The 72,089-nt window shown below is 44.4% G+C and overlaps 1 protein-coding gene, 1 long non-coding RNA gene and 1 pseudogene across 3 annotated transcripts; 1 reads left to right on the top strand and 2 right to left on the bottom strand.

Annotated features, from left to right (window-relative positions):
• Positions 1 to 38,522: 38,522 nt before the first annotated feature.
• LOC309622177 (uncharacterized protein) lies at positions 38,523 to 42,306 on the bottom strand (the record flags this gene model as incomplete). The annotated part of the gene is given in 4 exon segments (XM_082409302.1): positions 38,523 to 38,749; positions 38,912 to 40,486; positions 41,710 to 41,761; positions 41,767 to 42,306. Coding segments are annotated over 4 exon segments (2,265 nt in total), but the record flags the coding sequence as incomplete, so codon positions are not given.
• Positions 42,307 to 46,532: 4,226 nt separating this feature from the next.
• Positions 46,533 to 54,136, top strand: LOC309622176. Its single transcript, XR_014240571.1, has 2 exons — positions 46,533 to 46,669; positions 52,460 to 54,136. It is a non-coding gene; the product is annotated as an uncharacterized lncRNA (long non-coding RNA).
• A 10,972-nt stretch (positions 54,137 to 65,108) lies between these two features.
• On the bottom strand, positions 65,109 to 68,532 carry LOC309622178 (mitochondrial import inner membrane translocase subunit Tim8 A pseudogene; annotated as a pseudogene). Its single transcript has one exon. The product of its transcript is annotated as a mitochondrial import inner membrane translocase subunit Tim8 A pseudogene (transcript).
• Between the last annotated feature and the right edge of the window lie 3,557 nt (positions 68,533 to 72,089).

Here is a 72,089-nt window from a genome sequence, read left to right as displayed (position 1 = left end):
AGAAAGGAAGGACTGAAAGTTGGATGGGAGAATGAAGGAAAGGGGTAAAAACTGAGCAAAGAGGAAGGAACTTGGCCCAGGGCTAGGAAGGCCAAAAGAGACGTATGGATTTAGGAAAGGAAGCAGGAGCGAGGATGAAACGGCAGAAGTAAAAAGCAGGGTCAGAGGTCTGGGTTGAAAGAACACAATTGGAGTAGAGTTGAAGGTGACAGAAGATGAGTCTAGGTTTACTAGGAGAAATAGAAAAAGTCTCTCGGGGACGCTGGCCTTAAGTCTCACAACCACCAGATAGGTATTTCAGAAAACAAGAGGTTCAGGACACATCTCTGAAAGGTCTGAGTTGCCTTATTCAGGTGTGACTGTAGTGGGGGAATAGGGAAATCTACCAGAGAAGTGGCTAGGGCTCAGAGTTATCCTAGGGGCAGCTGACGACAGGGGCAGAGCCAAGGGAACTGCTGGATCAGGAGGCCCACGAACAAATCAGGGGCATAGCCGCCTGCCACTTCCCTGCCAGGAAGGAAGCCAGGTATATTACTATAACCAAGGCACACTGGGGTCTTTACTGTATGGAGAACTTGGCTCCTGCCCGCAATCCTACGGCTCTGCGTCACACACAGGAAGTAGGGCCTCTGGGCAACCAGAAATGGGAATGGGACTGAAGGAGATTCAGCCCACAAATATCCGACCACCAGCTTCCACCTCTGCAATCTGCCACCCTGTGTCTGCTCAACGCATCACAGAAACAAGTTTTCAAGGTGAGTATACAGACGGCAGAGAAAAGTTGAACAATGAGGTCAGCATTCAAAAATGGGGTCAAATCGACAGCTGGGAAGGGGTGTAGAGACAGGTAGAATTTAGATCCTGAGCCTTTAATAACCACTACCTTCTCTCAGTGCTCTCTGTTTTTAGACTCTATATGAGAACACCTAGGGCTTCCCTGGTGGCGCCTGCCAATGCAGGGGACACGGGTTCGAGCCCTGGTCTGCGAAGATCCCACATGCCGTGCAGCAACTAAGCGCATGTGCCACAACGACGGAGCCTGCATTCTAGAGCCCGTAGGCCTCAACTACCGAAGCCCACGTGCCTACAGCCCATGCTCCGCAACAAGAGAAGCCACCGCGATGAGATGCCCGCACACCGCAACCGAGAGTAGCCCCCGCTAGCCGCCAACTAGAGAAAGCCCGTGCACAGCAATGAGAGACCCAGTGCGGCCAAAAAAATAAATACGTAGAATAAATAAGTACAAACAGTAAATAAATACATAAACATAAATTACAAAAAAAAAGAACACCTAATGCAGGTGGGAAGGTGGGAGGGCCACCGTAGAGGTCATCTATGCTACATGTACAAGAACCCCGAGAGCACACCAATCGGTACCACACTTTTCACTGCTGTAGCCGATCGTTCCCCCTGTACTGCCACACTGTAGCACTCCCTTCCCTCATCTACTGCTATAGTCTCTTTGGAAGGTGTTTCAGAACTCTTGTTATGAGAGTGCCAGTTGAACTGTCCTCACTTCCTTCATTTATACCAGGATTGAAGACCTTGTGGTCCGAGATCCTGTCCAGAGAGCAAGCAGGCTAAGGCTCTGTCTTTGTTGATGTATTTCATCAGAAAGGGCTCTACCCCCTCTCCTAGTTCATGGTGTGAAGTGTTCTTGGCCTCTCGGGAAAGTGGGGAGAATGGAAAGGACCCTATATGAGAATGCTAGGCTCTGTAAAACATTTCAGGTTTTTAAAAATAAGACTCATTTTGTATTGGACTGACAACAGTCCTATGAAATACAAAGAAAGCCGAGAATCAGTGACAGGAAAGGATCACCAGTAAGAACTACAGCAGTCACCGCTTACCTCGTAGCATAGGGCACTGTCCGTGATCCTTAAGAAGAGTTAGTAGAAATGCCTTGCCCATCTTGCCCCTGAACCCCTTGAAAGGTACACGACTGCTGTGTTGGTGTTTAGGGGGAGCATCTCACTTACCAGGGACTGACTTCTCCCTTGATTCCTCTGTAGTGATGGAGACTTCCCCGCTGATGAAAAATTCCCTGGGATTGCAACCTCCAAGCCAGACAGCTTTCCTATGGAATGACAGAGAACTTGTCAAGGTGAAACACCAGTCTGCGGGAGAAAGGGAGGAAGAGAATGATGGAAATCGTTTCTGGGAAACTATTTTTACATTATGTGTTGTTTGTTCCCGGTAAATAAACTGAAATCTTCTTAACAGTACAACAAAATCTAAACCACTAAAGCCAACAATACAGGAGTATAACGTTCGACAAAAATTTCTTTGGCTGCGCAGCATGTGGGATCTTAGCTCCCCAACCAGGGATTGAACCCACGCCTGCTGCATTGGAAGCGCAGAGTCTTCACCACGGGACCACCGGGGAAGTCCCAGGACTATCACTTTTAAAGGAGAAGGTACAAACCCCTCGGTTCTATGAACTGGAGATTTTTAGTAAGAAGTCAATATATTTGTTGTTAGGCACATTTTATGTTAGGCTGTCTCCCTGCACAGGATGCAGGCGCCTTGAGAATGGAAGTCATATCCCTCTATAGTACGTCCCTCTTCTTTCTGCTTTGCAGTTTGCTGCTCCACTTGCTCAACCCCACCTAGTAATAACCTATACTTCCCTTGTTCCTGTTTTCCCATCTGGAAAACAGACAAAAGGCAACCAAACAACGCAAAGGTCTCAACAAATAAGGGATATCCAAAACCAGAGATGGCCAGAACTTCTGTACCCCTGATGAAATAGTCCTCATACAAAACCTGATAATCAAATTCCTTAATGCTAGGAATCACAGTGAAAAATAGTATCTGAACTGACTTCTGTCAGATGAGTGAGAACTAAGGTTAATTCAGTGTATCTGAAGCATAGAAAGTGAGGGCAAAAGTGGCACAAGATGGGACTAGAGAAGCAGAGAGGATTCTAGACCACGCAGAGTCTTAAAGGCCAACAGTGTGTTTTCTATTCTCAAAACAATGCTTGTGAGCGATGTTTATGAGCAACGTTCCAACTTGCTTTGAAGGTTTCTTGTGTGAAGAGTGGATTGGAAGGAAACAAGATATATGGACACTAGTTAGGACCTAATCGCAACAGACAGGCAAGTTCAGTATTAGGAAGTTGAGGAAGAGCTGGCTGACAGATTCCAAAGAAATTCAGGAGATGAACTGAAGCGGGCTTAATGGGGTAGGAGATGGAGGAAAGGAAGGTCTTAGGGAATTCAAGGGTTTACTGCACACATGAGCAAAGTCTCAAAATTAATCATTTGAACGTACAGAGGCGGATCTCCCAAATGACACCGGTTAGGAAGCAACGGTACGCCCTTTAGAATTCCTAGAGACAACACAAATCAACTGTTTCGATGGAAAATTCGGCGGGACTCTTGATTTCCATGGGAATACAGAGAAAAGAGACACTGATCTGGCTTGCAGGTATATTTAGGAAGTTGTTAGCCGGACATCACCTACTAGTATCATGTAAGTAGGCCGTCCGAAGTAGGAAGCTTAGGGGAAAAACCTGGAGGAAAACTTAAAAGCTTAAGCCACACCTCTACACTACACCACCTTTCACAATTTCTTCTCAGATAAGCATCATCCCCATCAGTGAAGAAACTCGTACCTCATAATAGGAAAAACAGGCCTAAAGATTCAATGTGTGTCTTGGGAGGTCCCATCTATGCGATATCTTCCTGGGACCAGAAAAGGCCCCAGGAAGATCAATCTCTGCACCCCTGAAAGCTTACCACCAAGGAAAATGACTAGGTCCATAGATTTCCTCCCTCAAACCAGCTTACCTCACACATAGATCATTAGCAACTCCGCCCTTACTCACATTATCACAGTCACAAGAGTGGTTAGGGAGAAAAGCACTAACCAGGGGAACTAAAACAGAGGCAATCCAGGCCAAGCTGGGCTGGTGGCAGATATCTTGCTCCTTACGCTCGGGTGCATAATGCGACTCACCACAGTGCCTTTTTCACAGACCCTTTTGAACGTTTCTCCACAGAATCCAACAGCTCAAGTCAGTTCATGACGCTTCAAGGTCAACAATCGTCAAGAGAAAAACATGCAATATGTCTTACAATGTTGGATTCCTTACAAACAGGACAAGGAGATAACCATGTAGACAAAACCAGAGCATTTGAAAACATCTGTATTCTACAAACACACCAGTGAATGCTATAAATAAGGTACTATGACATAAAACAAAATGAAAACTAGATGTGAGACTGTTCTCTTCAGTGTACAGACTTCATGGCAGTTGCTGCACACTATCTAGCTACTTAGATCTTTAACTCTCTGTTCTGTTAATACCAAATGAGGCCCAAGTGTGTCAACCTGTTTCCCACAGAAACCAAAAAGTCTACATGCATCTCTTTTCTCCTGTGCCCTTTCACCTTACCTGCTCCCAATTCTCCACCAACGTCCTCCTCTTTCTCTAATTATTCTCCTCTTCATTTTGCTTGGCCTTGCCCCCAAGCATGCAAGACAGAGAGTCCTAGAGGTCCAAGATTCTAGAGTGGCTGTTTGCAAGGCGGAGGAGATTACAGTAGCTGCCACACTGTATATACTTCTGTGCAAAGAAAAAGGGACAGTGTTCAGAATGTCTCTCACATATAACAAGAGCTGGAGATGGCAGGATACCTGTGTGGCCCAAGGAACTAGAGCTAGCAAATTATGGGCCAAACAATTGCAACCAAAGGCTGGAAGAGGAAAGGTCTGCAACCAGCTCTGTCTCCTAGCTCTCTGGTATTTGCTGCCAACGGGCAGAGTCTATTTCGTGAAGCATCAAGCACTGAAAAGAAGACTCCTGCTGCTGGAAGTTGACAGGAAGTAACGTCCAATGCAAGATCAAGGCTTGTCCTCGAAGCAATGCCCATAATGGAAGAAAAAAAAAAAAAGAGAAAGCGGAAGAGAAACGTTAAGTCGCACGTCCAACCTGGCCCCCAGCCTAGCCCAGCCCAAGGAAGGTAGGAGTCAAGGAGAAGAAACTAAAAGAGAAGAGCCTTGGACCACAACATTCTCCACAAGGTACACTCAACAAACTTCACCCTACTCTTGAACCAAGTTACAAAGAGAGCTTCTTAATCCCTACTTTGGCTCCTTAAAAGCTGCTATCAGTTCACTCATTAGACACATCTGATTTCAGAACAACTGTAATAGTTCAAACTAGATGGCTCTTTCCTTCCTAAGGATTATTAATTAAATAAGATCTATATAGCTCTAAGTATATGATACATAAAATAGAATACTCTGTAGAATATAAGTAACTCTTAGTTCAGTGTATTAATGAACGTCTGTAAGAAATGTGGCAATGATTTCCCTAATGGAAGAGCCTGGGGGAGGTAAATCTGTCTTCTAGGATTTCCTCCCCAGAGCTCAGAAACTCAGGTGTTGTTTTAGCTCTCCTACACTCTCTTCACCCAAGCCCGCCTTCCTGTTGGGGATCGGACCTCCCTATTGGCTCTCTCATACCTTTCAACTGCCTGCTTTGTGACATCACTCTCCTACCAAACCTACTACCACTTGGTAGAGCCTTGGGGTTTCCGTGGAGCTGTTTGGACCAGTAACCAGTGACCTCTGTACTGGACACGTGCGCCGTTCAGCTGCAGCCACTCAGACATCCTCTAGTGTTGTCTCCTCATCCCTTGTACCTGCAGTGGATGCTTCCTCTTCTCTGACCATGTCAGGTAAGAAAAGAAACTTTGGAAAGTTTTGCGTTCGATTTCTTTTGCCCCTAAATTGAGTAGGAGATTCAAAATAGCATGGAATAATGAGGGAAAGTATTGAACTACAAGTCTGGAGACCTAATTTCACTTTTGACTTTGACGTTTACTATCTGTGTGACTTTGGACAAATCACTGGCTGTCTCACAAAGCCTGTTGCTTTCCTTAACTGTTACGTTAGGATACCACATTGGGTTGATCACTCTGATCCCCTTCTTTTCCAGTATTGAGCCTTAAAGGGTACCCATGTAGAAAACGAAATCAGACACTTCTCAAGAGTGTTTCAACAGAAACATAGAAAAGCCAGGGGACATAGAAAACTAGCAATATATACCAAGATGTTTCATCTCTAATGGTCTCCCTCCACTAGGATTTCGACTAGTTGAAAAGAGAGAATAGGGAGAGAGGATGGAGAGTACTGGGCTCTACAGGGAGGCACAGAGTCGAGCGTAAGGAAGTTTAGGATGGTTTTCATTAGCACAGGCCAACAGGCACCAAGAGATGGGAGAAAATGTAAGAATGAAGAGGGAAAGCATAGAGGAGCTCTCAAGAAAAACGGAGTTTGCAATGGAATGCTGATGGGAACCAAAGATTTTCAATTAAAGCAGAAACAGCACAGAGGGAAACCTGCTCAGAGCAGGGCAAAACCAAGTTGATGGTAGCAAACCCTTACATTAACAGACTAAGAAGGAAAGTAAGGCCAGAACAGGGGATCACCGGGAAAGGCAGCTTATCAGAAAAGTCATACTCCGTTTTCTTTCTTTTATTGCCTCTCTGAATACAGTTGGCCACTTGACAGTTTTGAATATAAACATTTTAGAAATACGTTTTAGAAATGATGCCTCCTATAAACAAGCAACCACAGTGGTTATCTAGGGGGCTGCTTTTCAGTGTTTTATTCTTTCTAATTTTTAAACTAGGTAGACATTTCACCAATTCAACATTTTAAGTGATATCTTCTAAATTGAATCAGAAGGACTATTTTCCTTGGTGTGATATGTAGGTTCTAAGGCAAGGCTGCTTTTCATTTTTACAGTTATTTCCTTCCTAACACAGAGAGCACATTGATCAACAGCCATCGTTCGCTTGTAGATCTTAGCTACCGAAGAAGAAGAAGAAAAAGTCAAGCCCCACATCTCTAATTCCCCCCACTTAGGGAATTCCCTGGCGGTCCAGTGCTTAGGACTCGGTGCTTTCACGGCCAGGGCCACGCGGCGCGGCCAAAGAAACAAAACAAACAAACATCCACGTTTATCGAAAACCATATTGTGGAGTCCTGTGGATTTTCTTACATTTGAAAATCTTTTTTAATTGGATTCTAGGCATGATGGTTTTTTGAGGTTTTGGGATGCCATCTTCCTGGATGCTGAAGATGATTCTAATCTAAGTTCTAGGATAAATCCAAAAACCTTCCTGATACATTTTAAGCTTCCTTTCTGCTTATTATATAAGCTATATTCATTGAAATATATATTTCTCCTAGGCTTAATACCTCTTACTTGCTGGGTAAAAATATGAAGGAGCACAATAATGAAACTCTTTTACACTTATTATTTTGCTGTCTGCTTCGTACCGGTTTTCATTGAAATACTTGTCTATATGTGTTGTGGCTACCTATACATGCACATTTATTGCATTCTGTTGCTTGTTATGCATTTTTTACTGACATACCTTCTCTGTCTGTATGCATTGGCTAGGAATTCATTCACCTCTATCACCTCCATCGTGTTTTCTGGTTAATAGTATTCACTAAAATAGAGTGGGCAAAATTCACTTTCATAATATTGCATGGATGGTACAGAATGCCATTTGTCAGTAAATTCATTAGGCTTCGATACTTGCCACATACCCCAGTTTTCATTAATATCTATGGATTTCTTTTTCGTTAACGTAATATGCTTGTCATGATTTTTCTTTGTCTTTCTAGAACTTATTGTATCTTCCTCCATATAAATCATACGCAATAGATCAGCTTATTCATCTATTAATTATTACTGCTATTATTATTGGTGGTGGTGTTATAACCACTTTATAGGTGAGTAATCTGAAGTAATCAGATAACTTTTCCCTTTCCAAAAGCACTTAAGAAATCCACTTTCGGGTAATCATTTTGAGGTAGGATGAGAAACCAGGCTTGAAGAGGGCAAAAATGACTCTTTCAATTCACCAGTTGGACTGAGCTGTACGTCACCTCTAGGTAATAGCGTGGGAACTGCACAAGCAAAGGGAGACACTGAAGACGACAATGGTAATAGCCGTACTGTTTTCTAATGGACAAAAAAAATGCCTATATTATAAGTTCTATTTCTCCTGCTTTCTGGCAGTATCATGCTCAGAGTGGAGTCCTGGCAAGGAAGTCAGGATACTTAGGTTCTGAAACCTGGTAATGATACTAACATAATGAGAGAACTTGAACAAGTCAACCCGACCTCTCTGAGCCTCAGTTTCCTTACTCACGAAATGAGACTGAGAACATCGAAGTTCTCTAAGGGCCTCCTAGTTCTAAAATGCTTCCAGTCTAGGAAATAGCATAGAAGTCAATACGAGTGCAGGCCGAAGGGAAAGACAGGGCAGGGAGAAGGTTGCTTCCAGCCTAGAGAACAATCTCTGAACCACACCACTTGGCTCTTCTGCCCGTCTGTGCCCAAGATGGGAGCACAGGCAGTTAATAGAGAAGAGTGGAAAACTGCTCAGTCCTTACAGCCATCATCAACTGTCTGATTTTGGGCTTCTCAGGAAGTAGTGATAGTAGAGGTGTCCTGATAGCAAGAACCTTCAGATGATGCCGTTCCTCAAACGTAGTGAGAATTTCTCAACCTCCCTGAGTTTTTCATGACCCTCTTGTTCTTACAGAAAATTTCCAACATCCATCTCTACTTGGAACTCTAAATTCTCTGCAGCATTCTCCTCCTGTGGTGAGCAATGCAACTTCCCTAACACGAAGTGTCTGCAACTTCTCCAGAGTCTCTGCCCCTGCCGTCAGTTCGGCATCGGCTACTGGTACCCCTTTCCAGACACTCATGGGTAGTGCCTACCTTTACCAACATTCTAGCACGACTATGTTATCTGGAGTTACTGACCACAGCCAGATCTCCACTTCAGCTGCTTCCTATCCAGGTGTTCTTGAGTGGGACATCACAGCAAGCACTGAAAAGAATTCTTCTTCACTCGGAGACTTTACTCTGGCACTCACTGACCGCCACACAGCTGCCTCCTCCATGTTTCTGGCAGCCCAGGATGATAAAACTTCAGACGCCAAGAACATGGTCCCTCTACATCCATCGCTTTCTGCCAGCCTTGCTCAGGGAACACCATCTCAGATTCCAAATCAGGGGCAGAGCCGCCTGCCACTTCCCTGCCAGGAAGGGAGCCAGGTATATTACTATAACCAAGGCACACTGGGGTCTTTACTGTATGGAGAACTTGGCTCCTGCCCGCAATCCTACGGCTCGGCGTCATACACAGGAAGTCGGGCCTCTGGGCAACCAGAAATGGGAATGGGACTGAAGGAGATTCAGCCCACAAATATCCGACCACCAGCTTCCACCTCTGCAGTCTGCCACCCTGTGTCTGCTCAACGCATCACAGAAACAAGTTTTCAAGGTGAGTATAACAAACGCCAGAGAAAGTTGAAGAATGAGGTCGGCATTCAAAAATGGGGTCAAATCGACAGCTGGGAAGGGGTGTAGAGGCAGGTAGAATTTAGATCCTGAGCCTTTAATAACCACTACCTTCGCTCAGTGCCCTCTGTTTTTAGACTCTCTATGAGAACACCTAGGGCTTCCCTGGTGGCGCCGTGGTTAAGAATCCGCCTGCCAATGCAATGCGGGGGACACGGGTTCGAGCCCTGGTCTGCGAAGATCCCACATGCCGTGCAGCAACTAAGCGCATGTGCCACAACGACGGAGCCTGCATTCTAGAGCCCGTGAGCCTCAACTACCGAAGCCCACGTGCCTACAGCCCATGCTCCGCAACAAGAGAAGCCACCGCGATGAGAAGCCCGCACACCGCAACCAAGAGTAGCCCCCGCTAGCCGCCAACTAGAGAAAGCCCGTGCACAGCAATGAGAGACCCAGTGCAGCCAAAAAAATAAATACGTAGAATAAATAAGTTCAAACAGTAAATAAATACATAAACATAAATTACAAAAAAAAAGAACACCTAATGCAGGTGGGACGGTGGGAGGGCCACTGTAGAGGTCATCTATGCTACATGTACAAGAACCCCGAGAGCACACCAATCGGTACCACACTTTTCACTGCTGTAGCCGATCGTTCCCCCTGTACTGCCACACTGTAGCACTCCCTTCCCTCATCTACTGCTATAGTCTCTTCGGAAGGTGTTTCAGAACTCTTGTTATGAGAGTGCCAGTTGAACTGTCCTCACTTCCTTCATTTATACCAGGATTGAAGACCTTGTGGTCCGAGATCCTGTCCAGAGAGCAAGCAGGCTAAGACTCTGTCTTTGTTGATGTATTTCATCAGCAAGGGCTCTACCCCCTCTCCTAGTTCATGGTGTGACGTGTTCTTGGCCTCTCGGGAAAGTGGGGAGAATGGAAAGGACCCTATATGAGAATGCTAGGCTTTGTAAAACATTTCAGGTTTTTAAAAATAAGACTCATTTTGTATTGGACTTATAACAGTCCTATGAAATACAAAGCGAGCCGAGAATCAGCGACAGGAAAGGCTCACCAGTAAGAATTACAACAGTCACCGCTTACCTCGTAGCATAGGGCACCGTCCGTGATCCTTAAGAAGAGTTAGTAGAAATGCCTTGCCCATCTTGCCCCTGAACCCCTTGAAAGGTACACGACTGCTGTGTTGGTGTTTAGGGGGAGCATCTCACTTACCAGGGACTGACTTCTCCCTTGATCCCTTTGTAGGGATGGAGACCTCCCCCCTGGTGATGAAAAATTCCCTGGGATTGCAACCTCCAAGCCAGACGTTTTGTGTGACACAAAGTCAAGAACTCCCCAAGTCCTGCAGTAGCAGAAACAGCCACATACTTGAGAGTAACCCACCATCTGAACTTGGGGACATTTCAGTGACAGCTCCAGTCCAGAGTGCCAGGCGTCTCCTGGCCCTGCCTCCAGCTCCAAGCCAGGGACAAATAGAGAGTAAGCACGTGGATGATATCAAAACCAAGCTTTCAAAGCCTCTGGATGCCTACCAGATCCCAACAGAGAACCAAGATCCTCCACTACTCCCTTTAGGAATCCCTGATATTCACCAGCCGCTGGCCTGCACCGATCCCCTCAGCCAAGAGGAGCAGCCTGGTTCTGAAAATGCTGATCTGGGAGAGAACAGCCGGAGTCGTCAGGACCTAGGGACACTTGAAAATGGGATTGAACCTAGCAGTGGTCTTGCAGACATTACTACACTGGCGGAGGATATTCACCTTCCCCAGCTCTTTAATCCTTTGAAAGATCTTGATCAATCCCAAGGTCCCAACGTGATCAAAGCTAAAGACACCAGAGCCATTAAGGTGAATCCGGTGCAGGAAAAGCCAAGTGTCATAAAGGTTCCCTCTGATCAACCCAGGAAGAACAAACAGAAAGCCTCTGAGCCTATCAGTGGCGCTCCCAAGGCCAAAATCCAGCCAAAGAATCCAGAGTGCCTGTTAGGGGGAGAAGTGGTTATATGCCACGCTGCAGTCAGTGACAGGGCTCCTGTGAACACGGCCAAGCACTCTCAAGGCAAACCTCAGAAAGCTGCATCCAGAAAGATCAGCAAAACTAAGAGCCACGGGCAGGAAAAGACCAAAAGGACCAGAGGGAGAAACAAGGCTGAGGAGAACAAGCAGTCAGGGAACAAAGTCAAGGCAGAAGAGAAGCCAGCAATCCCCCACACGAAGCGAAAGGAACACCAAACTGAGCTTCTCCAACAGAGCTTTCAAAAGCCTCGAACCTCCCTTGGCGTGCGCATGCTGGAGTCTGTGAAGGTTCTTCATGCGCTGGGGAAGAAGAATGAGACGAAAACTGGGCTCTCTTCCTGTCGGCTCTTGGGAAAGTCAAGCAACCCCAAAGACCCCCAGCCACCCCCAGCTATCCAGCCATGGCGGCATACCCCACGTGAGGGGAAGGGTCCTGAGAAAACGCAAGTCCAAGCCCAGAAACCAGACAGCAGTGCTGAAACAGAGTGTCCGTCTCCAGCCCAGTATGAGCGGCCTCCTCCTGGGAAGGTCAAGTTGATACCTCTGCCTTTTTCTGCCTGGGACAAGCCTCAAGCTCGACCCGCTCCTCGGAGGCCACAGTCTCTGGCCTCACATCGGCCTGCTGGGGCTTACCGTGCCCAGCCTGGTTCTACTGACTCAGCTCAACCTGCTGCAGCCAATTCATCCCACCAGCCAGCTCCTGCCTCTTTGCCAGGCCCCGCCAAACCAGCTCAGCCAACTGTGACCAACCCAACCCAACCGGCTTGGACCAACCATACCCAGCCTCGTGTCCCTCAGTCTGCTGCTCCTAGGCCTGCACCCTCCAAAACTTCATCTGGCGCTCCTCTCCAGCGGGAGCCTGTTCCCCCTGCTGTGAATAAGCGCCAGTCCCCACCCAAGCTCCAAACCCAATTTCTACTCCAAGACTTCAGCAAGCAACGAGTTCCATGGAGGGAACCCAACGTGCCTGAGCCAGTCATGTCAAAGCCCATCGAACAAGAGCAGAGGCCAGAGCGAGAGGCCATGAAGAGGCGGGCTCAACAACAACGGGAGAATGCTGCCAGATACACCTCTTCGGGCAAGCTGCAATTTTTCACCGAGAGGGAAAACGAAATGGAAATTGCCGACTACTACGGATACGTCAAGTGAGAGCTGCTAGGATTCTTGGTGCCACCTTGGCTACCAGCTGTTCTTCCATACACAGGTAAGACAGGTATAGAACTGAATAAGTAAATGGAATACAATTAATAGACGAGTAACAAACCTTTCGAATTTTCAGATGCTGCTAACTGGGGCGTGAGAAAGGAAGGACTGAAAGTTGGATGGGAGAATGAAGGAAAGGGGTAAAAACTGAGCAAAGAGGAAGGAACTTGGCCCAGGGCTAGGAAGGCCAAAAGAGACGTATGGATTTAGGAAAGGAAGCAGGAGCGAGGATGAAACGGCAGAAGTAAAAAGCAGGGTCAGAGGTCTGGGTTGAAAGAACACAATTGGAGTAGAGTTGAAGGTGACAGAAGATGAGTCTAGGTTTACTAGGAGAAATAGAAAAAGTCTCTCGGGGACGCTGGCCTTAAGTCTCACAACCACCAGATAGGTATTTCAGAAAACAAGAGGTTCAGGACACATCTCTGAAAGGTCTGAGTTGCCTTATTCAGGTGTGACTGTAGTGGGGGAATAGGGAAATCTACCAGAGAAGTGGCTAGGGCTCAGAGTTATCCTAGGGGCAGCTGACGACAGGGGCAGAGCCAAGGGAACTGCTGGATCAGGAGGCCCACGAACAAATCAGGGGCATAGCCGCCTGCCACTTCCCTGCCAGGAAGGAAGCCAGGTATATTACTATAACCAAGGCACACTGGGGTCTTTACTGTATGGAGAACTTGGCTCCTGCCCGCAATCCTACGGCTCGGCGTCATACACAGGAAGTCGGGCCTCTGGGCAACCAGAAATGGGAATGGGACTGAAGGAGATTCAGCCCACAAATATCCGACCACCAGCTTCCACCTCTGCAGTCTGCCACCCTGTGTCTGCTCAACGCATCACAGAAACAAGTTTTCAAGGTGAGTATAACAAACGCCAGAGAAAGTTGAAGAATGAGGTCGGCATTCAAAAATGGGGTCAAATCGACAGCTGGGAAGGGGTGTAGAGGCAGGTAGAATTTAGATCCTGAGCCTTTAATAACCACTACCTTCGCTCAGTGCCCTCTGTTTTTAGACTCTCTATGAGAACACCTAGGGCTTCCCTGGTGGCGCCGTGGTTAAGAATCCGCCTGCCAATGCAATGCGGGGGACACGGGTTCGAGCCCTGGTCTGCGAAGATCCCACATGCCGTGCAGCAACTAAGCGCATGTGCCACAACGACGGAGCCTGCATTCTAGAGCCCGTGAGCCTCAACTACCGAAGCCCACGTGCCTACAGCCCATGCTCCGCAACAAGAGAAGCCACCGCGATGAGAAGCCCGCACACCGCAACCAAGAGTAGCCCCCGCTAGCCGCCAACTAGAGAAAGCCCGTGCACAGCAATGAGAGACCCAGTGCAGCCAAAAAAATAAATACGTAGAATAAATAAGTTCAAACAGTAAATAAATACATAAACATAAATTACAAAAAAAAAGAACACCTAATGCAGGTGGGACGGTGGGAGGGCCACTGTAGAGGTCATCTATGCTACATGTACAAGAACCCCGAGAGCACACCAATCGGTACCACACTTTTCACTGCTGTAGCCGATCGTTCCCCCTGTACTGCCACACTGTAGCACTCCCTTCCCTCATCTACTGCTATAGTCTCTTCGGAAGGTGTTTCAGAACTCTTGTTATGAGAGTGCCAGTTGAACTGTCCTCACTTCCTTCATTTATACCAGGATTGAAGACCTTGTGGTCCGAGATCCTGTCCAGAGAGCAAGCAGGCTAAGACTCTGTCTTTGTTGATGTATTTCATCAGCAAGGGCTCTACCCCCTCTCCTAGTTCATGGTGTGACGTGTTCTTGGCCTCTCGGGAAAGTGGGGAGAATGGAAAGGACCCTATATGAGAATGCTAGGCTTTGTAAAACATTTCAGGTTTTTAAAAATAAGACTCATTTTGTATTGGACTTATAACAGTCCTATGAAATACAAAGCGAGCCGAGAATCAGCGACAGGAAAGGCTCACCAGTAAGAATTACAACAGTCACCGCTTACCTCGTAGCATAGGGCACCGTCCGTGATCCTTAAGAAGAGTTAGTAGAAATGCCTTGCCCATCTTGCCCCTGAACCCCTTGAAAGGTACACGACTGCTGTGTTGGTGTTTAGGGGGAGCATCTCACTTACCAGGGACTGACTTCTCCCTTGATCCCTTTGTAGGGATGGAGACCTCCCCCCTGGTGATGAAAAATTCCCTGGGATTGCAACCTCCAAGCCAGACGTTTTGTGTGACACAAAGTCAAGAACTCCCCAAGTCCTGCAGTAGCAGAAACAGCCACATACTTGAGAGTAACCCACCATCTGAACTTGGGGACATTTCAGTGACAGCTCCAGTCCAGAGTGCCAGGCGTCTCCTGGCCCTGCCTCCAGCTCCAAGCCAGGGACAAATAGAGAGTAAGCACGTGGATGATATCAAAACCAAGCTTTCAAAGCCTCTGGATGCCTACCAGATCCCAACAGAGAACCAAGATCCTCCACTACTCCCTTTAGGAATCCCTGATATTCACCAGCCGCTGGCCTGCACCGATCCCCTCAGCCAAGAGGAGCAGCCTGGTTCTGAAAATGCTGATCTGGGAGAGAACAGCCGGAGTCGTCAGGACCTAGGGACACTTGAAAATGGGATTGAACCTAGCAGTGGTCTTGCAGACATTACTACACTGGCGGAGGATATTCACCTTCCCCAGCTCTTTAATCCTTTGAAAGATCTTGATCAATCCCAAGGTCCCAACGTGATCAAAGCTAAAGACACCAGAGCCATTAAGGTGAATCCGGTGCAGGAAAAGCCAAGTGTCATAAAGGTTCCCTCTGATCAACCCAGGAAGAACAAACAGAAAGCCTCTGAGCCTATCAGTGGCGCTCCCAAGGCCAAAATCCAGCCAAAGAATCCAGAGTGCCTGTTAGGGGGAGAAGTGGTTATATGCCACGCTGCAGTCAGTGACAGGGCTCCTGTGAACACGGCCAAGCACTCTCAAGGCAAACCTCAGAAAGCTGCATCCAGAAAGATCAGCAAAACTAAGAGCCACGGGCAGGAAAAGACCAAAAGGACCAGAGGGAGAAACAAGGCTGAGGAGAACAAGCAGTCAGGGAACAAAGTCAAGGCAGAAGAGAAGCCAGCAATCCCCCACACGAAGCGAAAGGAACACCAAACTGAGCTTCTCCAACAGAGCTTTCAAAAGCCTCGAACCTCCCTTGGCGTGCGCATGCTGGAGTCTGTGAAGGTTCTTCATGCGCTGGGGAAGAAGAATGAGACGAAAACTGGGCTCTCTTCCTGTCGGCTCTTGGGAAAGTCAAGCAACCCCAAAGACCCCCAGCCACCCCCAGCTATCCAGCCATGGCGGCATACCCCACGTGAGGGGAAGGGTCCTGAGAAAACGCAAGTCCAAGCCCAGAAACCAGACAGCAGTGCTGAAACAGAGTGTCCGTCTCCAGCCCAGTATGAGCGGCCTCCTCCTGGGAAGGTCAAGTTGATACCTCTGCCTTTTTCTGCCTGGGACAAGCCTCAAGCTCGACCCGCTCCTCGGAGGCCACAGTCTCTGGCCTCACATCGGCCTGCTGGGGCTTACCGTGCCCAGCCTGGTTCTACTGACTCAGCTCAACCTGCTGCAGCCAATTCATCCCACCAGCCAGCTCCTGCCTCTTTGCCAGGCCCCGCCAAACCAGCTCAGCCAACTGTGACCAACCCAACCCAACCGGCTTGGACCAACCATACCCAGCCTCGTGTCCCTCAGTCTGCTGCTCCTAGGCCTGCACCCTCCAAAACTTCATCTGGCGCTCCTCTCCAGCGGGAGCCTGTTCCCCCTGCTGTGAATAAGCGCCAGTCCCCACCCAAGCTCCAAACCCAATTTCTACTCCAAGACTTCAGCAAGCAACGAGTTCCATGGAGGGAACCCAACGTGCCTGAGCCAGTCATGTCAAAGCCCATCGAACAAGAGCAGAGGCCAGAGCGAGAGGCCATGAAGAGGCGGGCTCAACAACAACGGGAGAATGCTGCCAGATACACCTCTTCGGGCAAGCTGCAATTTTTCACCGAGAGGGAAAACGAAATGGAAATTGCCGACTACTACGGATACGTCAAGTGAGAGCTGCTAGGATTCTTGGTGCCACCTTGGCTACCAGCTGTTCTTCCATACACAGGTAAGACAGGTATAGAACTGAATAAGTAAATGGAATACAATTAATAGACGAGTAACAAACCTTTCGAATTTTCAGATGCTGCTAACTGGGGCGTGAGAAAGGAAGGACTGAAAGTTGGATGGGAGAATGAAGGAAAGGGGTAAAAACTGAGCAAAGAGGAAGGAACTTGGCCCAGGGCTAGGAAGGCCAAAAGAGACGTATGGATTTAGGAAAGGAAGCAGGAGCGAGGATGAAACGGCAGAAGTAAAAAGCAGGGTCAGAGGTCTGGGTTGAAAGAACACAATTGGAGTAGAGTTGAAGGTGACAGAAGATGAGTCTAGGTTTACTAGGAGAAATAGAAAAAGTCTCTCGGGGACGCTGGCCTTAAGTCTCACAACCACCAGATAGGTATTTCAGAAAACAAGAGGTTCAGGACACATCTCTGAAAGGTCTGAGTTGCCTTATTCAGGTGTGACTGTAGTGGGGGAATAGGGAAATCTACCAGAGAAGTGGCTAGGGCTCAGAGTTATCCTAGGGGCAGCTGACGACAGGGGCAGAGCCAAGGGAACTGCTGGATCAGGAGGCCCACGAACAAATCAGGGGCATAGCCGCCTGCCACTTCCCTGCCAGGAAGGAAGCCAGGTATATTACTATAACCAAGGCACACTGGGGTCTTTACTGTATGGAGAACTTGGCTCCTGCCCGCAATCCTACGGCTCGGCGTCATACACAGGAAGTCGGGCCTCTGGGCAACCAGAAATGGGAATGGGACTGAAGGAGATTCAGCCCACAAATATCCGACCACCAGCTTCCACCTCTGCAATCTGCCACCCTGTGTCTGCTCAACGCATCACAGAAACAAGTTTTCAAGGTGAGTATACAGACGGCAGAGAAAAGTTGAACAATGAGGTCAGCATTCAAAAATGGGGTCAAATCGACAGCTGGGAAGGGGTGTAGAGACAGGTAGAATTTAGATCCTGAGCCTTTAATAACCACTACCTTCTCTCAGTGCTCTCTGTTTTTAGACTCTATATGAGAACACCTAGGGCTTCCCTGGTGGCGCCTGCCAATGCAGGGGACACGGGTTCGAGCCCTGGTCTGCGAAGATCCCACATGCCGTGCAGCAACTAAGCGCATGTGCCACAACGACGGAGCCTGCATTCTAGAGCCCGTAGGCCTCAACTACCGAAGCCCACGTGCCTACAGCCCATGCTCCGCAACAAGAGAAGCCACCGCGATGAGATGCCCGCACACCGCAACCGAGAGTAGCCCCCGCTAGCCGCCAACTAGAGAAAGCCCGTGCACAGCAATGAGAGACCCAGTGCGGCCAAAAAAATAAATACGTAGAATAAATAAGTACAAACAGTAAATAAATACATAAACATAAATTACAAAAAAAAAGAACACCTAATGCAGGTGGGAAGGTGGGAGGGCCACCGTAGAGGTCATCTATGCTACATGTACAAGAACCCCGAGAGCACACCAATCGGTACCACACTTTTCACTGCTGTAGCCGATCGTTCCCCCTGTACTGCCACACTGTAGCACTCCCTTCCCTCATCTACTGCTATAGTCTCTTTGGAAGGTGTTTCAGAACTCTTGTTATGAGAGTGCCAGTTGAACTGTCCTCACTTCCTTCATTTATACCAGGATTGAAGACCTTGTGGTCCGAGATCCTGTCCAGAGAGCAAGCAGGCTAAGGCTCTGTCTTTGTTGATGTATTTCATCAGAAAGGGCTCTACCCCCTCTCCTAGTTCATGGTGTGAAGTGTTCTTGGCCTCTCGGGAAAGTGGGGAGAATGGAAAGGACCCTATATGAGAATGCTAGGCTCTGTAAAACATTTCAGGTTTTTAAAAATAAGACTCATTTTGTATTGGACTTATAACAGTCCTATGAAATACAAAGCGAGCCGAGAATCAGCGACAGGAAAGGCTCACCAGTAAGAACTACAGCAGTCACCGCTTACCTCGTAGCATAGGGCACTGTCCGTGATCCTTAAGAAGAGTTAGTAGAAATGCCTTGCCCATCTTGCCCCTGAACCCCTTGAAAGGTACACGACTGCTGTGTTGGTGTTTAGGGGGAGCATCTCACTTACCAGGGACTGACTTCTCCCTTGATTCCTCTGTAGTGATGGAGACTTCCCCGCTGATGAAAAATTCCCTGGGATTGCAACCTCCAAGCCAGACAGCTTTCCTATGGAATGACAGAGAACTTGTCAAGGTGAAACACCAGTCTGCGGGAGAAAGGGAGGAAGAGAATGATGGAAATCGTTTCTGGGAAACTATTCTTACATTATGTGTTGTTTGTACCCGGTAAATAAACTGAAATCTTCTTAACAGTAAAACAAAATCTAAACCACTAAAGCCAACAATACAGGAGTATAACGTTCGAAAAAAATTTCTTTGGCTGCGCAGCATGTGGGATCTTAGCTCCCCAACCAGGGATTGAACCCACGCCTGCTGCATTGGAAGCGCAGAGTCTTCACCACGGGACCACCGGGGAAGTCCCAGGACTATCACTTTTAAAGGAGAAGGTACAAACCCCTCGGTTCTATGAACTGGAGATTTTTAGTAAGAAGTCAATATATTTGTTGTTAGGCACATTTTATGTTAGGCTGTCTCCCTGCACAGGATGCAGGCGCCTTGAGAATGGAAGTCATATCCCTCTATAGTACGTCCCTCTTCTTTCTGCTTTGCAGTTTGCTGCTCCACTTGTTCAACCCCACCTAGTAATAACCTATACTTCCCTTGTTCCTGTTTTCCCATCTGGAAAACAGACAAAAGGCAACCAAACAACGCAAAGGTCTCAACAAATAAGGGATATCCAAAACCAGAGATGGCCAGAACTTCTGTACCCCTGATGAAATAGTCCTCATACAAAACCTGATAATCAAATTCCTTAATGCTAGGAATCACAGTGAAAAATAGTATCTGAACTGACTTCTGTCAGATGAGTGAGAACTAAGGTTAATTCAGTGTATCTGAAGCATAGAAAGTGAGGGCAAAAGTGGCACAAGATGGGGCTAGAGAAGCAGAGAGGATTCTAGACCACGCAGAGTCTTAAAGGCCAACAGTGTGTTTTCTATTCTCAAAACAATGCTTGTGAGCGATGTTTATGAGCAACGTTCCAACTTGCTTTGAAGGTTTCTTGTGTGAAGAGTGGATTGGAAGGAAACAAGATATATGGACACTAGTTAGGACCTAATCGCAACAGACAGGCAAGTTCAGTATTAGGAAGTTGAGGAAGAGCTGGCTGACAGATTCCAAAGAAATTCAGGAGATGAACTGAAGCGGGCTTAATGGGGTAGGAGATGGAGGAAAGGAAGGTCTTAGGGAATTCAAGGGTTTACTGCACACATGAGCAAAGTCTCAAAATTAATCATTTGAACGTACAGAGGCGGATCTCCCAAATGACACCGGTTAGGAAGCAACGGTACGCCCTTTAGAATTCCTAGAGACAACACAAATCAACTGTTTCGATGGAAAATTCGGCGGGACTCTTGATTTCCATGGGAATACAGAGAAAAGAGACACTGATCTGGCTTGCAGGTATATTTAGGAAGTTGTTAGCCGGACATCACCTACTAGTATCATGTAAGTAGGCCGTCCGAAGTAGGAAGCTTAGGGGAAAAACCTGGAGGAAAACTTAAAAGCTTAAGCCACACCTCTACACTACACCACCTTTCACAATTTCTTCTCAGATAAGCATCATCCCCATCAGTGAAGAAACTCGTACCTCATAATAGGAAAAACAGGCCTAAAGATTCAATGTGTGTCTTGGGAGGTCCCATCTATGCGATATCTTCCTGGGACCAGAAAAGGCCCCAGGAAGATCAATCTCTGCACCCCTGAAAGCTTACCACCAAGGAAAATGACTAGGTCCATAGATTTCCTCCCTCAAACCAGCTTACCTCACACATAGATCATTAGCAACTCCGCCCTTACTCACATTATCACAGTCACAAGAGTGGTTAGGGAGAAAAGCACTAACCAGGGGAACTAAAACAGAGGCAATCCAGGCCAAGCTGGGCTGGTGGCAGATATCTTGCTCCTTACGCTCGGGTGCATAATGCGACTCACCACAGTGCCTTTTTCACAGACCCTTTTGAACGTTTCTCCACAGAATCCAACAGCTCAAGTCAGTTCATGACGCTTCAAGGTCAACAATCGTCAAGAGAAAAACATGCAATATGTCTTACAATGTTGGATTCCTTACAAACAGGACAAGGAGATAACCATGTAGACAAAACCAGAGCATTTGAAAACATCTGTATTCTACAAACACACCAGTGAATGCTATAAATAAGGTACTATGACATAAAACAAAATGAAAACTAGATGTGAGACTGTTCTCTTCAGTGTACAGACTTCATGGCAGTTGCTGCACACTATCTAGCTACTTAGATCTTTAACTCTCTGTTCTGTTAATACCAAATGAGGCCCAAGTGTGTCAACCTGTTTCCCACAGAAACCAAAAAGTCTACATGCATCTCTTTTCTCCTGTGCCCTTTCACCTTACCTGCTCCCAATTCTCCACCAACGTCCTCCTCTTTCTCTAATTATTCTCCTCTTCATTTTGCTTGGCCTTGCCCCCAAGCATGCAAGACAGAGAGTCCTAGAGGTCCAAGATTCTAGAGTGGCTGTTTGCAAGGCGGAGGAGATTACAGTAGCTGCCACACTGTATATACTTCTGTGCAAAGAAAAAGGGACAGTGTTCAGAATGTCTCTCACATATAACAAGAGCTGGAGATGGCAGGATACCTGTGTGGCCCAAGGAACTAGAGCTAGCAAATTATGGGCCAAACAATTGCAACCAAAGGCTGGAAGAGGAAAGGTCTGCAACCAGCTCTGTCTCCTAGCTCTCTGGTATTTGCTGCCAACGGGCAGAGTCTATTTCGTGAAGCATCAAGCACTGAAAAGAAGACTCCTGCTGCTGGAAGTTGACAGGAAGTAACGTCCAATGCAAGATCAAGGCTTGTCCTCGAAGCAATGCCCATAATGGAAGAAAAAAAAAAAAGAGGAAGCGGAAGAGAAACGTTAAGTCGCAAGTCCAACCTGGCCCCCAGCCTAGCCCAGCCCAAGGAAGGTAGGAGTCAAGGAGAAGAAACTAAAAGAGAAGAGCCTTGGACCACAACATTCTCCACAAGGTACACTCAAGAAACTTCACCCTACTCTTGAACCAAGTTACAAAGAGAGCTTCTTAATCCCTACTTTGGCTCCTTAAAAGCTGCTATCAGTTCACTCATTAGACACATCTGATTTCAGAACAACTGTAATAGTTCAAACTAGATGGCTCTTTCCTTCCTAAGGATTATTAATTAAATAAGATCTATATAGCTCTAAGTATATGATACATAAAATAGAATACTCTGTAGAATATAAGTAACTCTTAGTTCAGTGTATTAATGAACGTCTGTAAGAAATGTGGCAATGATTTCCCTAATGGAAGAGCCTGGGGGAGGTAAATCTGTCTTCTAGGATTTCCTCCCCAGAGCTCAGAAACTCAGGTGTTGTTTTAGCTCTCCTACACTCTCTTCACCCAAGCCCGCCTTCCTGTTGGGGATCGGACCTCCCTATTGGCTCTCTCATACCTTTCAACTGCCTGCTTTGTGACATCACTCTCCTACCAAACCTACTACCACTTGGTAGAGCCTTGGGGTTTCCGTGGAGCTGTTTGGACCAGTAACCAGTGACCTCTGTACTGGACACGTGCGCCGTTCAGCTGCAGCCACTCAGACATCCTCTAGTGTTGTCTCCTCATCCCTTGTACCTGCAGTGGATGCTTCCTCTTCTCTGACCATGTCAGGTAAGAAAAGAAACTTTGGAAAGTTTTGCGTTCGATTTCTTTTGCCCCTAAATTGAGTAGGAGATTCAAAATAGCATGGAATAATGAGGGAAAGTATTGAACTACAAGTCTGGAGACCTAATTTCACTTTTGACTTTGACGTTTACTATCTGTGTGACTTTGGACAAATCACTGGCTGTCTCACAAAGCCTGTTGCTTTCCTTAACTGTTACGTTAGGATACCACATTGGGTTGATCACTCTGATCCCCTTCTTTTCCAGTATTGAGCCTTAAAGGGTACCCATGTAGAAAACGAAATCAGACACTTCTCAAGAGTGTTTCAACAGAAACATAGAAAAGCCAGGGGACATAGAAAACTAGCAATATATACCAAGATGTTTCATCTCTAATGGTCTCCCTCCACTAGGATTTCGACTAGTTGAAAAGAGAGAATAGGGAGAGAGGATGGAGAGTACTGGGCTCTACAGGGAGGCACAGAGTCGAGCGTAAGGAAGTTTAGGATGGTTTTCATTAGCACAGGCCAACAGGCACCAAGAGATGGGAGAAAATGTAAGAATGAAGAGGGAAAGCATAGAGGAGCTCTCAAGAAAAACGGAGTTTGCAATGGAATGCTGATGGGAACCAAAGATTTTCAATTAAAGCAGAAACAGCACAGAGGGAAACCTGCTCAGAGCAGGGCAAAACCAAGTTGATGGTAGCAAACCCTTACATTAACAGACTAAGAAGGAAAGTAAGGCCAGAACAGGGGATCACCGGGAAAGGCAGCTTATCAGAAAAGTCATACTCCGTTTTCTTTCTTTTATTGCCTCTCTGAATACAGTTGGCCACTTGACAGTTTTGAATATAAACATTTTAGAAATACGTTTTAGAAATGATGCCTCCTATAAACAAGCAACCACAGTGGTTATCTAGGGGGCTGCTTTTCAGTGTTTTATTCTTTCTAATTTTTAAACTAGGTAGACATTTCACCAATTCAACATTTTAAGTGATATCTTCTAAATTGAATCAGAAGGACTATTTTCCTTGGTGTGATATGTAGGTTCTAAGGCAAGGCTGCTTTTCATTTTTACAGTTATTTCCTTCCTAACACAGAGAGCACATTGATCAACAGCCATCGTTCGCTTGCAGATCTTAGCTACCGAAGAAGAAGAAGAAGAAGAAGAAAAAGTCAAGCCCCACATCTCTAATTCCCCCCACTTAGGGAATTCCCTGGCGGTCCAGTGCTTAGGACTCGGTGCTTTCACGGCCAGGGCCACGCGGCGCGGCCAAAGAAACAAAACAAACAAACATCCACGTTTATCGAAAACCATATTGTGGAGTCCTGTGGATTTTCTTACATTCGAAAATCTTTTTTAATTGGATTCTAGGCATGATGGTTTTTTGAGGTTTTGGGATGCCATCTTCTTGGATGCTGAAGATGATTCTAATCTAAGTTCTAGGATAAATCCAAAAACCTTCCTGATACATTTTAAGCTTCCTTTCTGCTTATTATATAAGCTATATTCATTGAAATATATATTTCTCCTAGGCTTAATACCTCTTACTTGCTGGGTAAAAATATGAAGGAGCACAATAATGAAACTCTTTTACACTTATTATTTTGCTGTCTGCTTCGTACCGGTTTTCATTGAAATACTTGTCTATATGTGTTGTGGCTACCTATACATGCACATTTATTGCATTCTGTTGCTTGTTATGCATTTTTTACTGACATACCTTCTCTGTCTGTATGCATTGGCTAGGAATTCATTCACCTCTATCACCTCCATCGTGTTTTCTGGTTAATAGTATTCACTAAACTAGAGTGGGCAAAATTCACTTTCATAATATTGCATGGATGGTACAGAATGCCATTTGTTAGTAAATTCATTAGGCTTCGATACTTGCCACATACCCCAGTTTTCATTAATATCTATGGATTTCTTTTTCGTTAACGTAATATGCTTGTCATGATTTTTCTTTGTCTTTCTAGAGCTTATTGTATCTTCCTCCATATAAATCATACGCAACAGATCAGCTTATTCATCTATTAATTATTACTGCTATTATTATTGGTGGTGGTGTTATAACCACTTTATAGGTGAGTAATCTGAAGTAATCAGATAACTTTTCCCTTTCCAAAAGCACTTAAGAAATCCACTTTCGGGTAATCATTTTGAGGTAGGATGAGAAACCAGGCTTGAAGAGGGCAAAAATGACTCTTTCAATTCACCAGTTGGACTGAGCTGTACGTCACCTCTAGGTAATAGCGTGGGAACTGCACAAGCAAAGGGAGACACTGAAGACGACAATGGTAATAGCCGTACTGTTTTCTAATGGACAAAAAAAATGCCTATATTATAAGTTCTATTTCTCCTGCTTTCTGGCAGTATCATGCTCAGAGTGGAGTCCTGGCAAGGAAGTCAGGATACTTAGGTTCTGAAACCTGGTAATGATACTAACATAATGAGAGAACTTGAACAAGTCAACCCGACCTCTCTGAGCCTCAGTTTCCTTACTCACGAAATGAGACTGAGAACATCGAAGTTCTCTAAGGGCCTCCTAGTTCTAAAATGCTTCCAGTCTAGGAAATAGCATAGAAGTCAATACGAGTGCAGGCCGAAGGGAAAGACAGGGCAGGGAGAAGGTTGCTTCCAGCCTAGAGAACAATCTCTGAACCACACCACTTGGCTCTTCTGCCCGTCTGTGCCCAAGATGGGAGCACAGGCAGTTAATAGAGAAGAGTGGAAAACTGCTCAGTCCTTACAGCCATCATCAACTGTCTGATTTTGGGCTTCTCAGGAAGTAGTGATAGTAGAGGTGTCCTGATAGCAAGAACCTTCAGATGATGCCGTTCCTCAAACGTAGTGAGAATTTCTCAACCTCCCTGAGTTTTTCATGACCCTCTTGTTCTTACAGAAAATTTCCAACATCCATCTCTACTTGGAACTCTAAATTCTCTGCAGCATTCTCCTCCTGTGGTGAGCAATGCAACTTCCCTAACACGAAGTGTCTGCAACTTCTCCAGAGTCTCTGCCCCTGCCGTCAGTTCGGCATCGGCTACTGGTACCCCTTTCCAGACACTCATGGGTAGTGCCTACCTTTACCAACATTCTAGCACGACTATGTTATCTGGAGTTACTGACCACAGCCAGATCTCCACTTCAGCTGCTTCCTATCCAGGTGTTCTTGAGTGGGACATCACAGCAAGCACTGAAAAGAATTCTTCTTCACTCGGAGACTTTACTCTGGCACTCACTGACCGCCACACAGCTGCCTCCTCCATGTTTCTGGCAGCCCAGGATGATAAAACTTCAGACGCCAAGAACATGGTCCCTCTACATCCATCGCTTTCTGCCAGCCTTGCTCAGGGAACACCATCTCAGATTCCAAATCAGGGGCAGAGCCGCCTGCCACTTCCCTGCCAGGAAGGGAGCCAGGTATATTACTATAACCAAGGCACACTGGGGTCTTTACTGTATGGAGAACTTGGCTCCTGCCCGCAATCCTACGGCTCGGCGTCATACACAGGAAGTCGGGCCTCTGGGCAACCAGAAATGGGAATGGGACTGAAGGAGATTCAGCCCACAAATATCCGACCACCAGCTTCCACCTCTGCAGTCTGCCACCCTGTGTCTGCTCAACGCATCACAGAAACAAGTTTTCAAGGTGAGTATAACAAACGCCAGAGAAAGTTGAAGAATGAGGTCGGCATTCAAAAATGGGGTCAAATCGACAGCTGGGAAGGGGTGTAGAGGCAGGTAGAATTTAGATCCTGAGCCTTTAATAACCACTACCTTCGCTCAGTGCCCTCTGTTTTTAGACTCTCTATGAGAACACCTAGGGCTTCCCTGGTGGCGCCGTGGTTAAGAATCCGCCTGCCAATGCAATGCGGGGGACACGGGTTCGAGCCCTGGTCTGCGAAGATCCCACATGCCGTGCAGCAACTAAGCGCATGTGCCACAACGACGGAGCCTGCATTCTAGAGCCCGTGAGCCTCAACTACCGAAGCCCACGTGCCTACAGCCCATGCTCCGCAACAAGAGAAGCCACCGCGATGAGAAGCCCGCACACCGCAACCAAGAGTAGCCCCCGCTAGCCGCCAACTAGAGAAAGCCCGTGCACAGCAATGAGAGACCCAGTGCAGCCAAAAAAATAAATACGTAGAATAAATAAGTTCAAACAGTAAATAAATACATAAACATAAATTACAAAAAAAAAGAACACCTAATGCAGGTGGGACGGTGGGAGGGCCACTGTAGAGGTCATCTATGCTACATGTACAAGAACCCCGAGAGCACACCAATCGGTACCACACTTTTCACTGCTGTAGCCGATCGTTCCCCCTGTACTGCCACACTGTAGCACTCCCTTCCCTCATCTACTGCTATAGTCTCTTCGGAAGGTGTTTCAGAACTCTTGTTATGAGAGTGCCAGTTGAACTGTCCTCACTTCCTTCATTTATACCAGGATTGAAGACCTTGTGGTCCGAGATCCTGTCCAGAGAGCAAGCAGGCTAAGACTCTGTCTTTGTTGATGTATTTCATCAGCAAGGGCTCTACCCCCTCTCCTAGTTCATGGTGTGACGTGTTCTTGGCCTCTCGGGAAAGTGGGGAGAATGGAAAGGACCCTATATGAGAATGCTAGGCTTTGTAAAACATTTCAGGTTTTTAAAAATAAGACTCATTTTGTATTGGACTTATAACAGTCCTATGAAATACAAAGCGAGCCGAGAATCAGCGACAGGAAAGGCTCACCAGTAAGAATTACAACAGTCACCGCTTACCTCGTAGCATAGGGCACCGTCCGTGATCCTTAAGAAGAGTTAGTAGAAATGCCTTGCCCATCTTGCCCCTGAACCCCTTGAAAGGTACACGACTGCTGTGTTGGTGTTTAGGGGGAGCATCTCACTTACCAGGGACTGACTTCTCCCTTGATCCCTTTGTAGGGATGGAGACCTCCCCCCTGGTGATGAAAAATTCCCTGGGATTGCAACCTCCAAGCCAGACGTTTTGTGTGACACAAAGTCAAGAACTCCCCAAGTCCTGCAGTAGCAGAAACAGCCACATACTTGAGAGTAACCCACCATCTGAACTTGGGGACATTTCAGTGACAGCTCCAGTCCAGAGTGCCAGGCGTCTCCTGGCCCTGCCTCCAGCTCCAAGCCAGGGACAAATAGAGAGTAAGCACGTGGATGATATCAAAACCAAGCTTTCAAAGCCTCTGGATGCCTACCAGATCCCAACAGAGAACCAAGATCCTCCACTACTCCCTTTAGGAATCCCTGATATTCACCAGCCGCTGGCCTGCACCGATCCCCTCAGCCAAGAGGAGCAGCCTGGTTCTGAAAATGCTGATCTGGGAGAGAACAGCCGGAGTCGTCAGGACCTAGGGACACTTGAAAATGGGATTGAACCTAGCAGTGGTCTTGCAGACATTACTACACTGGCGGAGGATATTCACCTTCCCCAGCTCTTTAATCCTTTGAAAGATCTTGATCAATCCCACGGTCCCAACGTGATCAAAGCTAAAGACACCAGAGCCATTAAGGTGAATCCGGTGCAGGAAAAGCCAAGTGTCATAAAGGTTCCCTCTGATCAACCCAGGAAGAACAAACAGAAAGCCTCTGAGCCTATCAGTGGCGCTCCCAAGGCCAAAATCCAGCCAAAGAATCCAGAGTGCCTGTTAGGGGGAGAAGTGGTTATATGCCACGCTGCAGTCAGTGACAGGGCTCCTGTGAACACGGCCAAGCACTCTCAAGGCAAACCTCAGAAAGCTGCATCCAGAAAGATCAGCAAAACTAAGAGCCACGGGCAGGAAAAGACCAAAAGGACCAGAGGGAGAAACAAGGCTGAGGAGAACAAGCAGTCAGGGAACAAAGTCAAGGCAGAAGAGAAGCCAGCAATCCCCCACACGAAGCGAAAGGAACACCAAACTGAGCTTCTCCAACAGAGCTTTCAAAAGCCTCGAACCTCCCTTGGCGTGCGCATGCTGGAGTCTGTGAAGGTTCTTCATGCGCTGGGGAAGAAGAATGAGACGAAAACTGGGCTCTCTTCCTGTCGGCTCTTGGGAAAGTCAAGCAACCCCAAAGACCCCCAGCCACCCCCAGCTATCCAGCCATGGCGGCATACCCCACGTGAGGGGAAGGGTCCTGAGAAAACGCAAGTCCAAGCCCAGAAACCAGACAGCAGTGCTGAAACAGAGTGTCCGTCTCCAGCCCAGTATGAGCGGCCTCCTCCTGGGAAGGTCAAGTTGATACCTCTGCCTTTTTCTGCCTGGGACAAGCCTCAAGCTCGACCCGCTCCTCGGAGGCCACAGTCTCTGGCCTCACATCGGCCTGCTGGGGCTTACCGTGCCCAGCCTGGTTCTACTGACTCAGCTCAACCTGCTGCAGCCAATTCATCCCACCAGCCAGCTCCTGCCTCTTTGCCAGGCCCCGCCAAACCAGCTCAGCCAACTGTGACCAACCCAACCCAACCGGCTTGGACCAACCATACCCAGCCTCGTGTCCCTCAGTCTGCTGCTCCTAGGCCTGCACCCTCCAAAACTTCATCTGGCGCTCCTCTCCAGCGGGAGCCTGTTCCCCCTGCTGTGAATAAGCGCCAGTCCCCACCCAAGCTCCAAACCCAATTTCTACTCCAAGACTTCAGCAAGCAACGAGTTCCATGGAGGGAACCCAACGTGCCTGAGCCAGTCATGTCAAAGCCCATCGAACAAGAGCAGAGGCCAGAGCGAGAGGCCATGAAGAGGCGGGCTCAACAACAACGGGAGAATGCTGCCAGATACACCTCTTCGGGCAAGCTGCAATTTTTCACCGAGAGGGAAAACGAAATGGAAATTGCCGACTACTACGGATACGTCAAGTGAGAGCTGCTAGGATTCTTGGTGCCACCTTGGCTACCAGCTGTTCTTCCATACACAGGTAAGACAGGTATAGAACTGAATAAGTAAATGGAATACAATTAATAGACGAGTAACAAACCTTTCGAATTTTCAGATGCTGCTAACTGGGGCGTGAGAAAGGAAGGACTGAAAGTTGGATGGGAGAATGAAGGAAAGGGGTAAAAACTGAGCAAAGAGGAAGGAACTTGGCCCAGGGCTAGGAAGGCCAAAAGAGACGTATGGATTTAGGAAAGGAAGCAGGAGCGAGGATGAAACGGCAGAAGTAAAAAGCAGGGTCAGAGGTCTGGGTTGAAAGAACACAATTGGAGTAGAGTTGAAGGTGACAGAAGATGAGTCTAGGTTTACTAGGAGAAATAGAAAAAGTCTCTCGGGGACGCTGGCCTTAAGTCTCACAACCACCAGATAGGTATTTCAGAAAACAAGAGGTTCAGGACACATCTCTGAAAGGTCTGAGTTGCCTTATTCAGGTGTGACTGTAGTGGGGGAATAGGGAAATCTACCAGAGAAGTGGCTAGGGCTCAGAGTTATCCTAGGGGCAGCTGACGACAGGGGCAGAGCCAAGGGAACTGCTGGATCAGGAGGCCCACGAACAAATCAGGGGCATAGCCGCCTGCCACTTCCCTGCCAGGAAGGAAGCCAGGTATATTACTATAACCAAGGCACACTGGGGTCTTTACTGTATGGAGAACTTGGCTCCTGCCCGCAATCCTACGGCTCGGCGTCATACACAGGAAGTCGGGCCTCTGGGCAACCAGAAATGGGAATGGGACTGAAGGAGATTCAGCCCACAAATATCCGACCACCAGCTTCCACCTCTGCAATCTGCCACCCTGTGTCTGCTCAACGCATCACAGAAACAAGTTTTCAAGGTGAGTATACAGACGGCAGAGAAAAGTTGAACAATGAGGTCAGCATTCAAAAATGGGGTCAAATCGACAGCTGGGAAGGGGTGTAGAGACAGGTAGAATTTAGATCCTGAGCCTTTAATAACCACTACCTTCTCTCAGTGCTCTCTGTTTTTAGACTCTATATGAGAACACCTAGGGCTTCCCTGGTGGCGCCTGCCAATGCAGGGGACACGGGTTCGAGCCCTGGTCTGCGAAGATCCCACATGCCGTGCAGCAACTAAGCGCATGTGCCACAACGACGGAGCCTGCATTCTAGAGCCCGTAGGCCTCAACTACCGAAGCCCACGTGCCTACAGCCCATGCTCCGCAACAAGAGAAGCCACCGCGATGAGATGCCCGCACACCGCAACCGAGAGTAGCCCCCGCTAGCCGCCAACTAGAGAAAGCCCGTGCACAGCAATGAGAGACCCAGTGCGGCCAAAAAAATAAATACGTAGAATAAATAAGTACAAACAGTAAATAAATACATAAACATAAATTACAAAAAAAAAGAACACCTAATGCAGGTGGGAAGGTGGGAGGGCCACCGTAGAGGTCATCTATGCTACATGTACAAGAACCCCGAGAGCACACCAATCGGTACCACACTTTTCACTGCTGTAGCCGATCGTTCCCCCTGTACTGCCACACTGTAGCACTCCCTTCCCTCATCTACTGCTATAGTCTCTTTGGAAGGTGTTTCAGAACTCTTGTTATGAGAGTGCCAGTTGAACTGTCCTCACTTCCTTCATTTATACCAGGATTGAAGACCTTGTGGTCCGAGATCCTGTCCAGAGAGCAAGCAGGCTAAGGCTCTGTCTTTGTTGATGTATTTCATCAGAAAGGGCTCTACCCCCTCTCCTAGTTCATGGTGTGAAGTGTTCTTGGCCTCTCGGGAAAGTGGGGAGAATGGAAAGGACCCTATATGAGAATGCTAGGCTCTGTAAAACATTTCAGGTTTTTAAAAATAAGACTCATTTTCTATTGGACTGACAACAGTCCTATGAAATACAAAGAAAGCCGAGAATCAGTGACAGGAAATGATCACCAGTAAGAATTACAACAGTCACCGCTTACCTCGTAGCTTATTACAACAGTCACCGCTTACCTCGTAGCTTACGGCACTGTCCATGGTCCTTAAGAAGAGTTAGTAGAAATGCCTAGCCCATCTTGCCCTTGAACCCCTTAAAAGGTACACGACTGCTGTGTTGGTGTTTAGGGGGAGCATCTCACTTACCAGGGACTGACTTCTCCCTTGATCCCTCTGTAGTGATGGAGACTTCCCCGCTGATGAAAAATTCCCTGGGATTGCAACCTCCAAGCCAGACAGCTTTCCTATGGAAAGACAGAGAGCTTGTAAAGATGAAACACCAGTCTGCGGGAGAAAGGGAAGAAGAGAATGATGGAAATCGTTTCTGGGAAACTATTTTTACATTATGTTTTGTTTGTTCCTGGTAAATAAACTGAAATCTTCTTAACATTAAAACAAAATCTAAACCACTAAATTCAATAATACAGGAGTATAACTTTTGAAAAAAATTTCTTTGGCTGCGCAGCATGTGGGATCTTAGCTCCCCAACCAGGAATTGAACCCACGCCTGCTGCATTGGAAGCGCAGAGTCTTCACCACTGGACCACCAGGGAAGTCCCAGGAATATCACTTTTAAAGGAGAAGTTATAAACCCCTTGGTTATATGAACTGCAGATTTTTAGTAAGAAGTCAATATATTTTTTGTTAGGCACATTTTATGTTAGGCTGTCTCCCTGCACAGGATGCAGGCGCCTTGAGAATGGAAATCATATCCCTCTATAGTACGTCCCTCTTCTTTCTGCCTTGCAGTTTGCTGCTCCACTTGTTCAACCCCACCTAGTAATAACCTATACTTCCCTCGTTCCTGTTTTCCCATCTTGAAAACAGACAAAAGGCAACCAAACAACGCAAAGGTCTCAACAAATAAGGGATATCCAAAACCAGAGATGGCCAGAACTTCTGTATCCCTCATGAAACCTAGCCCGGTGTTCAATATGTAGGTATCATTAATACATGCGTGTTGACTGAAACAGTTTAAACTCAATTCTTCCACTTCCCAGTTTAGTTTTAGTCCTCATACAAAACGTGATAATCAACTTGCTTAATGCTAGGGATCACAGTGAAAAATAATATCTGAACTGACTTCTGTCAGATGAGTGAGAACTAAGGTTAATTCAGTGTATCTGAAGCATAGAAAGTGAGGGCACAAGTGGCACAAGATGGGGCTAGAGAAGCAGAGAGGATTCTAGACCACGCAGAGTCTTAAAGGCCAACAAACACTGTGTTTTCTATTCTCAAAACAATGTTTGTGAGCGATGTTTATGAGCAACGTTCCAACTTGCCTTGAAGGTTTTTTGTGTGAAGAATGGATTGGAAGGAAACAAGATATATGGACACTAGTTAGGACCTAATCGCAACACACAGGCAAGTTCAGTATTAGGGTGTTGAGGGAGAGCTGACAGATTCCAAAGAAATTCAGGAGATGAACTGAAGCGGGCTTAATGGGGTAGGAGATGGAGGAAAGGAAGGTCTTAGGGAATTAAAGGGTTTACTGCACACATGAGCAAAGTCTCAAAATTAATCATTTGAACGTACAGAGGTAGATCTCTCAAATGACTCCGGTTAGGAAGCAACGGTACGCCCTTTAGAATTCCTACAGACAACACAAATCAACTGTTTCGATGGAAAATTCGGCGGGACCGGTGCGTTTTTTCACTCCAACTTAGCTCCAGTTCCTATTACTCACATCTTCTGTGCCAAAACAACACAGCTGGAGGAACTGAAGGGGATTCCGTTTTGGTAATTAAGGAGTGTCCCCAACACTGACAGTCCCATCTTAAAAAGCACTCCCTCTGCATTTTACCCGAGGAGCAATGGCCAGAGCCTCCCTTTGAAAACGATGGGCAGAAATGAGACCATCACACACAGTCCCTTTCAGCTACTGTGAACTGAGCCGCGAGACGACCAATACCCCCTGGCACAGCGCGGACGGGCCAGCGCGCGGGGGCAACAGGGACAGGAGACAGCACAAGAGACGAAGCCCAGGCCCAGGGGCCAAGGCCTATTACCTTTCCGGCATGTGCAAAACATAAAACAGAAGCAATATTGTAACAAATTCATTAAAGACTTAAGAAAAAAACAAAACTCAGATGCTAAAGTGCCTACTCTAACCACTATACTATATTGCTTCTATAAAACAAGCACTAAACCTCAGATACAGAAAAAAACCCTTTTCGTGTCCTCACACCTAGGTCAAAATTACAAAGTGTTAATTCAGGAGACAGAAAGGGAAGGAATAAATCTGAATGAATCTGAGTCAGAACACAGTGCTATATAACCTTAGGCAAATTCCACAATACCCATGCCTCAACATGGCAAATTCCACAATACCCATGCCTCAACCTCCCTATCTATAAAGGAGTTAACCACACCAGCGCTAACCATTACTTGCCTCCTGGTAGCTTGTGAGTGTTAATTAATATTTGTAATAAATACACAGATCATCAGTTGAAAGAAACAAGGAAAACTACAGCGTTATTATTATTGCCTTGTTGCTAGAGCTAAACACCACAAATCAACATAAATAACTTATGTACACCAAGAATGTAGGGTTTGAATATGTACTTTGAAAGGCCATCATATAATTAGTTGTTTCACCTCTAATTGCTTTTCCTTTTTTTTTTTTTTTGAATTTAAAAAAGCAATACAGGGACTTCCCTGGTGGTTCAGTGGTAAAGAATCCGTCCTGCAATGCAGGGGACGCGGGTTCGATTCCCGGTCGGGGAACTAAGATCCCACATGCCGCGGGGCAACTAAGCCCTCGCACCAAACTACTGAGCTCGCACACCTCAATGAGGTAGCCCACGTGCAGCAAACTACAGAGCCCACGCGCTCTGGAGCCTGCACGCCACAACTACAGAGCCCACGTGCCACAACTAGAGAGAGAAAACCCGCACGCCACAACTAGAGAGAAGCTCTCATGCTGCAACGAAGAGCCCGTGCGCCGCAACGACAATAAAGATCCCACATGCCTTAACGAAGGTCCCGCGTGCCGCAACTAAGACCCAATACAGCCAATCAACCAATCAATCAATCAAGTGGGGCGGGGGGAGCAATACAGGAATTTCCCTGGCAGTCCAGTGGTTAAGACTCCAAGCTCCCAATGCAGGGGGCACGGGCTCGATCCCTGATTGGGGAACCAAGATCCCACATGTGGCACAGCGTAGCCGGAAAAAAAACAAAAAAAGCAACACATACCCTACGGCATTTATCCCAGAGAACGCATGTTCGCACAAAAAAAGGTACACAAATGTCCACAGCATCTCTATCAGTAATAGTCAGGAAATGGGAAAAAAACTCAGATGTTCTTCAATGGGCAAGTGATTAAACAAACTGAAGTACAGCCAAACCATGGAATACTACTCAGCAATTAAAAAGAAAGCGGCACTGGGACCTCTCTGGTGTTCCAGCGGTTAAGACTCTGCACTCTCAATGCAGGGGGCCCAGGTTCCATCCCTGGTCAGGGAACTAGATCCCGCATGCTGCAACTAAAGACCCGCACAGCCAAATAAATAAATAAATATTTTTTTTAAAAAAGAGGAGCACTGTTGATTCATGCAATTTGGATGACTCTCCAGGGAATTACACTGATTGAAAAAGGCCAATCCAAAAGGTTGCATACTGGGAATTCCCTGGCGGTCCAGTGTTTAGCACTCAGCACTTTCACTACCTGGGCTGGGTTCAATCCTTGGTCGGGGAACTAAGATCGCACAACCGGCAGCGCAGCCAAAAAAAAATTTTTTTTACTTAAAAAAAAAAAAAGGTTACACACTATATGATTTTATTCACATAACATTCTTTTTTTTTAATTAATTAGTTAATTTATTTTATTTTTGGCTGCGTTGGGTCTTCGTTGCTGCGTGTGGGCTTTCTCTAGTTGCGGCGAGCGGGGGCTACTCTTTGTTGCAGTGTGCGGGCTTCTCGCTGCGGTGGCTTCTCTTGTTGCAGAGCACGGGCTCTAGGCACGCGGGCTTCAGTAGTTGTGGCACGTGGGCTCAGTAGTTGTGGCTCCCGGGCTCTAAAGCGCAGGCTCAGTCGTTGTGGCGCATGGGCTTAGCTGCTCCGCGGCATGTGGGATCTTCCCGGACAAGGGATCAAACCCATGTCCCCTGCAATGGCAGGCAGATTCTTAACCGCTGCGCCACCAGGGAAGTCCCACATAACATTCTTGAAATGACAGGTTGCCAGGGACAGATAGGGCCGGGGGAGTGGGAGATGGGCCATCTTCCCCAGGGGGTATTTTCCCTTGATCATCTGCACAAAAACTTTATTGCAACTTTATCCACTGCACTATCAGATCACTATGATTTGGTGGGGAGTGGGGGAGCAGCAGTGGCTATAAAATGGCATCAGGAGAGATCCTGTGGGATGGAAATGTTCTCTATCTTGACTGTGTCAATGGCAATACCCAGGTTGTGACAGTATACTATGATTCTGTAAGATGTTACCATTGGGGAAAACTGGGTAAAGGACACACAGGAGCTATCGCACTATTATTTCTTACAACTGCATGTAAACCTACAATAATCTGTACACAAAAAGTTTAATCAGAAATGAAGGCAACACATGCCTCTTGTAACAAGTAAAACAATAGCCTGTGGTCAGTCTCTTTCTCTACCCGTCCCATTCCCTCCCTCTTGAGATAACCATGCAAACTCACTGCTCATACAAACAGGCATGCATTTAATACTTTCTGTTTACTATATCAAAATGGGATCATACATACTACATATTACCCTGCAGCCTACCTTCTTCACCCATCATCCCTATATCATAGAGAGCTTAAAAAAAAAAAATTTTTTTTTTAAGTGCCAAGCAGGATGGCAGGTATAGAAAATTTTCTGACTAGGGCAAATCTGACAAATGTTTACCGTGCTAATGTGCCATAGCTCAGCCAGGTGCATTCAGTGAGAGCACAATATGCAAGTAGCATTCTAAAGAGATCTGCAAAAAATGCAAGGTCTTCAGCAGCTCTTCGAGGATCCCATCCCCCTCTCTGCCTCCTCCATGGAACCATCCCATGGAGGTTGAACAGTTTAACTCCATTTGCCCCTCCTGCTGTTTGTGCTTTCGTTGTATACTTCTGTTCTACATCTCCACAAGACATTATTATTGTCACTTATTTACAAAATAACATATAAATATAAAGGTGTATGTACCTGGGTATATGTACATGTATATATTAGACACACACACACTTTAAGTGCTCTTTGTTCTTTCCTGCAGTTGTGTTCTTTTTTTTGGGGGGGGGGGGGCAAGTTTTTATATTGGTAAAGTTCTGTACTACTAGAAATATAAGATTTGAAAAGAAAAGTGAGACTTGAGGATCATCTGTGGAGCTTATCCTCATTCTCCTGCTGACGCATTATATGTTTATAATTTGAGAACTGCAGATAAATACAAACTGGTCTTCTCCATACTTGCTCACTAAGGAATTCCTCATTTCTAGGAAACGTCTATTTCAAGGAAAGGAAACAAACAAAAACACCTAGTGCACTAGATGATTAAAAGGTACACATTTTATAGCCTGAGTTCGAGAAAAAAATTACCCAAGAAACGGCCTTTTTCCCTAGGAGCCAGCTTCTACTAGGGGAGTCTAGGGTTCTCTAGGCAAAGAAAAAAAACTTGCCAGTTTAAACAGAATAACAGAAACGTTCAGCCAATCAAATATACAGAACTCATCACTTGCAGTGAGGAATGAAAGGCCTGTATCAACAGAAAAAATAAATGGCACCGGCAACGTCTGCAACAGAAAACAAACAGGAAATCCTTTAAAAAGCCAAAATTGCAAAGACAGATGAACAGGGTATGAAATTACACGCCGGGCAATGCACCTGTTAAAGGAAAAGAGGCGCACACCAAGTCTGAAGTCTTAAGAATTCGGTGTTTAACACTACTTCTGCATGCTGCCCAGCAGAAAACTCGGGTCCTGGCTTAATCCACAACGCACACTTCATTTAAGGAGGTGAACTGCTTGGTCTGACTCAGTTTCTTATTCTGTAAAATGAATGCAACACAGCTGTCGTGAGTCCCCAAAGAATTCTGCACAAACGCTTTGTAACTCCAAAGTGCTGTGCAAATCAGAGCAGCCCTTCTCTCCTTCACATTCGTTGGACTTAGAATTTCAGAAGTTTAGCTGAAAATACAGACGACTCGGAAGCAAGGGACTGAGAGTGGCCCACACAGGTGGAAAGAAATGCAGAAACTGGAGCACCTCATACAAACCGCAAGAGACCACGTTCACGTGCACACGTTATCAGTAACAGAAAACGCCACCGGTAGCAACTGTAAACCACTGAGAGGACCAGCAACGACATGTGTCCAAATCCAGCCGGCAGCACAGCCTCGTCGGCGGCAATGCCTTAAACACAGCTCCCCGCACTCCGCGGCCTAACAAGATCCACTTTTTCCAAAAAGTTTAGCAACTTGCCAAGTACACTGGCGTAGTTCACCTTTTTTAATTGCTAAGCAAACATGCAGGGGAGTTGAGACAATCAAGGGAATGTTCAGCCTTCCTCAAAAATAAGATCCAGGAAATTCACGTTTTGCTTGAACAGTTTCATGTCTAAAACTGATCACAAACCTCTGTTTGATGTTGTTTTCTCGCTGCTGGCCAATGAGCCCGGGAAAGAGAACCAATTCTTTCAAACAGGGAGGGCTCTCTGCACTCTTCAGCTAAACCAGCGAGGCTTTACCACCGTCACGTTTAAAATAATGAGGAGGATGCCTCCATAGAGTTTACCGGGCTGCGCTAATCACGAGGGGCCTCGGGCGCCCAGGGCGGATCCCAGCGCCGGTGGCCGCGGGACCGGACGCCCTCCCCGGGACCCCCCCAGGACCCCCTCCCCGGGACGCGGCCGCGGGACAGGACGCCCCCCAGAACCCCTGCCCGGGACGCAGCTGCGGGACAGGACGCCCCCCAGACCCCTGCCCGGGACGCAGCTGCGGGACAGGACGCCCCCCAGAACCCCTGCCCGGGACGCGGCCGCGGGACACGAAGCTCCCCCCTCCCCAGGAACCCCTCCCCAGAGCGCGGGCCTCGCCGCCGTCTCGCAGCACCCGCCGCGCTCACCGCGGGCCGGGAGCCCCCTCAGGCCGACTGGCCCCCGCCCGCCGCCCGGCCTCCCTCCGGCCCGCGCCGCCCGCCGCGCTCACCGCGTTTTTCTTCTGCACCATCTTGTCCATCTTCTTGGCAATGCGGACCACCTCGTCCTCCATGGCCCTGGCAGGCCTGCCCCGCGCCGGGCCGCGGGGGACGGGAAACGAGCGGAGCTGGCCGGGCGGCAGGTAAGCCCAGGCGTCGGCGAGGGCCCTCACCAGGCGTCACCGAGGCGCTTCTTCACTCACGACGACTGCGACGGCGGGGGCGGCGGCGGCGGCGGCGCTCCTCCCACGCAGGCAGCGCCAATCGAGCTCCCAGCTCGCGGCGGCGACGGCGGCGGCGCTCCTCCCACGCAGGCAGCGCCAATCGAGCTCCCAGCTCGCGGCGGCGACGGCGGCGGCGCTCCTCCCCCGCAGGCAGCGCCAATCGAGCTCCCAGCTCGCGGCCGCGGCGGCGCTCCTCCCCCGCAGGCAGCGCCAATCGAGCTCCCAGCTCGCGGCGGCGGCGGCGGCGCTCCTCCCCCGCAAGCAGCGCCAATCCAGCTCGCGGCGGCGGCGGCGGCGGCGGCGCTCCTCCCCCGCAGGCAGTGCCAAGCGAGCTCCCAGCTCGCGGCGGCGGCGCTCCTCCCCCGCAGGCAGCGACAATCGAGCTCCCGGCTCGCGGCGGCGACGGCGGCGCTCCTCCCCCGCAGGGAGCGCCAGTCGAGCTCCCAGCTCGCGGCGGCGGCGGCGGCGCTCCTCCCCCGCAGGCAGCGCCAACCGAGCTCCCAGCTCGCGGCGGCGGCGCTCCTCCCCCGCAGGCAGCGCCAATCGAGCTCCCAGCTCGTGGCGGCGGCGGCGGCGGCGGCGGCGGCGGCGCTCCTCCCCCGCAGGGCAGCGCCAATCGAGCTCCCAGTTCGCGGCGGCGGCGGCGGCGCTCCTCCCCCGCAGGCAGCGCCAAACGAGCTCCCAGCTCGCGGCGGCGGCGGCGGCGGCGCTCCTCCCCCGCAGGCAGCGCCAATCCAGCTCGCGGCGGCGGCGGCGGCGGCGGCGCTCCTCCCCCGCAGGCAGTGCCAAGCGAGCTCCCAGCTCGCGGCGGCGGCGCTCCTCCCCCGCAGGCAGCGCCAAGCGAGCTCCCAGCTCGCGGCGGCGACGGCGGCGGCGCTCCTCCCCCACAGGCAGCGCCAATCGAGCTCCCAGCTCGCGGCGGCGGCGGCGGCGGCGCTCCTCCCCCGCAGGGAGCGCCAGTCGAGCTCCCAGCTCGCGGCGGCGGCGGCGGCGGCGCTCCTCCCCCGCAGGCAGCGCCAATGGAGCTCCCAGCTCGCGGCGGCGGCGGCGGCGGCGGCGCTCCTCCCCCGCAGGCAGCGCCAAACGAGCTCCCAGCTCGCGGCGGCGGCCGCGGCGGCGCTCCTCCCCCGCAGGCAGCGCCAATCCAGCTCGCGGCGGCGGCGGCGGCGCTCCTCCCCCGCAGGCAGTGCCAAGCGAGCTCCCAGCTCGCGGCGGCGGCGCTCCTCCCCCGCAGGCAGCGACAATCGAGCTCCCGGCTCGCGGCGGCGACGGCGGCGCTCCTCCCCCGCAGGGAGCGCCAGTCGAGCTCCCAGCTCGCGGCGGCGGCGGCGGCGGCGCTCCTCCCCCGCAGGCAGCGCCAATGGAGCTCCCAGCTCGCGGCGGCGGCGGCGGCGCTCCTCCCCCGCAGGCAGCGCCAAACGAGCTCCCAGCTCGCGGCGGCGGCCGCGGCGGCGCTCCTCCCCCGCAGGCAGCGCCAATCCAGCTCGCGGCGGCGGCGGCGGCGGCGGCGCTCCTCCCCCGCAGGCAGTGCCAAGCGAGCTCCCAGCTCGCGGCGGCGGCGCTCCTCCCCCGCAGGCAGCGACAATCGAGCTCCCGGCTCGCGGCGGCGCTCCTCCCCCGCAGGGAGCGCCAGTCGAGCTCCCAGCTCGCGGCGGCGGCGGCGGCGGCGCTCCTCCCCCGCAGGGAGCGCCAATCGAGCTCCCAGCTCGCGGCGGCGGCGGCGCTCCTCCCCCGCAGGCAGCGCCAATCGCGCTCCCAGCTCTGTTCTTTTGTTTTTTTTTTTTTGAATTCTGAGATTTTTCATTTGAAGTAAATCTTAAAGCTATTAAATTCACAAATATGCTAATTTAAATACCCAATTCTATTATCTAAAACACACATTGCAAACATACAAATATCTATTCTCTCCACATGTCAGAGCCCATTCATTTCATGGTTTGGAAATGGGGAGAATAGATCCCCTTAAACTGCAAGTCAGCAGGTGTTTCTTTACAGTTAACTTTAGCAAAATTCATACAAAATATTAATGAACAATGATCTTCTTTACTTGTTAACTCACAAGGAAACACCTTCAAAACTGCATTTTGTTAAAGTTTCTGTACTAAAATGTAGAAAAACTGAACTACACAAATATTGAAAAGTTTAAAATTCCTTAATTTTTTATTCCTGGTACCACTACCACAATTTACAGGGCAATATACCTGATGTAATGAAAAGAAAAAGACAAAGCTACAACAGATAAAAGACCTCAGGAATGTACATCTAATTGACCCTCCGTTGCATGAAATCAATAGCTGCACTTTTTGCAAACTGTGGCTAGGACAGTCCTGAACAAGAAGGGTTTCCTGTTTAAGCTGCAGTAACTTTTCTGACTATGGATCATCGTTCCTTCTGCGGCAGGTTTTTACAGTTCCTCTAATGCATTTGGGACGACTGTCTCAAAGTAACCTGCAGCTTTCCTGACAACTCCTCGCTCTCTCTCCTGCTAAGAACTGTAGCCCTTTTCTTCTGAGTTTTGAGAACCTTCTGCTACCATATCCACCACTTCCACCACCAGATCCATAACCACCACCATAGGGACTTCCCGAGCTTCTTCCACCAAAACTGCCCCCCTTCATGGGTCCATAATTTGATTGCTGTTGTCCACTATAATTTCCAAAATCATTATAGCTCCCACCACCACCACCATAGTTACCTCCAAAATTTCCTCCTTCATTGTAAGCATCATATCCTCCACCACCGCCACCATATCCACCATCTTGGTTTCCATATCCTGGTCCACCACCACCATAGCCTCCTCTACTACTGTAACCAGGACCACCACCATCGTTACCACCGTCGCCTCCAAATCCGTTTTATCCACCATCACCTCCTCCATAACTACCTCTGCTGCCACCACCTCCACCACCATAGCCTCCTCTTCCACCAAAGTTTCCACCACGGCCAAAGTTACCTCCACCACCTCCAAAGTTTCCTCCACGACCCATAAAGTTGCCAGATCCACCTCCACGACCTCTCTGTGATCCAGCAGATTGCATTTCTTGTTTAGAAAGGGCCTTTTTCACTTACAATTATGCCCATTAATAGTGTGGTATTTCTGAACAACAATTTTATCAACTGTATCATGATCATCAAAAGTTACAAAAGCAAATCCTCTCTTTTTTCCACTCTGCCTGTCTTCCATAACTCCTATGGTTTCAATCTTGCCATACTTTTCAAAGTAGTCTCTCGAATTACATTCTTCTGTATCTTCTTTAATACCACCAACAAAAATTTTCTTCACTGTTAGACGGGCACCAGGCTTTACAGAATCCTCTCTAGAAACAGCTCTCTTTGGTTCCACTACACGCCCATCAACCTTGTGTGGTCGAGCACACATTGCTGCATCCACCTCTTCAACCCAAGAGTAAGTCACAAAACCAAAGCCCCTGGAACGGTTTGTCTGGGGGTCTCTCATCACCACACAATCTGTAAGTGTGCCCCATTTCTCAAAATGTTCTCTTAAGCTATCGTCTGTAGTTTCAAAGCTCAGACCACCAATAAACAGTTTTCTCAACTGTTCTGGTTCCTTTGGATCATGGCCCTCCTCCCCCCGGCGGCGGCGGCGGCCGGAGTCGGGCTGGGGGCGACCGGGCGGCGGTTTTACCTCCGTTTTGAGACCGGACTCGCCTCTTCCAACTCGAGTTCAATATGGGACCGAGAGCCCAGCTCTGTTCTATGTTGGGCCATTTTACTTCAGCCCAAAAAAATTTCTTCTAGTATTCCCTAAGGTCTGCTGGGGATCAGTTTTCTTATTTTTCATTTATCTGTATTTGATTTTTTAAAATTGATTCCAATTTTCTGTTGAGATTCTCCATATTTTAATCTATTAATCCCCATCTTTTACTCTCAATATAGTCATTTTAAAGTTCTGTGCTAACTCCAGAATCTGAATTCCCTCTAAATCAATTTTTCTTGGTTTTTTTTTTTTTTTTTTTTTTTGTCTTAAGTTTTAGTCACTTTTTCCTGCTTCAGGAATTTCATAATTTTTGATTGTGTGCTGGACGTGGTGAATAAAAAATTCATAGAGACTGAAGATGCTATTACTTTGCACCAGAGAAGATTTACCCTTTTCTCTGTTAATCAGAGTGGCTGATCATTTCAGTCATTTCAGGAATTTTACTAGGTCAGAACTGGGTTGGAGCTTTAGTTGTCTCATCCTACCTATGATTTTTCCTAATTTGTGGCCTCCCTGGATTTTTGCTGTGAGCCTGACAGGTCTTTGATTCTTCAATAAATACAGTCAGTTATTGACTTCAGTCTTTCAGATGTTTGAATTCAGCTCTTTAGGCTCTCAGTTCTCACAGCTTCAGAGTATGGCAAATGTAAGGAGAGACCAGCTATGTATTTGTTGCCGTTACACTTTCTCAGTGAAAATTTGTCTCATAAACACTGAAACATTGCAGATGACTTCACTTTTTCTGACTCAGCCCCCTTCTTGGGGATGGCACTTCTGGGTTTTTACTGTGAGTCTGGTAGGTCTCTAATTCCTCACTTTGGAAAGTTCTCTCCCTCAGGCATTAGGTATTTAGCTTCCTGCTTTATATAGGTTCAAAAACTGGCAAATGTCTTGAAGAGGAGACCTAATGATTGTCACAGGCCCCTTTATCTAGCGGGATTTGGTTTGTTAGTGCCATGACTGTGCAGGAAATTTCACTCTGCTTTCTTGGCTCAGTCCCCCATCATCCTATACCACCCTGACACTAAGGAAATGTCCTGTGGGGGAAATCGGCTTGACATTCTGCTAGATTTCACTCCATCATGCCAGCAAATGAGTTCATCAAAAGATATGGTGATTTCTCTTTTCCAGTGGAGTATGTCTCCCTACACCAAACCCCTGCTCCAAATCTCTAAATGTCCCTCTCTAGCATATTAGTTGATATTGTTTCTTGATTGCTTCCTTAGCTCGATGATCTTTTATTCAAGTTTGTTTGCTCGTTGCAGCAGGAGTGATGGCCTGTGCCTACCTAGTGCAGGCATATTATTATGGAGATATGGCTTTGGTCCCAGACACCACAATAAGGAGAATATCATAAGAAAGCAAGTCACACGAGTTGTTTGGTTTCCCAGTGCATGTAAAAGTTATGTTTATGCTATACTGTAGTCTATTAAGTGTGCAATAGCATTATGTCTAAAAAAAGTACATATCTTAATTTGAAAGTAGACTTTAAGAATGCTACCCATCATCTGAGCCTTCAGCAAGCTGTAATCTTTTTGCAATAGTAACATCAAAGATCACTGATCACAGATCATGTAACAAGTATAATAGTGAAAAAGTTTGAAATATTGTGAGACTTACCAAAACATGACATAGAGACACGAAGTGAGCAAATGCTGTTGGAAAAATGGCACCACCAGTAGAGCTGCTTGACACAGGGTTGCCACAAACCTTCAATTTGTAAAAAAAAAAAAAAAAAAAAAAAAAAAAAAAGCATTATCTGCAAGGTACAATAAAGTGAAGTGCAATAAAGTGAGGTATGCCTATACATCCTGCCTCAAAGCAGAAATCCTATTTAGATCACCTTTAATTTCTCTCTATGATATATCAATAGTTTTCTATTCTAATAGGGTTCTTACATTTTTTATTACACTTATTATTAGGTATATGATGTTTTGATGATAATGTAGATGGCATATTTTTTAGTTTTTAATTTTATAACTTTTCAGACACAGAAAAATGTTAGTGGAATTTTTTAATGTTTGGTCTCTTATCTGGCAACTCTTCTAAAAACTAACTGATATTCTAATAAGTTATCTGTAGATGGTTTTGGATTTTCTGTATCCTTAATTATATCAACTATGGAAAGTGACAGTATGATTTCTTCCTTTCTTAGCCTTATATTTCTGATTTCTTTTTCCTGCCTTACTGCTAATGCCATTTAATACTTTTACTAATAGGTTGAATAGAAAAGGTAAGAGTTGGCATTCTTATTTTGTTCCTAATCTTACAGTGGACGTTCTCCACATTTCACTATAAATAGGATGGTGGCTCTAAAGTTTTTTGTAGTTTCCCTTTGCTATGAGTTTTTAATCATACATAATTATTGAATTTTATCAAATGCTTTATCTGACTATACTGATATGATCATATACATTTTCTCCTTTATTTTATGGATGTGGTGCATGACATTTATTGATATTTGAATGTTAACTCACCTTGCATTTCTGGAGTAAAACAACTTGGTAGGAATTCACACACACACACACACACACACACACACACACACACACATTCACTCACTCACACACTCTACATTTGATTGTCTAACATTTTGTGTATGATTTTTGCTTCTGTATACATAAGGGAGATGGGCCTATTTTCTTTTCTCATAATTGTCCTTTTAATTAGTGAATAGTATATAGAGGGTAGAGATTTAAAAGACCTTTTAAAAGGTCTTCTTCTTCTGTGATATAATACAATACAGTATTACTCCATTTTTTAAAAATGACCTTTTTCATTTTCAAATAATTTCAAATCTGCAGAAAAGATACAAACAGAGTTCCCTTTACCTCTCTCCCAGTTTTTCCTATTGCTAACATCTTATACTACCATAGTATATTTTTCAAAATTAAAAAGCCAACATTTATACATTACTATTAACTAAACTTAAGACTTTTTTTGGATTTCACCAGTTTTCCTGTTAATGACCTTTTTCTGTTCTAGGACCCAATCCAGTATATCACATTCCACTTAGTTAGTTGTCATGTCTCCTTAGTCTTCTCTGGTCTATGACAGTTCCTCATTCCTTCCTTGTTTTTCATGATTTTGACAGTCTTGAGGAATATTTGTCTGATATTTTGTAGAATTGTTCTCAGTCTGGGTTTGGCTGATGTTTTTCTCATGATTCGACTGGAGTTATAGGTTTTGACAAAGAATACCGCAGAAGCGAAGTAACCGTCTCATCACATCATAACAGAGAGTATGTAGTGTCTCCGTGACATCACTGGTGATGTGAAACATCATCACTTGCATAACATGGTGTTTGCTTGGTTTCTCCACTGTAAAGTTACTTTTTCTCCCATTTTATACTGTCTCTGGAATTCAATCATTAAGGCCAGCCCAGGACTGGACTTAAGGGGAAGATTAAGCTTCACCTCCACCTCCTTGGGGAGGAGATGGATGCCGGGGGGGGGCGGGGGGGAGGTTACCTACATATGGAATTCTTCTGTTGGCAAGATTTGTCTTCTCCCTCCCTCCTATTATTTATTTATTTATACACTCATTTATTTACTCCATTATGTTTTAATATGGATTCTTTATAATCTATATACATAATTACAACCTTAAAAACCTCTGGTTCCCCCACTGACATATAAACTTTTTGAGGAAAGGCTCTGTTTCTTTTTTATTTTTGTACACTCTATGCGTTTAGCATAGTCCCCTAATTTATAGTGGACTTCCAGTAATTATTTTTTAATGGATATCTTTCCACTTCAACTGAAAAGTACCCTTTCCTTATATAATAGCATTCTAAATCCAAAATAAAAGTAGATTTTAAAATAAGTAAAAGTAAACTCATGCATGATCACCCTGTAATAAGTATGTAAAAAAGCACAGGGTACTGCAGAAATAACTTAACCATTTGAGTTGGATGTGTCTCCAAAAAATATTGAAGCCACATTTGGAAAGAAATTACAGTATTTGATAAGCCAAGGATATGACCTGCTGTGTGCTTTCTCTTTTTTGTTCAGATCACCAAAGGAGATTAAGACCCCGTTTTCTCCCTTCTCTGGAAAATTATCATCTGATGCAGTCACTCAGATAACAACAGAGAGTCCAGGAAAAACCATGTTTTCATCTGAGATTTTTGTTAATGCTGAAGATCGTGGACATGATATTCCAGACCTCAGTACACAGAAGTTGGGCAAAGTTCCTGTCAAGTTTGCTTCATCATCTTCAGTCCAACAGATTACTGTTCTTCATGGCACAGATGGTAAGAGAATTTTAGGTCACATTACCAACTTTTGTGTGTCATTAACTAAGAAATTTCTTGATTGGGTCTTTCTAGTTAGAAAACCTAATTTTAATTTTAAGCATTAGGTTGTACATGATTAAAACATCTTTTATTTACATAGCTATGAAGAGAATATAATTTATTATGTTTTTACTTCAATTTCTAGTGAAGTTAACAACCTATGTGAAACTCATGCTACTTGTGGCTGACGTATTTTCAACTCATAATACTTGTCATAAGAATGCAAGTAGTTCATGAAAACATAAAAACTATAGAGGTTCAATTTTAGGGAGGTAGATAACTATTTGGCATTGTTTCTTTTACTATTGTTTTGCATGATACAGTGAACAGATAGCAAACACAATACCAGTCTATTTCTTGCTCAAGAAACGTTGAGCAGGGACCCAGGTTGACTGTGACTCTGCTTTCTTTAAAACATGGAACCTTGGATTCATCATCATAGTCAACTGGAAGGGACGAAAAGCATGGAGGAGCACATGTTGGGAGGCTTTTATGGGCTAGGCCTAGGTGTGGCCCACATCACTTTCCACTGACTAGGAATAGTTTAGCTGTGCTTTCCAGGATGAAGAAGAAATGAGTTTTGGTGAACAGCTAGCAATTTCTACCATAAGGTCTACATTTAGAGTGTTCCTATGCTATCATGACAGTGATATTTTTATAGTGCTTATACTATATAACATTCAAAATTATAGCAAGTTATTTTCTTTTTCAGACCAGTAACTGGAAAGTTAAGTTCCCATTCTACCTCCAAATGAGGGTGGGAACTTTCAATTACTAATTTTAAAGTATTCAACAGTTTGTACAAATCTATTCAAAATATATTTTAAGTTTTCCTACTTGTGCAAAAAGTTTACCTGTCTGTAGGTATAAATGGAATATGCCTAAATGTATAAAGAAAATTGCTTAGTTCCACATGTAAATTGCACTGAATTTAATTTGAATAAATACATTTATATGTTGAAATGGTTATATTTCTTTTCTTTTTTTTTTTTTTTACTTTTATTTATTTTATTTTTGGCTGTGTTGGGTCTTCATCGCTGCGTGCAGCCTTTCTCTAGTTGCGGCGAGCGGGGGCTACTCTTCGTTGCGGTGCACGGGCTTCTCATTGCGGTGGCTTCTCTTGTGGTGGAGCACGGGCTCTAGGCGCGTGGGCTTCGGTGCATGGGCTCAGTAGTTGTGGCTCGCGGGCTCTAGAGCGCAGGCTCAGTAGTTGTGGCACATGGGCTTAGTTGCTCCGCGGCATGGGGGATCTTCCCGGACCAGGGCTGGCACCCGTGTCCCCTGCATTGGCAGGCGGATCCTTAACCACTGCGCTATCAGGGAAACCCGAGATGGTTATATTTCTTATACATTTTTATTGTGATATAAAATTATGCCCCCCAAATGTATAGTCTAATCAATATCACACAGAACACCTTTAATGTGTCAGTTACCTATTGCCACCGTGATACTGTATAAGAACCTCGAAAATCTCAGTGCTTTATAACAACAGACATTTGCTTTCCTCACTCATGGGCTTATGAGTCAGTTGGAGTTTGGCATCAGGATGCAAAAACGGTTTGGGTCTGTTCCACATGCCTTGTACTGAAACCCAGGCTACTCTGGGTATGCTGTTTTCATGTTGGTGGCAGAGCACAGGAGAGGAAATCCAACTGTGAAAGTGTATTTTATACCTCTTCTGACATCAAATGGATCGGTCTACATAGAGCCCACAGTTCACGGTCTTACCTTTACATACAGGTACTTGGTAGAAAAGACTCCTTTAAAAGAGAAATATTATTTGGTTTAATAATAAAAGATTTTTAACTCTGTGGATTCAGAAGTAAAATTTTAAAAATATTTTAAAAGTATACAGAATAGCATGTTGAATTTATGACTATGTGTCCACTGCTCTGAATTAACAAATTAAGAGTAATATGCTATATGTTTATATTTAGTTCCATTTGCAAGTTTTTTGAAGGAATAAAGTTTATGGTTGGACTTTCTTCTTTACCCTTCTGCAGTCCTTTCTTTCTCTCCCAGGAACAACCATTATTTGCTGAATAGTCGCTTCTTCCCCCAGAGATAGGCAGTCCAAAGTAACTTTAAGACTTCTGCATCCAAACAGAAAGTTGTTGAGAATTTCAAAAAGCCACTTATCTTGCCTCTGAATTCTCCATCTCCACATGGTAGCCATTCTTGCCCTGGGTCCATTGTAATTCTGCCCAATTGTTGTTGTCCATTTTCTGCAAACTTTGAACTAAATGGTAAATTTAACCATCACCACCAAGCTTTATATACACTGGTGGAGGAAGAAAACTACTAAGTCAATATTCTAACAATAATGACTACAGCAACGTCCAAAGAGAAGTAGAGGCTACAGCCTATTTTTCCTGTTATTTAAATTCTTCCAGCCTCTATACATTTCTTCATTCTCCTTGAATTCAGCCAGGTTCTCATTGGCTGGGGCTTTGCCTGATAGGTTGGTACAAGTATTCCTAAGTAGTCTAAGGCTTTGCTAGCCCTGCATAGGTTTAAGGTCATTTTTTGTTAATTTCTATGACCAGGCTTGGTAAAGTGGTCCCCTAGGTGTAAGCCATACTCCTACTGACTTTCTTCTTTTAAGGTAACCTTATTTCTCCCTGATAGTTAAGGTCAATTGTAGTTTTAGTCAACACTATGGCATCCTATTCCCTGTATTGTTTCAGTGACATAAAGAATGTAAAATGACTAGATGGCTCCTGTCTCCCGGTAGAAGTGCCCCTCCCTTATTTCTAAGATCTTCCATCAAACAAAGCAGAGTCACAGAGATAGAAAGCAAAAGATTTTAAAGGCTTCTGCCTTTGTTCCTAAATATATGCATTCTGTCTGTAGGATAGGCAAGTGCCATATGTGGTTCTGAGCACATGCCGTATTTGGCAAGCTAGCATTCCAGCCTCAGAAAGTGATGCCTCCCAGCTTGTGCCATGACAGTTATCAGTAAATTGTTCACTCGCTTTTTTGTTTTTGAGTTTACCATAGCTGTGGGTGATCAGGCTTGTGAGGAGAACAGTGACTCCCTTTAGGCATCAGCCTGTTGTCTCATTTCCTTCACTATGAAGTCAGTTCCTTGGTTGGAAGCAGGGTACTAGTAATATGGATTCCATGTCAAATCATCAGAATGATGGAGTGGTCAAGGATGGTAACACAATTCTAAGTAATATAAAAGTTGTTATTGCGTCCAGAATGAAGGAGATCTCATTCTACTCTGGGACTATCAGACTCTGTCTAGAGTATTTTGATTTTTATAAACTAGACATGGGCAACTAGGAGTCCATCTAGAGGTGATTACAGGATGCAAGAGAAGACCATGGTCCATAAGGATAAACTGAAGAAGCTGTTGTGTTTAATCAGGAGAAGTGGTAGCTATCTACAAAATTCTATTTGAATGAGCAGTACAACCCCATGAATACTGAGGAGTAACCTAAACAAGAATTTTATAGGACTCATGTGATGGCAATACTAATCCTTTGTGTAGGCATAGAAAAGGAGAGTAGACTAAAAGGAGGGATGGGATATTTCTGAATGGGAAAATTGAATATTTAAAGATGTCATTTATTCCCAAATGAATTTAAACTCTAATGTAATTCTACTCAAAATTCTAATGGAATTGTTCTTTTGAACTTGTTTAATTGATCTTAAGTTTTTTCCGGAAGACTAATAAAGAAAATACTGGAAAAGAAGAGTAATGGGGAGGATAAATTTTAGCAGCAGCCGGTGGAGTGTTTTAATGGGATGCCTGGAAGTTGCAGACATTATTCTCACCCTTGACCTATGGGCCCAGACTTAGTCATATGTCCATACATGTCTGCAAGGGAGATTGGGAAATACAGTGTACAGATGAGCAGTATGTACCCAGCTAAATATCAAAATGCTGTTACAGAGAGAGAGAGAGTTTCTACCACATCATGAAAGAAAAACAAGTGTATAGAAAAAGATTTCAGGGACTTCCCTGGTGGCGCAGTGGTTAAGAATCCACCTGCCAGTGCAGGGGACACGGGTTCGAGCCCTGGTCCGGGAAGATCCCACATGCCGCAGAGCAACTAAGCCCGTGTGCCACAACTACTGAGCCTGTGCTCTAGAGCCTGCGAGCCACAACTACTGAGCCCATGCTCCACAACTACTGAAGCCTGCGTGCCTAGAGCCTGTGCTCCACAACAAGAGAAGCCACTGCAGTGAGAAGAGTGAGAAGCTCGCGCACCACAACGAACAGTAGCCCCCCCACACCGCAACTAGAGAAAGCCCGCGTGCAGCAATGAAGACCCAATGAAGCAAAAAAATAAGAAGAAGAAGAAAAAGATTTCATCTTCTATAATAATCAAATTACTACCATGTCACAGACATTTTAGAAAGAATTTTAGCAGTTAGTATTTAAAAAAAAGAAACTTTATAAATGACATAATTTTTCACTCTGAAATCAGAAAACTTATGTGAAATGGGGCAGCAGGGGAGAATGGGTATGCTATAAACAGGAAGTCTTTATTACAGAATTCTTTATTATTGAAAATTTAATCCAGCCTAAATTTTTAACATTATGAGAAGGGTTAAATACACTTAATGTGTAGTAGAATGATAAAAAATGTGACGATAGGAAATAAAATGAATATTTTATTATCAATGTAAAGTAGAAAAACTGAATTCCACATTATACATACTATACACAACTATGTAAACAAATAAGAAATACAGAGGAAAGACCTGTAGAAATACATTAAAATATTAATAATAGTTATCTTTGAGTGGTAAGACTTTGTCTTTTTTATTTCTGTGTATTTTTTTAATATTGAGAAGTTATACTTTTTTAATGGGAAACTTATTTTGAAAATCTGCCACATAGAAGAGAATTAGATTTACTTTCTATGACTCTGGAGGGAGAACCTTCAAAGATCAGTAGTAGGGGTTAACAACGACCAGGTTTGGGTTCAATATAAGATAAAGTGTTTCTTAGTTAGAGCCATCTAAATATGGAATAGATTGCTAGGAAGTCGTCTTCTCAATGAATCCTACCCTTACCACTCTATTTAAACTGCATCCTGCTGCAATTTCCCAAATACTTCTAATCTTCCTCAGCATTTTCTAATTTTTGGGGGGGGAGTGGCTGTTTTGGGTCTTTGTTGCTGCACACGGGCTTTCCCTAGCTGTGGTGAGTAGGGGCTACTCTTCGTTGTGGTGCATGGGTTTCTTATTGTGGTGGCTTCTCCTGTTGCAGAGCGTGGGCTCTAGGCGCACAGGCTTCAGTAGTTGCAGCACGAGGGCTCAGTACTCGCAGCACAAGGGCCCTAGAGCACGTGGGCTTCAGTAGTTGCGGCACATGGGCTCAGTAGTTGTGGCGCTCGGGCTCTAGGGCGGGCGGGCTTTGGTAGTTGTGGCACGCAGGCTCAGTAGTTGTGGTGCACAGGCTTAGTTGCTCCACAGCATGTGAGATCTTCCCAGACCAGGTATCGAACCCCTGTCCCCTGCATTGGCAGGCAGATTCTTAACCCACTGCACCACCAGGGAAGTCCCAGTATTTTCTAATTTTTTATGTCACTAATAATTTATAAAAATACTAGATGATTTACTTATTTAGTATGCTAATTGTTTACTGTCTATCTCCCTCTTCTAGAATGCTAGTTTACTGATACATTCCAAGAATCTTGACCACTGCTTGGCACATTAAAGGTGCTTAATATTTGTTCAGTTAATTAATAAATGTTTTCTTATTAATTATTCTGATCTTTATGTCCTTAGGCCAGCCTTTACTGTTGCCATATAAGCCTTCTGGTAGTACAAAGATGTACTATGTTCCCCAATTAAGACAAATTCCTTCATCTCTGGATTCCAAGTCAGACACCACCATTGAGAGCTCACACTCAGGTATTATGCAGAAATTATTCAAAATTTTATTTTTTGAAATTTTATTTGTGGATTGGCTGTTTAATTCTGGATGACATATGAAAGCTCAGTGCTCTTTAATCTTTAAGTGAAACATGGAGATTTTCATGACACAGGCTCTGGTTCAGATAGGTGAGTTATTTGGTCAGATGTATTGTGTACACTCAAACATTTGATAAATATTTGAAGAAAATTGTATGAACAGTTACTTGTTTGGGTTAGTGGACTCCATCTAGGACAAAGGTTTCCAAGTTTTCTCTGTTCACAGTCACCTTAGTGTTTGGGTGATTTCTTTTCTCATCATCGTGGGGATATAAATCATCAGCAGCATATAAATACATGAAGTATTTTTTCAGACACTAAGCTATTATGTTATTAGGGTATAAAAATACTTAGCGTTTTGATCTTACAGCTTAATAAGCAAAAATATTTTTCGTTTTGTGTTTGAAAGAAAACATTTTACTTTGTTCAGAAATATGCATAATTACTTGCTAACGAGATATGTGTGGCTATTAGGGCACAGTTTCTCAAACCTTGAGATGAGATTGGACACAACCACCCTCATTTATTGCTTTTGTTACAGAAACCGTCAAAAATCCAACTCTGCAGAGATACAGACAGCAGCATTGAAAGGAATGTAGCAGTATCTAATGTTGAAACTTTAAACTATCTTTAGCGATTAGTTTTTGTCCTGTACACCAGATATTACATATCACTCTTTCTCTAGAATTTTAAAATATCCCACAACATCCCTGTGAGATCACCACAATAGAACTGCAGATTTAGAAAATGAATAGCATCCTGTGGAGGAACTGAATAAATATTTTCTGTGGAAAATTATAAGGATACAGAGTTGGTATGGTGCGGGGTTTTGATTGTTGGGATAACATATTGATTGGTCCACAGGAGTTGACTTGGTTCAGTTTAGATATAAATTGTTCATGATTTGTCAATAGACATCTTTATAGGTGTAGAAATTAAAAAGAAAGTAGTTGTCCCTGGTCTTACGCAGATTTTCTGTTAATTTTAAGAGGACCCAACTAGTATCTAATGGTAACTGAGTTAAAGCCCCGATATAATTGCTCCTGATTTCCCACTGTGATGCCACTGAAAAAAAGAACCACAAAATGCTCATATGTTAGGATTGATTATGAAGCCTATAACCAGGAACTGGAAGAAATTTTCACTACCTGCATGGCTATGATTTTAAAAACTCACTTAGTGGCTACGAGACATAAAACAAGCTTACTTAATTGATTGTAGGTAGGAAAATCTTTTATCTCAGTCTCACTTTCAGCCCCCTAGTTCAGAAGACAGAATGTACCAATAGAAGTCTAATCAGGTGTTCCAGTATTTTTTGAGGCCTCCTGTGTACTTCTATTCATTTACATCCTAACTCTTCCCTTTGGAGACATTAACTTTGAGAAAAATTGGACAGTAGTGGGAAGAGGAAATGACTCAGGGATGGTACACTGTATCCTGAGAAATACTGTCCGTATAAATAAAGTACTGAATGCATCAGTTAGACAAGAAGAGATCTGTTGGCTATATATACTTGAGGTTGTCATTTATCATGTTCTGCATCTATTCTGAGAGTGAGGGAGTTGACAGTAGAAAATAATAGTTTCTTAGACCAGTAGAGCTGATCTAGATGAAAGCCTAGGAATTGTTCTGATAGATAGTGTCTATTAGTATGTTGTGATTCTATAGATACTAGAAAGATCCAACTAGAGTTTGGGGCCAAGGGCAAGTCATAAACCATTGCAGATATTTGGACCAAATAATTTCTCCTCAGTTGAGAATGAGTAAACAATTGAACTCATAAAATTCTTTTAGAGACAAAAACAAAGGGACTTCCCTGGTGGCGCAGTGGTTAAGAATCCGCCTGCCAATACAGAGGACACGGGTTCCAGCCCTGGTCCGGGAAGATCCCACATGCCACAGAGCAACTAAGCCTGTGCGCCACAACTACTGAGCCTGCGCTTTAGAGCCTGCGAGCCACGACTACTGAAGCCCGCATGCCTAGAGCCCGTGCTCCACAACAAGAGAAGCCACTGCAATGAGAAGCCCGCGCACTGCAACGAAATGTAGCCCCCGCTCGCCGCAACTAGAGGAAGCCCGTGCACAGCACCGAAGACCCTACACAGGCAAAAATAAAAATAAATAAATTAAAAACAAAACAAAAACAAAAAAACAAGGCAAAGGTAACCTCGCAAAGAAAGAGATAGATGTTAGAGATTTACTCATTAGGTCAAGTAACACTCTGAAGTAGTAACAGGATTTCATTTATATCTGACAGTAAGTTCTGTGAAGATAGGTACTATGTCTTTTTTTTTGTAAGCCATTTTATACCTCATACCAATATATAATATAGATGTTATTTTTATATTCATTTAAAGACATTTAAATATTTTGTGTACTAGTACTGTCAATAGGAGCAAAAAGCCATGGGGAGAGAACTGGTTGGGATTTTTAAAACAAAGTGAGGAGTTAACAGCAGAAAAAAATGGTGGAGTAAAGACCTCCAACATTTTGCCCTGTGATAAAAGCAACAGAATTTTGGCAAAACTTTATGGAAAACTTTTCCAAAACTCGAAATTAACCAAAGGCTTGTAGCTTTTGTAGTAAGCATTTATTCAAGAAAAATGGCTGAACCTTGATAAGAATAGTAAGCTTGTGGCATTTTACCTTGCCCTATTCTCATTGCCACACTCAGCTCAGTGATAACCTTGAAAAATATCAGCCTGCATTCCCAGGACTGGAGGGAGCAGAACAGAGCTGGACCTCTTTCACAATTTCATTCCCAAAGAATTGTCAGTATTTGATCTGTCTGATGGCTCTCTGGAAGACTCCACTCAAAAGGCTTATCTTTATTTGACCTTACCCAGAGCTATCCAGTGCGTATGAGCCTCTGTGTCTATGTGTGAGGTGTTTGTCAAAAAACACTTACAGGCAAGTGTTTTATTTTAGTTTCTTAAATATTTATTTATTTTATTTATTTATTTTGGCTGCGCCGGGTCTTAGTTGCACCACTCAGGATCTTCGTTGCGGCATGCGGACTCCTTAGTTGCAGGACCTAGTTCCCTGACCAGGGATCGATCCCGGGGCCCCTGCATTGGGAGCCCGGAGTCTTACCCCCTAGACCACCAGGGAAGTCCCCAGGCAACTGTTTTAATGTCACAATGCAGGAGGCAGTGGATAACACTTTAGACAAACAATAGACTAACCAAAAGCTTTAACGGAAAAACTGAGGATGAGATGTCCATAGATATTTTGAAAAGCATTGATATATTCCTAGGACTCTAGAAGACCACAAGTGTGCACAGGCCTGAGTGCATGCTCAGGAAAGATCTGAGAGGGGCCTACCCTTTACCTTTGGCTGCCCTTGAGGCTCTGGGCAAGAAGAAAGGGAAGGCTAAGGCAGAATTGATAACTCCCTGCCCTCAGCATTGATGGCTATGTGCACGTAGTCCCTCGGCAAAGACTGGGAGATTTATTGTTTCTAGATGTTTAAGGATACCTCCATCTAGGCATTAGCTGACCACTAAGCTAGTTGAGTGGCAGCTTCAGTAGACTTCATAGAATTTGTTCAGAAAAGTTACTTAAAAAAAAAAACAGCGTAAAGCAACAGCAGGAAACTGTAGGGAGGTAGTAGACTCTGATTTCCAGGGTTGTCACATTATATTTTTTAAGATGTCGAGTTTTCAACAAAAAGTTACAAGATATGGAAATTCAAAGTAAAAACAAAATATATGGACCATACAAAAGTTTAGAAACTGTCTGTGAGGAATCTCAGACATTGGACTTACTAAATGAAGATGTTAAAATAGCTATTTAAAATATGTTCAAAGAACTAAATGAAACCATGTCTAAAGAAGTATAGGGAGAGGGGCAAGATGGCGGAAGAGTAAGACGAGGAGATCACCTTCCTTCCCACAGATACAGTAGAAATACATCTACACGTGGAACTGCTCCTACAGAACACCCACTGAACGCTGGCAGAAGACGTCAGAACTCCCAAAAGGCAAGAGACTCCCCACGTACTTGGGTAGGGCAAAAGAAAAAAGAAAAAACAGAGACAAAAGAATAGGGACAGGACCTGCACCAGTGGGAGGGAGCTGTGAAGGAGGAAAGGTTTCCACACACTAGGAAGCCCCTTCACGGGCAGAGACTGTGGGTGGCAGAGGGGGGAAGCTTCGGAGCCACGGAGGAGAGCGCAGCCACAGGGGTGCGGAGGGCAAAGCGGAGAGATTCCCGCACGGAGGAGCGGTGCTGAGTGGCACTCACCAGCCCGAGAGGCTTGTCTGCTCAGCCGCTGGGGCGGGTGGGGGCTGGGAGCTGAGGCTCGGGCTTCGGTGCTAGCCGAGAGGGAGTCCGGGAAAAAGTCTGCAGCTGCCGAAGAGGCAAGAGACTTTTTCTTGCCTCTTTGTTTCGTGGCGCGCAAGGAGAGGGGATTCAGAGCGCCGCCTAAACGAGCTCCAGAGACGGGCGCGAGCCGCGGCTATAAGCGCGGACCCCAGAGGCGGGCGCGAGCCGTGGCTAACAGCGCGGACCCCAGAGACGGGCGTGAGCCGCGGTTATCAGCGTGGACCCCAGAGACGGGCGGGAGACGCTAAGGCTGCTGCTGCCGCCACCAAGAAGCCTGTGTGCGAGCACAGGTCACTCTACACACCGCCCCTCCCGGGAGCCTGTGCAGCTCGCCACTGCCAGGGTCCCGTGATCCAGGGACAACTTCGCCGGGAGAACGCACGGCGCGCCTCAGGCTGCTGCAACGTCACGCCGGCCTCTGCTGCCGCAGGCTTGCCCCGCCTCCTCCATACCGCTCCCTCCCCCCGGCCTGAGTGAGCCAGAGCTCCCGAAGCAGCTGCTTCTTTAACCCCGTCCTGTCTGGGCGGGGAACAGACGCCCTCAGGCGACCTACACGCAGAGGCGGGTCCAAATCCAAAGCTGAACTCCGGGAGCTGTACGAACAAAGAAGAGAAAGGGAAGTCTCTCCCAGCAGCCTCAGAAGCAGTGGGTTAAAGCTCCACAAACAACTTGATGTGCCTGCATCTGTTGAATACCTGAATAGACAACGAATCATCCCAAATTCAAGAGGTGGACTTTGGGAGCAGAATATATTAATTTTTCCCCTTTTCCTTTTTTTGTGAGTGTATATGTGTATGCTTCTGGGTGAGATTTTGTCTGTATAGCTTTGCTTTCACCATTAGTCCTAGGGTTAGGTCCGTCCATGTTTTTTTTCTTTGTTTTTTTGTTCACTCAAAAAAATTTTTTTTCCTAATAAATGTTTTCTTAATATTTTTTCCCTTATTTTCTATTTTTAGAAATTAAAAAAAAATTTTAATAAGTTTTTTCATATTTTTATTTTAAAAAATTAAACATTTTTTCTTAATAAATTTTTTTCTTAATAATTTTTTTCTTATTTTTTACTACAAAAAATTAATAAATCTATTTTTAAAAATTAAAAAAAATTTTTTTTCTGAATACATTTATTCTTAATTTTTTTTCTTATTTTTTATTATAATAGCTTTATTTTATTTTATTTTATCCTCTTTCTTTCTTTCTTTCTATTTTTTTCTCCTTTTTATTCTGAGCCATGTGGACGAAAGGCTCTTGGTGCTCCAGCCAGGCATCAGGGCTGTGCCTCTGAGGTGGGAGAGCCAACTTCAGGACACTGGTCCACAAGAGACCTCCCTTCTCCACGTAACATCAAACGGTGAAAATCTCTCAGAGACCTCCATCTCAACATCAAGACCCAGCTTAACTCAACGACCAGCAAGCTACAGTGCTGGACACCCTATGCCAAACAACTAGCAAGACAGGAATACAGCCCCATCCATTAGCAGAGAGGCTGCCTAAAATCATAATAAGGCCACAGACACCCCAAAACACACCACCAGACGTGGACGTGCCCACCAGAAAGACAAAATCCAACCTCATCCACCAGAACACAGGCACTAGTCCCCTCCACCAGGAAGCCTACACAACCCACTGAACCAACCTTAGCCACTGGGGACAGATACCAAAAGCAACGGGAACTACGAACCTGCAGCCTGTGAAAAGGAGACCCCAAACACAGTAAGATAAGCAAAATGAGAAGACAAAAAACCACACAGCAGGTGAAGGAGCAGGGTCAAAACACACCAGACCTAACAGATGAAGAGGAAATAGGCAGTCTACCTGAAAAAGAATTCAGAATAATGATAGTAAAGATGATCCAAAATCTTGGAAATAGAATAGACAAAATGCAAGAAACATTTAACAAGGACGTAGAAGAACTAGAGAGGAACCAAGCAATGATGAAAAACACAATAAATGAAATTAAAAATACTCTAGACGGGATCAATAGCAGAATAACTGAGGCAGAAGAACGGATAAGTGACCTGGAAGATAAAATAGTGGAAATAACTACTGCAGAGCAGAATAAAGAAAAAAGAATGAAAAGAACTGAGGACAGTCTCAGAGACCTCTGGGACAACATTAAACGCACCAACATTCGAATTATAGGGGTCCCAGAAGAAGAAGAGAAAAAGAAAGGGACTGAGAAAATATTTGAAGAGATTATAGTTGAAAACTTCCCTAATATGGGAAAGGAAATAGTTAATCAAGTCCTGGAAGCACAGAGAGTCCCATACAGGATAAATCCAAGGAGAAACATGCCAAGACACATATTAATCAAACTATCAAAAATTAAATATAAAGAAAGCATATTAAGAGCAGCAAGGGAAAAACAACAAATAACACACAAGGGAATCCCCATAAGGTTAACATCTGATCTTTCAGCAGAAACTCTGCAAGCCAGAAGGGAGTGGCAGGATATACTTAAAGTCATGAAGGAGAAAAACCTACAACCAAGGTTACTCTACCCAGCAAGGATCTCATTCAGATTCGATGGAGAAATGAAAACCTTTACAGACAAGCAAAAGCTGAGAGAGTTCAGCACCACCAAACCAGCTTTACAACAAATGCTAAAGGAACTTCTCTAGGCAAGAAACACAAGAGAAGGAAAACACCTACAATAACAAACATAAACTATTTAAGAAAATGGGAATAGGAACATACATATCAATAATTACCTTAAATATAAATGGATTAAATGCTCCCACCAAAAGACACAGACTGGCTGAATGGATACAAAAGCAAGACCCATATATATGCTGTCTACAAGAGACCCACTTCAGACCTAGAGACACATACAGACTGAAAGTGAGGGGATGGAAAAAGATATTCCATGCAAATGGAAATCAAAAGAAAGCTGGAGTAGCAATTCTCATATCAGACAAAATAGACTTTAAAATAAAGACTATTACAAGAGACAAAGAAGGACACTATATAATGATCAAGGGATCGATCCAAGAAGAAGATATAACAATTGTAAACATTTATGCACCCAACATAGGAGCACCTCAGTACATAAGGCAAATACTAACAGCCATAAAAGGGGAAATCGACAGCAACACAATCATAGTAGGGGACTTTAACACCCCACTTTCACCAATGGACAGATCATCCAAAATGAAAATAAATAAGGAAACACGAGCTTTAAATGATACATTAAACAAGATGGACTTAATTGATATTTATAGGACATTCCACCCAAAAACAACAGAATACACATTTTTCTCAAGTGCTCATGGAACATTCTCCAGGATAGATCATATCTTGGGTCACAAAACAAGCCTTGGTAAATTTAAGAAAATTGAAATCGTATCAAGTATCTTTTCTGACCACAACGCTATGAGACTAGATATCAATTACAGGAAAAGGTCTGTAAAAAATACAAACACATGGAGGCTACACAATACACTACTTATTAACGAAGTGATCACTGAAGAAATCAAAGGGGAAATCAAAAAATACCTAGAAACAAATGACAATGGAGACACGACGACCCAAAACCTATGGGACGCAGCAAAAGCAGTGCTAAGAGGGAAGTTTATAGCAATAGAAGCCTACATCAAGAAACAGGAAACATCTCGAATAAACAACCTAACCTTGCACCTAAAGCAATTAGAGAAAGAAGAACAAAAAAACCCCAAAGCTAGCAGAAGGAAAGAAATCATAAAGATCAGATCAGAAATAAATGAAAAAGAAATGAAGGAAACAATAGCAAAAATCAATGAAACTAAAAGCTGGTTCTTCAAGAAGATAAACAAAATTGATAAACCATTAGCCAGACTCATCAAGAGAAAAAGGGAGAAGACTCAAATCAATAGAATTAGAAATGAAAAAGGAGAAGTAACCACTGACACTGCAGAAATACAAACGATCATGAGAGATTACTACAAGCAACTCTATGCCAATAAAATGGACAACCTGGAAGAAATGGACAGATGCTTAGAAATGCACAACCCACCGAGACTGAACCAGGAAGAAATAGAAAATATGAACAGACCGATCACAAGCACTGAAATTGAAACTGTGATTAAAAATCTTCCAACAAACAAAAGCCCAGGACCAGATGGCTTCACAGGCGAATTCTATCAAACATTTAGAGAAGAGCTAACACCTATCCTTCTCAAACTCTTCCAAAATATTGCAGAGGGAGGAACACTCCCCAACTCATTCTACGAGGCCACCATCACCCTGATACCAAAACCAGACAAAGATGTCACAAAGAAAGAAAACTACAGGCCAATATCACTGATGAACACAGATGCAAAAATCCTCAACAAAATACTAGCAAACAGAATCCAACAGCACATTAAAAGGATCATACACCATGATCAAGTGGGGTTTATTCCAGGAATGCAAGGATTCTTCAATATACGCAAATCAATCAACGTGAATACATCATATTAACAAATTGAAGGAGAAAAACCATATGATCATCTCAATAGATGCAGAGAAAGCTTTCGACAAAATTCAACACCCATTTATGATAAAAGCCCTGCAGAAAGTAGGCATAGAGGGAACTTTCCTCAACATAATAAAGGCCATATATGACAAACCCACAGCCAACATTGTCCTCAATGGTGAGAAACTGAAACCATTTCCACTAAGATCAGGAACAAGACAAGGTTGCCCACTCTCACCACTATTATTCAACATAGTTTTGGAAGTTTTAGCCACAGCAATCAGAGAAGAAAAAGAAATAAAAGGAATCCAAATCGGAAAAGAAGAAGTAAAGCTGTCACTGTTTGCAGATGACATGATACTATACATAGAGAATCCTAAAACTGGCACCAGAAAACTACTAGAGCTAATCAATGAATTTGGTAAAGTAGCAGGATACAAAATTAATGCACAGAAATCTCTTGCCTTCCTATATACTAATGATGAAAAATCTGAAAGTGAAATTAAGAGAACACTCCCGTTTACCATTGCAACAAAAAGAATAAAATATCTAGGAATAAACCTACCTAAGGAGACAAAAGACCTGTATGCCGAAAATTATAGGACACTGATGAAAGAAATTAAAGATGATACAAATAGATGGAGAGATATACCATGTTCTTGGATTGGAAGAATCAACATTGTGAAAATGACTCTACTACCCAAAGAAATCTACAGATTCAATGCAATCCCTATCAAACTACCACTGGCATTTTTCACAGAGCTAGAACCAAAAATTTCACAATTTCTATGGAGACACAAAAGACCCCGAATAGCCAAAGCAATCTTGAGAACGAAAAATGGAGCTGGAGGAATCAGGCTCCCTGACTTCAGACTATATTACAAAGCTACAGGAATCAAGACAGTTTGGTACTGGCACAAAAACAGAAATATAGATCAATGGAACAGGATAGAAAGCCCAGAGATAAACCCACGCACATATGGTCACCTTATCTTTGATAAAGGAGGCAAGCATATACAGTGGAGAAAAGACAGCCTCTTTAATAAGTGGTGCTGGGAAAATTGGACAGGTACATGTAAAAGTATGAAATTAGAACACTCCCTGACACCATACACAAAAATAAACTCAAAATGGATTAAAGACCTAAGTGTAAGGCCAGACACTATCAAACTCTTAGAGGAAAACATAGGCAGAACACTCTATGACATAAATCACAGCAAGATCCTTTTTGACCCAGATCCTAGAGAAATGGAAATAAGAACACAAATAAACAAATGGGACCTAATGAAACTTAAAAGCTTTTGCACAGCAAAGGAAACCATAAACAAGACCAAAAGACAACCCTCAGAATGGGAGAAAATATTTGCAAATGAAGCAACTGACAAAGGATTAATCTCCGAGATTTACAAGCAGCTCATGCAGCTCAATAACAAAAAAACAAACAACCCAATCCAAAAATGGGCAGAAGACCTAAATAGACATTTCTCCAAAGAAGATATACAGATGGCCAACAGACACATGAAAGCATGCTCAACATCATTAATCATTAGAGAAATGCAAATCAAAACTACAATGAGGTATCATCTCACACCGGTCAGAATGGCCATCATCAAAAAATCTAGAAACAATAAATGCTGGAGAGGGTGTGGAGAAAAGGGAGCACTCTTGCACTGTTGGTGGGAATGTAAATTGATACAGCCACTATGGAGGACAGTATGGAGGTTCCTTAAAAAACTACAAATAGAACTACCATACGACCCAGCAATCCCACTTCTGGGCATATACCCTGAGAAAACCATAATTCAAAAAGAGTCATGTACCAAAATGTTCATTGCAGCTCTATTTACAATAGCCAGGACATGGAAGCAACCTAAGTGTCCATCATCGGATGAATGGATAAAGAAGATGTGGCACATATATACAGTGGAATATTACTCAGCCATAAAAAGAAATGAAATGGAGGTATTTGTAATGAGGTGGATGGAGTTAGAGTCTGTCATACAGAGTGAAGTAAGTCAGAAAGAGAAAAAAAAATACAGTATGCTAACACATATATATGGAATCTAAGGGGAAAAAAAAGGGCCATGAAGAACCTAGTGGCAAGATGGGAATAAAGACACAGACCTACTAAAGAATGGACTTGAGGATATGGGGAGGGGGAGGGGTGAGATGCGACAGGATGAGAGAGTGTCATGGACATATATACACTACCAAATGTAAAATAGATAGCTAGTGGGAAGCAGCCGCATAGCACAGGGAGATCAGCACGGTGCTTTGTGACCACCTTGGGGGGGGGTGGGATGGGGAGGGTGGGAGGGAGGGAGATGCGGAAGGGAGGAGATATGGAAACGTGTGTATATCTGTAGCTGATTCACTTTGTTATAAAGCAGAAACTAACACACAATTGTGAAGCAATTATACTTCAATAAAGATGTTTAAAAAAAAAAAAAAGAAGTATAAGAACAGTGTCTTACCAAATAGAGAATATCAATAAAGAGAAATTACAAAAAAGAACCAAATAGAAGATCTGTAGTTGAAAAGTACAATAACTAAAATAAAAAATTGACTGGAGAAAGCTCAGTATCAGATTTGAACAGGCAGAAGTATGAGTCAGTGAACTTGAAGATAGGCCAATTGAGATTATCCAGTGTGAGAAACAGAAAGAAAAAAGAATGAAGAGAAATTAACAGAATCTCAGAGTCCTATGGGACACCTTCAAGCATCCTATTATACACATAATGGGAGTTCCAGATGAAGAGACAGAAAAAGAGACTGAAGGAGTATTTGGAGAAATAATGGCCTAAAATTTCACAAATTTGATGACTGCTGTTAATCTGCACATCCCAAAAGCTCAAGGAAGTCCAAGCATGATACAGTCAAAGAGAGCCACATCTACATACATCATAAACCATCAAATGACAAAGACAGTGTTAAAGCAGCAAGAGCGGAGTTATCATGTACAAAGAATCTTCAATAAAACTAATTGCTGATTTTTCATCAGAAACCATAGAGGCCAGAAGGCATTGCAATGACATATGCAAAGAGCTGAGGAAAAGAACCTGCCTACCAAGTATTCTGTACCTAGCAAAACTACCCTTCAGAAATGAAGGAGAGATGAAGACATTCTCAGATAAACAACAGTTGAAAGACTCCACTGCTAGCAAACTGACCCACAGAAAATACTAAAGAGATTTTTTTCAAGATGGAATGGTGAACACCAGACAGTAACTTAAATCCACATGAAAAAAGTACTAAAGGTAACTACATAAGTAAATACAAAAGACAGTATAAATGTATTTTTGTTTGTAAGTCAGTTTTTCTCCTATATGACTTAAAAGACAAATGCAGTATAAGCAAGTCCCAAATACATAAAGAAAAACTAACAGAATTAAAATGAAAAAACCTGACACTATTTTTTTAAATAAATAAATAAATTTATTTATTTATTTATTTGTATTTTTATTTTTGGCTGCGCTGGGTCTTCGTTGCCGCGCGCGAGTTTTCTCTAGCTGTGGCGAGCAGGGGCTACTCTTTGTTGTGGTGCGCGGGCTTCTCATTGTGCTGGCTTCTCTTGTTGAGGAGCACGGGCTCTAAGTGCATGGGCTTCAGTAGTTGTGGCTCTTGGGCTCTAGAGCGCAGGCTCAGTAGTTTTGGCGCGCAGGCTTAGTTGCTCCGCGGCATGTGAGATCTTCCCAGACCAGGGCTCGAGCCCGTGTCCCTTGCATTGGCAGGCGGATTCTTAACCACTGTACCACCAGGGAAGTCCGAAAAACTGACACTATTAAACGGAGAAATATTTCAAGCCAATAGCAAACGGTCATATATTGTATAATTCCATGTATATGAAATGTCCAGAATGAGCAAATCCATATAGACAGAAAGTAGATTAGTGGATGCCAGGGGATGTTGGGGAGGGGAAAATAGGGAGTAACAGCTAACATATACAAGATTTCTTTGTGGGGGCGTGACAAAAATGTTCTGGAATTAGATAGCAATATTGGTTGTGAAAATACTAAGAACTAGTGAATTGTACACTTACTTTAATCGGTGAATTTTTTTTTTTGAATCTTGTAGAAGTTTTTATTTCAGTGATGAAAAGAACGCAGTAAATGGAAACTATGCTGGTTTACGTTAGGCATGCACCTCTACCTGAAACTGCTGTTAGTTTTTGACTGGCCTAAATCTTTATAACTTATTTTTTCATTTAGGCACATCTTTAAATTTTTTTGGACCCTGACATACAGGGTAAGTTAACGTCTTCCTTGTGGCAGTTTAGTATGAGAATTATGTTCGCTGGCTAGATTCCTTTAACTAAAGTCCTCTAGACTCTCAGGCTACCTGTACTAGCTCAAGACTGTACTTTATATATAGAAATTTAAGTGAATCACAGTATAAGGGAGGGAGATAATCTAGAAAAGTGAAATGTACTGTATGAATACTCCATACATTTTTTTTCCAGCACTGATAATCAAACACTAGATAAGGAGGCCTACAGTCAAGTACCAAATTACTCTTTCCCCCACTGCTGCCCTTTCTGAGAGACACAAAGATGTATATCGATCTCTCCAGAAATCTGAAAGGAATCCACACAAATAACAGATTATTACCTATGTGGTCCCACATATCAAATTATAGAGCAGTTCCACTATTAAAATTATAGGAAGCAGTTAATGGGACTATGAGGAAAGCATCGTCCCACATACAGTAACATACACCTAGTAGAGTTTTCCATTCATCTGTCAATTGTTTTCCCAAGATTAGCATTAAAAAACACAACCCCAAACACATTTGACCCTCAAACCACCCCCACACACAAAAATCGGTCTTTATTCATTCTCAGATGACAGGATGTCCCAAGAGTGACAAAGGTGGGAGCCGATCCCCCCACAGCCTTTTCTTCAACCATCCCATCAACTGCTCTTCATTTCTTGAACTACCTTCCTTTTCCAGAGAGGTAATACTCAGGTCAGTCAGAAAGGCTTTCTGAGAAGACTGGCTTGGATTTCTGGGTCTGTTCCAGTCGATTCTAGATGAATTGGCTTGTATCAATGAAGCGCTCAACGCAGTTCACAAAACAAGCCTCAGCCCGACTGTCCAACTTTGGCCCAGGCTTGTCCATGCACATTTCCCAACAAAGTTCCGTCATCTGGTGCACCAGCTGCTGGAAGCGCTGCTTCTGAGTCTCTACCTCCGTGCAATGCTGCAGCTGCGGGTCGACCGAGCCCAAACCCGCTGCGGAGGAAGACGAGGAGGACGCCATCCCAGCGCGGCCACGCGTGCCGAGACAAACTCCGCACCAAGTCACCGACCTTCACGTGTCTCCGCGGCAGAACCCTTAAATGGTGAATTTCATGTTTTGTCTCAATTTAGAAAAAAAGTGTGTGTGTGGGGGGGGGGGTGGGCAGGAATGAACATATGAAGGAAAAGACTGCCTAAAACTGTAAAGATTTGGTAACAGATTTAAAATACATTTTGCAGGCAAGAAAGGGTGGAATTAACATGAAGGAAGTTAAATTAGTGATGAGGACAAATCTGAGAGTCTGCAAAATTACAGAGGAAAAAGGAGAAGAAAATGAAAATGCTGTGAAAGATGATGAGAGACATAAGAAACATAGCTAAGTAAACCAAACCAAGAATTATATCTGCAGCTGAAGAAGAAAGTAATATTCAAACACTTAATTGAATAAAACATCCTCCTCCTGAAAAGGGGAACACTGTATGCAGATTGAAAGTTGCCATAAAAATCCAGGGAAAAATCAGAGACTGAGACACATATCAGAAAAAGATTTTTGAGTCAAAATAAATAGAAGAAAATCCCATAAATATACAATTTAAAAAAAAAAGTTAAGAGAAGAAAATTTAGTCTGATATCAGGCTTATTTAAAATACTAAATGTAAAAATAATGGAACCAAATCTGTATTTATTGGGGAAATTATATAATTCAAGGATTTATGGACCCAGTGCATTTTCATTAAGCACTATGACAATGAAAAGACATTTTCACAAGTACACAGCAGCTAGAAAGTATATTCAACCTCTGTACCTTCTTGAAAAATTCACTTGAAGACTCACCCAGCTGAAGAGATGAATCAAAATGAAGAATTCATTACAGAGAAATGAAGCAATGCTGAAAGTGATCAGTGGTGAACTTTGAAGTCAGTTTGACACAACACTCATCTAAATAGCAAATTTAGTTACAAGGTGGAAAAAAAAATGCCAAAAGTTAATTTTGGAATGAAAGGCATGAAAAGAAAAAACAATTGTATTTTTTTGTCTTTTTGACTAAAGAGCTGTCATTTTATTCATGACTTGGTGATCAGATAGGTTAAAGAAGTTTTCATAAAAAATAAATTTGACTTGATTAAAATTTAAAACTTGTGTGCACCAAAAAAAAAAAAAAAAAAAAAAAACACCATCAACATAGTAAAAAGGTTGCACACAGAATTGGGAAAAACATTTGCAATTCATATATCTGATGAGAGATGACTATCCATAATATATGAAGAACTCTTACAGTTCAACAACAGCAAAAAGCAATCTAATTTTTAAATGAGTACAGAATCTGAAGAGACATTTCTCCAGGAAAGATACAGATGGCCAAAAAGAACGTGAAAAGATGTTTTACTTCATTAGTCATGAAGGAAATGTAAATAAAAACTACAAAGAGATACCACTTCATACCCATTAGGATGGCTTTTATGAAATAAAAAAGAGCAAGGGTTGGCAGGGATATGGTGAAATTGGAACTCTTGTGTATTGCTGATGGGAATGTAAAATGGTATAGCCACCGTGGAAAACAGTGTAGTGGTTCCTCAAAAAATGAAACATAGAATTACTATATGATCTAGCAATTCTTCTTCTAAGTATATACCCAAAAGAATCGAAAGCAGGGATTTGAACAGATTTTGAACACCCAGGTTCATAGCAGCATTATTAACAATAGCCAAAGGGTGAGAACAATCCAGATGTCTACCACCTGATGAATGGATCAATACAATGTGATACATACATACAATAGAATATTATTCAGCCTTAAAAAGGAGTGAATTTCTGACACATGCTACACTGTGGATGGACTTTGAAGGCATTGTGCTAAGTAATACAAGCCAGTCACAAAAGGGTTGGAGGAGGAGGAAAGGGAGTTATTGTTTAATAGGTACAGAGTTTCCATTTGGGAAAATGAGTTAATTCTGGAGATGGATGGTGTGATGGTTGCCCAACAATGTGAATATACTTAATGCCTTAACTTGTATACTTAAAAATGTTTGAAATGGTAAATTTTATGTATATTTTACCACAATGGAAAAAAGCTACCAAAAAATGAAACTCGAAAAGAATTTTAAAACTAGATATCTGTCTTCCAAATTATTGTTGAGTATATAAAATAAGCAAAATAACATAGAACAAGAACAGGAAACAAGAGGGGCTTCCGTGGTGGCGCAGTGGTTAAGAATCTGCCTGCCGTCGCAGGGGACACGGGTTCAAGCCCTGGTCCAGGAAGACCCCACATGCCGTGGAGCAGCTAAGTCCATGCACCACAACTACTGAGCCCGCATGCCACGACTACTGAAGCCCGCGAGCCTAGAGCCCATGCTCCGCAACAAGAGAAGCCACCGCAATGAGAAGCCCGCGCACCACAACGAAGAGTAGCCCCGCTCGCCGCAACTACAGAAAGCCCGCGCGCAGCAATGAGCACCCAATGCAACCAAATAAATAAACAAATAAATACATTTATTAAAGAAAAAGAATGAAAACTAAACTTTTTAAGCCTAGTCTTTCAGAACAGTAGAATGGGCTCCCAAAGAACCTTTCAAATGCTAATTTTTCTCTTTTCCTTACAAATTCTATAATCTAATAAATTATATACTTGCACTGTTTCTTAGATGTTCAATTGCTTTCCTGATTCCATTTTTTTTCATATGTATTCACCTTTGCCCAAAATGCTTTTCTCTTTCCATCTCAGTTTTTTTGGTTTTGTTTTAAACATCTTTATTGGAGTATAATTGCTTGACAATGGTGTGTTAGTTTCTGCTTTATAACAAAGTGAATCAGCTATACATATACATATATCCCCATATCTCCTCCCTCTTGCATCTCCCTCCCACCCTCCCGATCCCACCCCTCTAGCTGGTCACACCACACTGAGCTGATCTCCCTGTGCTATGCGGCTGCTTCCCACTAACTATCTATTTTACATTTGGTAGTATATGAGTCCGTGCCACTCTCTCACTTCGTCCCAGCTTCCCCTTCCCCCTCCCCGTGTCCTCACGTCTGTTCTCTACGTCTGCGTCTTTATTCCCGTCCTGCATCCATCTCACTGTTTATCCAGTGTAACTCTCTTCTCACACTAGTAGATGCTTGAGAGGTATTTTAAAATAATTTTTGTCAGCTTCCTGTCTGAATCGTGATTTCCCTCTCTTAGGTTCCAGGGCTGCTGCTGCTTCAGAGCAGTCAGCTCAACTACAAGACACGAAGATTGATAATCTAGCAGACACTAAAGCCATTAAACAGAAAGGGGAGATCCACAGTAAGAGGACCGTTCCTAAGGAAGCCTGGCCCGAAGAGAAGAAATCCTTGCAAATAGATATTGCAGGTAATGGGGAGTGGGGTAGGGGGTGTGAGAGAGAGAGAGCATGCACACGCAAACGCCTGTGTCTACGTGTTTCCACTTAATTCTGATGAGACTATAGTCTCACAATTTAAACAGAGTTCCATCTTTTTATTTTTTGCTTTCTTATGCATATCACTTCAGTGCTTCTTTGTCTGTGTGGATGTATGTATTTATTTGTAAGATAATTGTTACTTCTGGGAAAAGACACTGGCAATTTAGAAACAAAATTACAATTAAATACCCAAGGCTGATAGTATTAGAAGTGAAGTATCATGTCTCAACACTGAAACAGGGGAGGGAAAGCTTAAGGCATTCCAGATGACTGTGACAAAGACAGAAAGAATCTCAATACAAACTTTTAAAAAATTACAATAAAAAAGACCCAAGATCAAATCTATTTATGTTCACCCATGGCCCCCTTTTTCTAATAACATAAAAGAAAAGTGTATAGGACACAAGCCATTACTACCTAGCTGTCAAAGGAAAACTGGATATCCACATGCAGAAGAATTAATTTGGACCATTACCTTTTACCATATACAAAATTAACCCAAAATGGATCAAAGATCCAAACAGAAGAGCTAAAATTATAAAACTCTTAGAAGAAAACATGGGGGGAAAGCTTCATGACATTGGATTTGGCAATGATTTCGTGGCTATGACACCAACAGTATAGGCAACAAAAGCAAAAATAAATAAATTATACTATATCAGAATTTAAAACTCTGCTTCAAAGGACACAATCAACAGAGTTAAAAGACAACCTGTGGAATAGGAGAAAATATTTGCAAATCATGATAAGTGACCAATATCCAGATTATATATGGAACTTCTAAAAGTCAACAACAAAGAAACCCAATTTAAAAATGGGTAAAGGACTCGAATAGACACTTCTCCAGGGAGTATATATGAATGGCCAACAAGTATATGAAAAGATGCTTAATATCACTAATCATCAAAGAAATGCAAATCAAAACCACAATGAGATACTACTGCACACCTATTAGGATGGGTAGTATCAAAAGAACAGAAAATAACAATCGTTGTCAAGGATGCAGAGAAATTGGATCCCTTGTGCACTGCTGGTGGAAATATAAAACGGCACAGCCATTATGGAAAACAGTGTGGAGGTTCCTAAAAAATTAAAAATAGAATGACGATATGATACAGCAATCCCACTTCTGGGTGTATATCCAAAGGAATTCAAAGCAGGATCTCACAGATATCTGCACACCCATGTTCATTGCAGCATTACTCACGATAATCAAGATACGTCCATCAGCAGATGAATGGATAAATATAATGTGATATCTATACAATAGAATGTTATGCAGCCTTAAAAGAAGAAAATCCTGTCACATGCTATAACATAGGTGAATCTCAAGGACCTTGTGCTGAGTGAAATAAGCCAGTCACAAAAAGATAAACACTGTATATTCCGCCTACGTGAAGTATCTGAAATAGTGAAAATCATAGAAACAAAGTAGAAAAGTGGCTGCCAACGGCTGGGGAGAGAAAGGAGGGGGAGTTCATGTTTATTGGGTATAGAGTTTCAGTGTTGCAAGATGAAGATGTTCTAGAGATCTGTTGTGCAACAGTGTGAACATACTTAACACTGCTGAACTGTATGCTTAAAAATTGGTTAAGATGGTAAATTTAATCTTCTGTGTTTATCACACACAAAAAAGAATGTGTAAGATGAAAAAACAACATTGCAATTCTGCAGTGGGTAGTCTAGGAGACATAGCTTGGAAAAGAAAGATGGAAATATAACCTGCAGAAGCATACTCTAGCCCAGGCCGCACAGAGGAGGTGAGCGGCGGGCGGGCGAGCGAGAGAAACTTCATCTGCAGCTCCCTATCGCTCCCCATTCCTCACGTTACCGCCTGAACCATCCCCCCACCCCCCAACCCCGTCTGTGGAAAAATTGTCTTCCATGACACCGGTCCCTGGTGGCAAAAAGGTTGGGGACCGCTGCCCTAGAGGACCCTCAAGGAGAAATGGATAATACAGAACACTAGAGAGCTTGAACACACATACTTAGCCCATGACAGACCATAGAAATGAAATTAAAAAA

This window comes from Balaenoptera borealis (genome assembly GCF_965194805.1).
Source record: "Balaenoptera borealis genome assembly, contig: HAP1_SCAFFOLD_1735, whole genome shotgun sequence".
Taxonomy (NCBI): Eukaryota; Metazoa; Chordata; class Mammalia; order Artiodactyla; family Balaenopteridae; genus Balaenoptera; species Balaenoptera borealis.
Note: the sequence above shows the minus strand (reverse complement) of the source record. Positions and strands in the feature narration are given on the sequence as shown.